Source organism: Arvicanthis niloticus, chromosome 9, assembly GCF_011762505.2.
Source record: "Arvicanthis niloticus isolate mArvNil1 chromosome 9, mArvNil1.pat.X, whole genome shotgun sequence".
NCBI lineage: Eukaryota > Metazoa > Chordata > Mammalia > Rodentia > Muridae > Arvicanthis > Arvicanthis niloticus.
In genome coordinates, this window is record NC_047666.1 from 68,084,684 (window position 1) to 68,156,772 (window position 72,089).

The 72,089-nt window shown below is 37.2% G+C and overlaps 2 protein-coding genes across 3 annotated transcripts in view; both read right to left on the minus strand.

The window, feature by feature from the left end:
* Window positions 1-18,035: 18,035 nt before the first annotated feature.
* Window positions 18,036-37,790, minus strand: LOC117715126 (killer cell lectin-like receptor 4). Of its 2 annotated transcripts, none has more exons than XM_076940661.1 (8): window positions 37,672-37,790; window positions 35,483-35,646; window positions 33,991-34,080; window positions 32,887-33,108; window positions 30,413-30,555; window positions 26,354-26,454; window positions 20,837-20,991; window positions 18,036-18,242 (listed from the first exon to the last, which is right to left on the minus strand). In XM_076940661.1, exons 2-7 carry the CDS (start codon window positions 35,592-35,594, stop codon window positions 20,856-20,858), a joined length of 804 nt encoding a protein of 267 aa, XP_076796776.1. In that variant the 5' UTR covers window positions 35,595-35,646; window positions 37,672-37,790; the 3' UTR covers window positions 18,036-18,242; window positions 20,837-20,855. The 2 variants fall into 2 exon arrangements, with proteins under 2 accessions (XP_076796776.1, XP_034367680.1); XM_034511789.2 differs by having other exon boundaries at window positions 26,354-26,457.
* Window positions 37,791-59,311: 21,521 nt separating this feature from the next.
* Window positions 59,312-72,089, minus strand: part of LOC117715125 (killer cell lectin-like receptor 2) — an 18,387-nt gene continuing 5,609 nt past the window's right edge. The window contains exons 5-8 of the mRNA XM_034511788.2: window positions 70,502-70,644; window positions 66,539-66,642; window positions 59,604-59,759; window positions 59,312-59,524 (exon numbers count right to left, since the gene is read on the minus strand). Coding sequence (XP_034367679.1) covers window positions 59,624-59,759; window positions 66,539-66,642; window positions 70,502-70,644 — 383 coding nt within the window. The 3' untranslated portion in view covers window positions 59,312-59,524; window positions 59,604-59,623. The remainder of the gene's footprint in view (window positions 59,525-59,603; window positions 59,760-66,538; window positions 66,643-70,501; window positions 70,645-72,089) is intronic.

The window sequence follows — 72,089 nt, forward strand, 5'->3', positions numbered from 1 at the left end:
TTTGTTCCAGACAGTGTGAGAACACAATTCCCATCCCACACTCACCGATTCTGCTGTTTCCTGGGTCTATTTTTGGTTTTCACCAGCTGGAGGGCAGGAACAGTCTGGAAGCTAGCTGAGACCCAAGATGAGCTAGCTCTGCAAGCTTTTTCCTGCACAGTGACATTGGGAGGGGCTTACTGATAGGTAGCACTGCCTCTGGGTAATGATAGTGGATGACAGTCTATGATGTCACTCTGCATTCCTATATCAAAATCTCACTGAAGTCAGGATTAGGTTTTCCAATTTGGTGTCAATTAACAATAAGAAACATAACCTGTATCAGGAAACATTTGTTTCCTGAAATCTTGATGTTAGTGAGTTCGAGGAAGGTATAATCTCAGAAGATGATGAATATGGGAACTAATTAACAACTAAGTTTTATAAATGATCAAAAGTAAAAGGAGAGGTGTATGCATACATATTTTGTCTGGATTAATTTTTACATTTTTATAGAACAAAAAAAAAAAAAACCCTGCAAGATCTTTTCATTGTTGTAATAGAAGAAACAAAAAAAGAGTGTGTAAATTCTAGCCAATAATTTCAACCACTCCAAGCAGGTCCAGATAATCTAATTATTTATAATAAATAGCAATGCAGACTATACTGAGCTAGCAATGAATACTAATTAATTCAGAAGAAATGTTTTAGAAAACTCTAGCTGTTTTTGAAGGTAGACTTGCTTTTGACTTAATTTGTTTTTCTTCCCCATATAAGAATTAAGGGGGATGGGCAGTGGTGGTGCACGCCTTTAATCCCAGCACTTGGGAGGCAGAGACAGGTGGATTTCTGAGTTTGAGGCCAGCCTGGTCTACAGAGTAAGTTCCAGGACAGCCAGGGTTACACAGAGAAACCCTGTCTCGAAAAACAAAAAAAAAAAAAAAGAAAAAAGAAAACAAAACAAAACAAAACAAAAAAAACAAAACAAAAAAAAAAAAAAGAAAAAAAAAAGAATTAAGGGATTCTTTGTAGCAGTCGGTTTCCACCCTAAGTAGTAATAATAAAGCAGCACTGTAGAATTCTCCATTCAGGTTCTCTTAAAGCCAGGCACAGGTCTTCAGACACCCTCATGAGCCATGCTCTGAGCTCACAGGTATTGATTACTGTGTTGAATGATGCTCAGCTCAGTCTGTGACTACCAATAAGTGTTACTTAACAAATGGATATTTGACAGCATAACTTTTTATTAGAATTATTTTTATGTGTATGTGCATGTGCCTGTCTGTGCCTGTGCTTGTGCTTGTGTATGTCTGTGAGAATGTATGCCACATGCATGCACTTACCCAAGGAGAACATTGGATCCTCTGAGCTGGGATTATTGAAGGTTTTGAGCCATTTGACTTGGTTACTGAGAACCAAACTTGGGTTCTGCAAAAACACCAAGCCCTCTTATCACATCTCTAGCCCCTTAACAGCAAATAGAAAATTGGTTTTAAATTTAGCATGTAAGTAATTGCAGTAATGAATTGCTTTTGTGTTTTTAAAGTTATCTATTCTTACATTTATAATTTTTAGTATTATCAAATCATCTGATAAATAGAATATATACCTTTTACATAATAAATAAATTATGTGTATAAATTATATGCATATAATTTATATATGATACCTTAAAATATATGGCAAACAGCCAAAGAAAAAAAATTGTGTTTTAGTTCTTACTGTTCTAATAATAAACTACCAGCTTTATTTAATTAAAATACTCTAAAACATCAAACAAATTATGGAGCTAAACATTTAACTAATAGTATTTACTATGGGTAAAACATAATATTATTTTCATGGTATATATTGATTATAAAAACATTCTTTCAACTTATTTTCTGTCTTCAAAATATATATACACATATATACAAACACATATACACACACAGACACACACACTGACACATACAGACACATACAGTCACATTCATACACAGACACACATTCACATGAACATATACATACAGGCACACACAGACGCACATTCACAAGTACTTGTACCCCAAATATCAGTGCATTTCAGTGCTTCTTAGAATGCTTCCACTACTAAACTCTTCTCTGTATCACCTTTCGTTTTTCTTTAAAAGATAGTTGTGTTTAACCATTTTATATCCAACTAGCCTAATCAGTCGTAAATAAAAGTGCAAATAAAATTGGATGCAATAATGGTAAAGGCTGTTAAAGTCATCTTCAAGATAAAAAAAAACCTAATGGAGAGATAAATAAAATGTGAATGACTAAATAATGAAGAATATGAAAGCATGATAAAATATATAATCAGAATATGGAAGAATGACAGCAGGATACAACTAAGTCAGTGTCAATGGTGAGCTTAGCAGAGCTAACAGTGGCTATAAGAGAGGGAGATTCAGCCCAAGCAGTTCTCAAAGAGGCAGCTTAAAACTTTTAGATGTTAAGAGTCAGGCAATTCTCAAGCATCTTAGTTCAACATGAACCAGAACAGTAGTTTGGGGCCCTGAACTACCCATAAAGCTGACTTTTGAATTAATAACAGTAAATACAATTAGCTGTGCCTTCCTGGTCCCCAGCAAACAAGAGCTACAGGGGTACTTGCGGTAACAAGTGTGGTTGGATACATAGAATAGTCTTCAACTGACTTCTGCGTCAAACCAACATGATGGAAAGTGGTTAACTGATTATTTCTCCATCAGTTCAAGGAAATGGGGGGCCAATCTTCACATGCATGATTCACATGATCTTGGGCAGAAGAGTTTCTATGCTCACCTCAGTTTAAACACCAGAAGAATAAGACTCAGGCACCTGGCTCTTGTACCCTCTGGTGTATCAAATCTCCAGGCACATTCCTGTGTTTGTTTCCAGGGAAGTTCACCAACTGACAGAAGACCCTCCTGGAGTGTAGGCATCACTATTTCCTCCATTGAGGTTCTTCACTGAATGAAACGGACAAAGAGAGCTGAGTCCCAGGTTTCATGTCTTTTATGCTTCCCGACTATGTGTGCAATGTGACCAACCACCTTTCTTTCCCTTCATCAGGCCTTCTTACCTTCTCAATCTGTGAGTCAGGATAAAACCTAAGCTGTGAGCCAGGATAAATTGTCTTTGCTGAAGATGCTGTCTCAGATATTTTGTTACAGCCATGAGAAAAGTAACAAATACAGTTGTTATCCAATGTTTTCTAATATTTGCAAGCTTAAAATTCTGAAGTTCATCAGTGCAAATTTATTAGATTAAACTCTAAGATCTAATTTTTGTTTTCAAAATGAAGGAAATGCATTATCAAAACAATGAATAGGTAATTTTTTTTACAGTTTTAATGTTTGAAAACTACATGCTTATGGTTCTGTCTAACCCTTAAATGGGCATAGTGCTACTTTCAACAACAACAACAACATCATCATCATTATCATCATCATCTCTCTCTCTCTCTCTCTCTCTATATATATATATATATATATATATATATACATATATATGTCATATACATATAGACATATGAATATGAACCTACAGTTATAGTGATATTATAATTTTAGTAGAACTTAGGTAGTTTTGGGTTTACTTTGGTTCCAACAAGAAAATAAATTTGGACTAACTTGTTTTACAGGTACTGAAGATTTTTAAAAATGTTTTTATATACATATGCAGTGCATTGTGATAATATTCACTCTTAATTTTTCACTCCAGTTCCTCATAGCCCCCACCCCATAACTTGCCCAACTTCCTGTCTTAGTTTTGTCTATCTTTTAAATAAGCCAGTGAATCTATGCTACCTTACATGCTTAAAAAAGCTCTGTACTATACTAAAGTCTCCTGGATTTTCTGAAGAGTATTTTCTTGCCCAGATGATTAATAGGCCCATTGATCTGGTTTGGAAGGAGGAGAAAGTTATGTCTTTGTTTTTTACTAGAAAACCTCATGCTAGGCAGTCATCTTGTCTTGGTAGTTAAGAAAGTTAAGAAAGTCAAGTTTCTACTCAGGGCCAGACATTGTTCTCAGATAGTAGTGCTCTTTTGACAATGGGAACAAAGCCATAACAGAACAGCTGGAAGGAGTGAACAGCCTAGATAGTTAGTTAAGTGCATTTGTGGTTTCCAGAACCCACATGGTGACTTAACAATCAACTACAGTTCCAGGTATCTGGCTCCTTATTCTTGCCTCTGAGGAGAGTATGTATGTAGCACACATAAAGACATGCAGAAAAAATATTGATATCCATAAAATAAAAATAAGTGACTCTCTTTTAAAAGGAACTTTTTCCATTCCCACTTTCATACTTGCCATGAACTCATTTTGTCACAGTTCAAGTTCTGCCTGAGGATTGGGGTTGGACTTTGGCTAGGGTTGGTGAGTGTTACTGCAGCCCTTCTCTGAGAAGGATCTAAGTGTGCAGATCTCTAAATCTGAAGATCGATAGCCTCTCTATTTGGCATTTCTTTCCTACATTACACAAAGGTTTAGGAGTTCTGAATAAGGAGACTGTTATGGACTTGGCAAGCAAATCAGAACAAGAATAGACTAATGAATTTAAGAAGTAAAGAAACTGCTTATACATAAAATTTGTAAAATTTAATCATAGTAAAAATATAATTTTGGGCTGGATGTTATGTTACATGCCTTTAATCCTATTACTAGAGAGGCAAAGACAGGTAGATATCTATGAATTTGAAGCTATCTTGGTCTCCATAATAATTTCCAGGATAGCACGAACTACATAGAAAGATACTCTACCAAAAATTATATATGATTGAATGTAAACCTTGGCCTTAAAGGTGGGATTATGAAAATAGCATGTGGGCTGAAATATGGGAGAAAAGAAGAAAAGTATAGCCCCTTGTGATAAGTCTATAAAACCCTTCACAATGATTGTAATTTAAATAAATAAATCTAGGTATAAACTGAATTAAACCACCACATAGAGCTATCTATCCAATATAGTGACTTCTGGTCACTCATTCTTTACTGGGTACTTAGGATGTGTCTGGTCTGGATTCAGAGATGCAATAAATGTGTAATACATACTAAACTTGAAGATTTTATTTCAGAAAACATGCAAACTATTTCAATAATCTTTACAGTGGTTGTATGCCAAACTAATAATATTTTAGTATTTGGAATAAATAATGTAAAGTATTAATTTTTTAAAAGAAAGTAAGGGAACTTTTGAAAAGAAATGAGATAATTATACCCCACTGACAAACTCCTCTATATCATGATATAGTCTTTAATGTGGTAGCACCAACAATTTCACAGGTAGTGGCCAACATCTATCAAGAGTGGTAAGTTTCCTATAAATAAAATACCTACTTATCCTTAGCTGGTCTTGGCATCTATTTAGTAGCAATGCTATTCATTATGTAGTTTCATTTTTATTCTATACCCTCCTGTGAGTCACAACTTATGAGAAAACAGCTCTTTGAGAATTTACAAATCCTTTCCTGTAATTGACACATTCTCCTGAGCAGAGTCTCCTCATTGTCTGCTGGGTGTATTTCTGCAAAGAATCTAAGAATTATACACTGTGTTCTTTTGACAATATCAAGATGCAACTAAATGGAAGTGCTCTGTAGAAATTCCATTCCTTCATGAAGGGCAGGATGGCTTAGCCTGAAACAGTGGTTCTCAACCTGCAGGTCATGACCCCTTTAAGAGTCACAAATTGGATATCCTGCATATTGTATATTTATCTTGATAGTCCCAACAGTTTTCAAATTATAGCAGTGAAGTAGCAATGAAATAATTTTATGGTTGGGAGTTACCACAACATGAGGAACTGTATTAAGGAGTTGCAGCATTAGCAACATTGAGATCTTGATGTTGATACTTGGACCCCATTTGTGATGGGAGAAAACTATTTTAGTTAGTTAATTAATTAATTAATTAACATTCCAAATGCTTGCATACTTGTTGATCCTCAAAGAGTTCTTCCTCCCATGCCTCCTCCCCCTCACCTCAGAGATGTTCCCCTGGATATTTCCTCAACCTGGTACATCAGATCTCTGCAGGATTAGGCACATCCTCTCACACTGAGGCCAGACATGACAGTCCTCTGTGACATATATGTTGGGGTGAGGGTAGACTCAGACAAGCCAATATGTACTCTTTGGTTGGCAGCTCAGTCTCTGGGAGCTCCCAAAGTTCCAGATTAGTTGATACCTTTGGTCTTCTTGTGGGGTTGCTATCACCTTCGGGGCTTTCAGTCCTTCCCCTAACTCTTCCATTAAGTTTTCCAATCTTTGCCCATTGTTTGGCTGTGGGTTTCTGCATTTGTCTCAGTCAGCTGCTGGGTAGAGCCTCTCAGAGGTCAGCTATGCTAGGCTCCTGTTTGCAAGCACAACACAGAAAGAAACTGAAGAATATCATAGCTGGAAAGATCTCCCATTCTCATGATTGGCAGAAGTAAGAAAGTGAAAATGACCATCTTACCAAAAGCAATCTACAGATTCAATGCAATTCCCACTGAAATTCCACAAGTTTTTACAGACCTTGAAAATGCAATTCTCAACTTCATTTGGAAAAGCAAAAATCAGGATAGCCAAAACAATCCTGAACAACTAAAGAATTTCTATTGGAATCATCTTCCCTTACTTCAAGCTGTATTACAGAGCAATGGTGATAAAAAAAACTACATGCTATCGATACAGAAACAGACAGGTTGATCAACTGAATAGAATCAAAGACCCAGAAATAAACCCACATATCTATGGACACTTGATTTTTGACAAAGAAGCCAAAAACCACACAATGTGAAAAAAAATCATCTCCAACAAATGGTGCTGATCTAACTGGCTGATGAATTGCCTGTTTCTAATACACACTCTGTCTTATTTGAGATCACAATGGCTATAGAGATAAGCAAAGCTTGGAATGAGACTCCAGCAACAACTGGGCAACTGCTTTCTCAAATGCTCAAACCAGTAGGGGAAATATGCTATACAGTTAACTAACTGACAGGTTCTAGACAGTTTATGGCTAGTCTATGCCATCTCCCTACCATCACAAGAATTGAACGAACAATTTGAAACATTGTAAGTATTGATTATATAAAAATAAGATATAAAAACAGAGCAGATATTTTCTAAGAGATTAGCCCAACAGAGGAAAGGAAGTATCTGGAGGACTCAAGACGTTTGTACTGAACCACACAGGAAGCCACAGACTCAGGAGCTCATGCTGTTGTAGACTACATGCCCAGGGTAGAGAGATTTTCACACAAACAGCAAGATGACCCTTATGGTAATGTCTTTCTTATTCTTTTCATCCATACATTAATAAAAGTTTAAAATTTGAGAAGTGGTATATACCATATGAATAATATTTATTCAAATCTTACATTAAATTCTTGAAATGATTCGATTTTGTATTCATGGGTATATATTCCCACAAGTGGTCCCTATGACATTCATGAAAGAATGTGGTATTGCACTAAAGTGTCTGATTATTAAAAATATAGTGCTTGATTGGTGAGAAGGGTTTGTGGGAAAGCTTCACAGTTTTCTTATTTTCCATTGCTTTGACATAATACCAGGACCAGAGGAATATATAAAATAGAGCATTGAAATTGAAGATTCATGGTTTCAGAGGGTTAGTACATGACATTCATGGCAAGGAGCATGGCAGCAGGCATGAGGCTAGTAACTGAGAACTTACATCTGATCCAGTAGCATGAAACAGAGAAAGCTAATTGGAAATAGCATAGGCTTTTGAAAGCTCAAAGTCTAGTCCCAGTGATCTACTTTCTTCAACAAATGCACACCTCCTAATTCTTCCCAAATAGTTCCAGCCCTCAGGAACCAAGCAGTCTTTAGAGCCATCCTCATTCAATTCACCACAGCAGTTATGAGCACTGGCTACTATTTCAGAGGACCTGGGTTATGTTCCCAGCACTCACAAGACAGATCAAAACTTCAGTTCTACGGGTCTGACATCCTGTTCTGGCCCCCACAGTCAGTGAACATATGTAATACACAGACACGTATGCAGGCAAAATATCGCTACACATAAAATAAATTAACTTATTTAAAATATATAGTGCTTAGGGCCGAGAGTTGTTTAGAGTTTAAAAATAAATTCAAAGGGTCTCTTCAGTATTTTAAAAATATTTTCTCCAAGTGCTTTACTTTATATTCTGTATTATGTGAGTTAATAATCTGATTATCTTGTTTACTGAAAGAAAATGACTGATTTCTTTCATTATCAGCAACTTTTCAGATATTAGCCTTGGGTAATTCTTCATTCTGTTCCTCACATATCATCCTCTGCAGAGTAAAACGAATCTGTATTGACTTCAGAGTCCAAATAGCTTAAGGGAAGGCTAGATTATTTTCTATCATTGCTATTTGACATAAATCACTCTCATGATCCTCTATAAACTGGAGAGTAGAGGTGTTATGATCATTTAGTAGTGAGATAAATCTGAAATTTGGCAATATTCAGTGACTCCCCAAAGTATCCTCAATGGGTAACTATGCATTTATACATTTGTGTATTATACAGGTTTGTTGAGTATTTTGTAGATAAGGAATGAAGCTGCGATGGCTAATCCTGGTTTTCAACTTTGATATCTGGAATTAACTATAATCTAGAGTTGGAGGACTCACCTGTGATCCAGATATTGAGGGTGGGAGACACGTTTCTGACTTGGATCTTGGCTTGGAGATCTTGAGGCATAGTGGCTATAAAATTCTTAGTTTCAAACAAGGTAGTACACACCTTTAATCCTAGGAGACTAAGGCTTGGAGATCTTTGAGTTCAAGGTCAGCCTGGGACAAACAACTCCCAGATCAAGGCATGGTGGTACACACCTTTAATCTGGGCCACACCTTCTGTTGGAGATCTACATAAGGACATTGGAAGAAGGAAGATTCATTCTTCTTTGTCACTTAGATTTACTTGCCAGCACAAAGGTCATCACTGAAAATTGAAAGAATAAAAGATTAAAAGACTAAGCCCATCCTCTTCCACTGAGGTCCAACCAGGCAGTTCAGGTAAGGGAAGGGGATCCAATAGCAGGCAACAGAGTCAGAGACAGCCCCTCTTCCAATTGTTAGAAGACACACATGAAGACCAAGACACACATCTGCTACAAATGTGTAGGAGGTCTATGTCCAGCACCTGCATGCTGGTTGGTCTTTCAGTCTCAGTGAGTCCCTATGAGTCCAGGTTAGTTAGTTGATTCTGTAAGTCTTCTTGTTGTGTCTTTACTCAGCCATATTCCCAGCTCTTCCACTAGATGTTTGGCTGTGGTTCTCTGCATCTGTTTCCACCAGCCACTGGATGAAACCTCTTGGGAAACAATTATGTTAGGTTTCTGTCTGCAAGCATAGCAGAGTGTCAGGGATTAGTACTCTCACATGGGATGGCTCTCATGTTGGGGCAGTCATTGGTTGGCCATTCCCACAGTCTCAGCTCCAGCTAAATTTGTATGCATCTTGTATGCATGACAAAGTTTTATTTGAATGTTTTGTGAGTGGGTTAATGTTCCCCTCTCTCCACTGGAAGGGGAGCTCCTATCTGGATGTAAACTCAATAAAAGAACTAAATTATTGAAAAAAATATACATACTAATAAAAGAAAAAAATTAAAAGAAAAGAAAATAGGAGCAATAGGAGAAAAGGGTAGAAAATACTTTGGAATATTGTTACAAAATTCTACCAATAATTTTGTAATAATAATCTTTTGTTCTTCTACAGAACACAGCAAGTGTCCCACATCTCTTTGTAACTATCTTTTCTTAATTAGCATTGTATCAGAAGCTTTTCTTAAAGCATTGATTACTTATTTTAAATTTTTATACTTATCAATTGGATAAGCATATCAAATATTTTATGCTAGTTTAGTTGGCTGGGTTTTAAATTTTTTTATAATTTATAGGGTTTTTTCTTTTTAAATTTATTTTTATTGGATATTTTATTTAAATTTCAGATGCCATCCCCTTTCCCCATTTCCCCTCCCTAGAAAACCCCTATTCCATCCTCCCTTCTCCTTTTTGCTTTTATACAGTTTTAAATGTTAATCAAAGGCTTTATAAGTTTGGTAATGCTCAATAACAAGATGCCCATACAATCAGAAGTGTAACCCAATACCCAACCTTGATAGATATATCAACTATCCTTAACTGGTCTAGACACTCGAACATCTGCGTCCATGTTTGGATTTTAAATTTTTATTTTGCTTTTGTTGCAAAATAATTTTTAAAATAATTTTAAAATTATTTTACTTTAAAAATAATTTTAAAATTATTTTATTTTAAAAATAATTTTTAAAATTTTTCTATTGTTATTATTGTTGATTTGAGGTTGGGTTTTCCTTGTTTCTTTGATTGCTTGGTTGTTTGTTTTTCAGCACAGAGTTTCTCTGTGTGTCGTTAAACGCTCTGTAGAATAGGATAGCTTCAAACATAAGTATCTGCATGTCTCTGCTTCCCAAAATGCGTTATACCACACCTGGCTTGGGTTTTGGATTTTGAGATAGAATCTCATTCTGTATCACAAGTGGGTCTCAAACTCATGATTCTCCTGCCTCAGTTTTTCAAGTACTGGCATTATGGCCATAAATGCTGTGATTGGCTCTATGGAATACTCAACCTTTATAGTTGGGCATAGGCTTTATCTGGTATTTGGCAATAAAAATGATGTTGGGGGAAAGTGTGGGTATTTTGTCATACATGTTGTATTTTAAAGATATATTTCATAGAGAACCATACTAATTTACTTATTGTTTTTTAAGTACTAATATATATTTTGGTAAATTTACATGCACTAATGTTTTACTAAAAATCCCAATTGCAGCACCTGGGAGTGTATTTATTAATTCTCACCAAGGAGACTTGTTTCCCAATTTCTGAGGCTTGAGTTTAATGTAGATTATTGACTATGCCCTCTTACTGCCACTTTACAAAAGTCATAAAATCCATTTATCTCTTGAACAAATTTACCCCCAAATTGACAAATAGTACAGATATCAATGCTTCAAAAGGCATACTTCTTATTTGAGTTTAAAAAGTTTAAAAACCATTTCATTTTTTCCTTTTCTTAATTGGATATTGTATTTATTTACATTTCAGATGTCATCTCCTTTCCCCATTCCCTCCCAAACTGCCATCCCATCTTCCCTCCCCATTTTTGCTTTTATACCATTTTAATTACATGCAAGTATTAAGGCCAGTTCTAGGTTGAGGAATTGACAATAAATGAATACAATACAATAGATGAAAGTAGTCAAGGAATAAGCAAGACAATAAACACAAATAGTCAAAGAATAAGCAAGGCAATAAACAATGTTTTGCGATCACTGCCATGATCACTATTTCTAAGAGCTTAACAGGTTGACTAAAATGTCAGAGTCAACTTCCCTGTCCTAGGGCAAAGTCATTTTCATGTCTGAAGCCTATTTCCTTGTTCTAGACTAAAATTTATATTTCTTCCTGAAATTACTTCTTTGTTCTATCCAAAGACTTAGATTCTTGCGTAAAGTTACTTCTTTGTTCTAGCCTAATGTCAGATTTCTGCCTGAAGCCCACTTCCTTGTCCTTGGCCAATGTCATATTCCTGACAAGTGGCCCAATTCTTTGTCCTTGGCCAATGTCAGGTTCTTGCCAAGCAGCCCAAAAGCTCTCCAACTCGCCTCCATTTTTATTTTATAAACAAGATTGAGCCTGTCTTAGGTCATTCTGCCAAGAATGCCTCCCATATACATCATGGAATATGCATTATCAAAAGCAATGCACTTCTGTTTTAGGTTGGTAAGTCTCTGAACAGAATCTAACCCATCCTTGGCTTGTAAGCCTTTTAAATTAATAACTCTATCTGGGAGTCCATTTTCAGGTTCAAGCCATGTACTTTGGCTGCCAACATGTTGATGTTGTTAAAGACAAACTTTAACATGATGGGCAGGAATAAAAGTATTCTCAGAATAAAAAAGGCTAGCATGATGAAGCTATATATGCCATTCTTGAAACTTGACCAAAATGGAAATATTGACCTCAGGCCATGGGTAATTTTATCAGCAGCGGCTGCCTTATCATCGCTCAGCTGAGCAGCAAACATTCTTTAAATTCATAATTTCATTATGCAAAGGTAAAACATCCAGACATGTGTTAGAATTATGCCAAATATCCTGCAAGTTTCTTTAAACTTTTTCCTAATTATAATGGCTATCATTGTAAATTTTAGAAGTAACAAAATTCCAATGGTACTTGGCATGACAGTCGAGATGGCTCCTTACTCTTAAACTGTGAACCTCCTTCCAATAATTTGAATAGGAAAAAGAACATCAATCCATTGTTACAAATGCCTATCTAAATCCTCTTGTATACTTAACACATTAGTAACATTTTTTGCTAACTGATTAACAGAAGTAGCTGTCTTAACTTCTCATGTCAAGGCAATTGCAGAAGCAGTGGTGCTAGCAATTCATGTAATTAAAGCTGTTACACCAGCAATAATCAAGCCCATTACCCTCTTGCTTCTGTTGAAAGCCATTTCAAACCAAACTGTATCACATAGTGATCCTTAAGTCATGTATTCTACCTGGATTCCTGAAGCACCATCCACATGTGCTCAGTAACTTTTCAGTTACTGAGGGTATCTGTTAAGTGAATGTATCTTTAAAAGTCTTGATCACAGAGTAGTATGAAAGGTTTGTTCCCTTCCTCTTTTCTCTCTTCCTCTTCATTCCCCCTCACTCTTACTCCTCCTTCACCCTCATCTCTTTCTTTTTCACACTTATCCACTTATCCCCATATAAAACAAACGGCCATGAAGCATACAGCCCTATGGAGCAAAGGATTCATGACTCTCACCAACAGCAAGAGTGCTCTGAGAGTAGCCAGTAGACATGAGCTGGGTTAGAAGTGGATCCTCTCTAACTGTGCCTTCTGATAACTGATGTCATCACCCAGAAGGATAGCAGATCCTGCAAAGACCTGTGTTGAAGTGTAATTTCTATTCTTGGGGATTTTTAGTTAGGCTGAAGAAAGCTGCCATAAACATCAATAAGAAAGCTGGTCTCTGTCTTAGAACCGTTGACAAATAGCACTGATCTGGAACAGGGGTAACCTGTTACGGGTCAAGATTTTTGACACATTAAATTCAGCATATATTGGATAATAGTCTGGATTGAGAAAAGATAATAAAAATGAAGGTATCTCTTAACAACAACTATTATGTAGGTCAAAACAGAATTATGGAGACAGAACATGGCATTGGTGGTTGAGTGACAAGGAAAGCTTGTCACTGGAAAGGTCCGTTTTCATGCTGCCTGTGATGGCCCATGACCAAAGTTCTGCACTCCAGAAAGAGTGGCAGAAGATCAAGAGTCTGAGGCCAGCCTGGTCTATATAGAATCCTGTCTCAAAAGAAAATCCTCAAAAACAAAAACAAACAAACAAGAAAAACATAAAGTAAAGAAGAAAGTTTCTTAGTAATATGCATCATGCATTTATATAGAATATACACACATTAGAGAGGTAGTATCAATGGCTATGAGAGCAACCAGGCAGCTAGAGCAGAAAGATGTAGAAATGGCAAAAAAAACCAACAACAACAAACCTTTGTATTGTTGTGACTAACAGTCTAACAGTTGTTACCACCTTAGGCTAATGGTTATGTGAAATTCAACTATTTACCATGAAATTTTTCAGGACTTACGAGAACACACACACACACACACACACACACACACACACACCACACATGCACACACAAAGAGAAAACTTATATTGTCATATTTCAATAATATTCCTCTCCTTTATTCTGTTTCTGGTAGCAAGCATCAATTTAAAGAAAGAAAAACAAAGTAATTGCATGAGAAAGATACGGAGAGAAAAGTCCTATCTTAGGTGTGTCAATATGAGATTCCTTGGGGTGTGATAGCTTCATGTGGAAATAAACAAATGCTGAGTGTCTGAGACCTGAATCAAGAGATTAAAAACATAGTTTGGACTATGTAGACTCCTTAGGGTTTGTAGCTGTTGTTTGTTTGTCTTTTCGTCTTTCCACAGAATTCAGTCATACAGCTATTATCTAAGTTGCTAACTTCCCACTACATCCAAACACAATGCGGTGGCTCTTCCTATCTTCAGCTCCTCCAGCAATGCCCAAGCCTTCTTCCAGTAGGTCATGTAAGCTGTGCCTTTGTGTGATAATAAATCTAAGTAAAATTCTATTGTTTGGATCATATGAACAGATGTACATTGTTTCTTCAATCTCAACCAAATGGATTTCTTAAAGAACCTTCCCTGGCAATGTGCTAAGTCTTTGTAGAGTTAATTCCCTCTTTTTCAGTTCCAGGCACTGTAATCAGATGTGAGTACTTATATATTCACCTTGCAGTATAATTATTTGGGGTTTTGTTGAGCTTTTCATGAATCCCAAGCAAGAATTGTACCAATTGACAGGCTTATTATTACCAGACACTTTTGTTCCTTGAATTTTAAGCCTCTAAAAAAAGATTTATGGTTTAATTTTCAGTATGACTTCAGTACCAAGTAGAATGTTTTGTATATAGTAATAATTAAATAACTATGCAAAAAAAACAAATGGACATTATCTTGTAGATAATTAGAAATAAAAACTTAAGTCAGGAGTACTGCCACAAACTTAAAAGGAGTAAGTTGATTTCCATGAATGGTTTTGTTCCCAAAGTAAAAATTTAAATATTTAAAAAAACAGAATAGTTTATATGTACAATTTCAGTAGAAAAAAAAATCCTTACCAAGGTTATCATATGTTGTTTGACTTTTCTTTAGGACACATGAACAAACTTCTCTTCACTCCAGATAGAGAAGTGCTTATTGATTAAACAAACAACAACAAACAAACCTATTCCAGTGAGCTTATTGGAGTAACTTACAGGAATATGAGTGAGGAGTTACTTATAATAGGGAAGATATCTCAAAGATAGCTGTATAACCAGAAATCTCATCCTAGAATTGATGATGGATTCTTGAAATCTAATGTAGCTCAATACACGGCTTACAGGCAGCTCAGTTGTTAGGAGAGTGACCTCTCCTAGCAATTATTACTGATTATATAAATTTGCGAAGGGTCCTTGTGCATCTTGTGAATTTTATCAACTTTTTGAGACTTGTGAGTTTTATTAACTTCCTGGGTTTTCAAGAGATTTCCTACAGAAGAGGCTATTTTAATACAGAAGAAAAACTTTTACTTGACACAATAATTCTTAAGCTTGAATGAAAACTAACTAGGACAAAACACTCAACAAAACAATATAATTTTTAAAAGAAGGAAGGGTAGCTTTATATCTTCTCCCTTTCATCTTCTTAGTATGTATAATTCATATTATTCAATTCCAATAAAGTGGTTTGGTAATGCAACATATCCATCCTGATACGAGTGAAGATATTCTGGTATGAGATACTCCCTTTCTATTTGGTTGTTGTGCTATTGAAACAAGTTCTAAAATATTGTAAGACAATCCTGCAGAAGAAACTGAAGCAAAGACTGGGGTGATAATTGGAACTATACTGTGAACAGTATTTCTTATTTATGCATATCTTTTGTGCTCAATTTTAAACCTAAGCCTTCACTGATTTTGTTTTGTTTTTTGTTTGTTTGTTTCTGTTTTCTGTGATAGTCTGATGGAATATATCTCCTTTCCCTACTTTTCTTTAATAAGTCCTCAAGAAATTTCATAAGATTCCAAAATCTCAGCTCAATACAAAGGATAATACAGTGGTGGTTTAATTCAAATGTACACCATAAGTTTCAGGCATTTGAATACTTCCTGGTCCTCAGTTGGTGGCTGTTTAAGGAAGATTAGGAGTTGTGGTCTTGCTGGAGGAAGCGTGTCACAGGAAGCAGGCTTTGAGGTTTTAAAAGTCTTCACTACATTTGTAATTAGCTTGCTCTGCTTCCTGTTTGTGATTTGAGATGTGAGCTGTCATTTATTCTACTATCATGGATTGGAACCCTCTGGCACCCTAAGCATAAAATAAACACTTGCTTCAATAAGTTGTCTTGGTCATTGAACTTTAACAAACATTAGAAAAGTAATCCTTAAAAGAACTTAGGAGGAAAAGATAGAAAAGATATCCAAGCAATCTGAGCTAAGAAACAAACAGCCATAGCTGTCAAAATAAACTTCAGACTAATACCTTTCTGAAGAATGAATCTGACAAAATAAACTTCAAATAGAAACTTCTGAGAAGAAGTAGGAAAAGTCATTTCATATTTATTACAGGAAAATTTCATTAGAGGATATTCAACTCTAAACATTTTTTTGCTTCAAAAGAGCACTTGGAAGTGATTCTCCTGTGCTCCAAGCTTACAGGCAGCCTGTGGTCTACTGGGTGAAATAAAGTTTTACATCATATATATTTATGATACCCTGAGTTTTCTCAGTGCCTATTGTAATTTCTCTCTTTTCATCTCTGATTTTAATAACTGGGATCTCAGTTTACTTGGATAATTTGGCCAAAGGTTTGTAAATCTTATTAATATTTTCAGTGAACCAACTCTAGGACATGTCCCACGCATAAAAGTAGCTGGACAACAGGACTTGAGTGGATGAATTTTAAGAAAAAAAAAAGAACAAAGAGAGAGTTGAGTAAGTATGAAGCTAGGAGTGAAGTCAGTATAGATAAATGCTAGGAAATGAATATGATTCAAATGCATTGTATGAAATTATCAAAGAATTAGTGAAATATTATTATAAGAAAGAAGTTGTATGTTAATGTTAAAAATGCTGAGCAAAAAGAATGGAGATACAAAGCTGTAATGAAAATAGAATTAATTTACATTGTAAGAGAACACAGTCAGTTCAAGAAAGGACTTTAAGAGAAGCTTAAAATGCTCTTTTTGGATTTGATGGAGGATGAGAAGTGTACTTATTTATTAAAGCCCATGTTTCTTAGGTTGGTATGGTTCCACATGTTTTTAATCTCAGCATTTGGGAGGCAAAGGCAAATCGCTACAAGTTTGCAGGCAGCCTTGTCTGTATCACAAGAGTAAAGCACTCTGTGTGTGTGTGTGTGTGTGTGTGTGTGTGTGTGTGTGTGTGTGTGTGTGCCCATATTTATCATTACATAAAATAGGTATATATTTTATATATACAAGCTCACTCCAGAAAGTTATTTACAAACTATTAAGGTAAAAATCCAAAACCATACAAAACCATAAGCATGCCTTCAATCTTAGAACCAAGGAAGCATAGGCAAATTAATCTCTGAATTCCAGGTCAGTGTGTTCTACAGAGAGTACCAGGATAGCTAGGGCTACACAAAGAAACGCTGTATCAGAACAAACAAAAAACAAACAAACAAAATCACAATGAAAAACAAATGACCAGCAAGCATATCAAAAACAAATGTCCAGAAAGCATAAAAAAAAAACATTCAGGACAAAAGGACACTAAAATGATACCATCACTGAACACATGGGAACCTGAACATGGAGAAAATATCTAGAGTGGCATTATCCAGTTACTGGATAGGTACATGGATCCTAGATTAGAACAAGGTACTGTATCAATACTAACTGTCTTGAGTTTGATCATTTGGGTACAGTTGTATAATATAAAGTGTTTTCCCTGGAAATTATTGAGGAATATGCATGTCTTGATTTTGTTTAGTTTGTTTGGTTCTATGACATCAGTTCTCACTGTATTCATTTTTCAGCAATTGCGGCTTAGCCTCCTAATTGCCAAGGTTACAAGTGTAAGCCACTACATCTCTCCAACATCAGTTATTACCACCATTTCTGTAAGATCTCAACTCATCATAGATGGATTAAAATAGGTCAGTAGGACAGCTGATGTCTTGGATAAAAGATAATCATCAGTATCTTGAAATATGTCTGCAACTGTTCACCAAACTTAAAATTATATTTTATGATCAAAAGAAATATGTGTAATAACAAGAAAAACTTCTACATGAAACAAAAAGGAAAACAAGCAAAACCTACTCAACTAACAAATGAGAAATCAAAACCTACAACTATATTCTAATCTTAATTGTGCTTTCAATTAACAGGATTTATTCTAGTCATAATGAAACACTCAGGTTGTTTATTGTGGTTCTTTATTTAGTTCTATAAGAGTTTAACAAAGCTGAAAAATCCATGTCCTGGAGGCTTTGGGACAATGTGTGACCAAGCACCATGGGAGATGTGTCTTGTCTCCACCAGGAAGGAAGAAGCCTCTGCTCTGTCACATCAGATTCCAGAGAACATATCCAACCTTTTACAGCTCATCTCTTTGTTTGCACAGTGGATTAAGTCCTGTGAACAGAACACTTGTTTGTAAGCAATCAAAATTATTACAGGAAACAAATGAGGATCAGCATATTTCATTTTTACCTTTAACTCTTTTGGCAAATATTATTTTTTTAAATTTTTGCTTTTTTATTAATTTATATGTCAAATGTTATCCCCCTTCATAGTTTCACATCCACAAACCCTTTGTCCCCTCCTTTACCCCTGCCACTATGAGGGTGCCACCCTACCTACCCACTCCCATCTCAGCAACCTAGTATTCCCCTACACTGGGACATTGAGCCTCCAAAGGACCAAGGGACTTCCCTCCCATTGATGCCAGATAAGGCCATCCTCTGCTTTATATGCAGCTGGAGCCATTCATCCATCCATGTATAGTCTTGGTCGGTGGTTTAGTCCTTGGGAGCTTTGGGGGTCTGGCTGGTTGATAGTTGTTCTTCCTATAAGGTTGCAAACCTCTTCACCTCTGTCAATCCTTCCCCCAACTCCTCCATTGAGATCCCTGCACTCAGTCTGATGGTTGCCTCCATGTATCCACATCTGTATTGGTCAGGTTATGGCAGAGCCTCTCAGGGGACAGCTATACCATGCTCCTGTCAGCAAGTGCTTCCTAGCATCAGCAATAGTGTCTGAGTTTGGTGTCTGCATATGGAATAGATTCCTAAGTGAGGCAATCTCTAGATGGCCTTTCCTTCAGTTTCTGTGGTACTCTTTGGCCCTGCATTTCCTTTTGACAGGAGCAAAATCTGGATTAATATTTTTGAGATGGGTGTGTGGAATTTTCCTTCAACTGGGGGCCATGCCTATCCACTGGATATGGTCTCTACTGGTTCTATCTCCTATTTGTTGGGTATTTCAGCTAATGTCATCCATGTTGGGTTCTGGGAACCTCTTGGGTCCCCTGCATCTGGGACTTTCTAGTGACTACCCCTAGTTCCCTGGCCCCCATTGCTACACATCTCTGTTCAAATTCCTGACCCTCTGCACTTCTCCCCCCATCTCTTCTCCAATCTGAGCCCTTTTCTCTCCTCCTCTTCTCTCACTCCCAGATACTTCCTTCCCTCTATTTCCTGGGATTATTTTCTTTCCCCTTCTGAGTAGGAATGAAGCATCCACACTTTAGCCTACCTTCTTCTTGGGTTTCATATGGACTGTGAGTTATATTGTGTGTATTCTGAGTTTTTTTTTTTTTTTGACTAATATCCACTCATCAGGGAGTACATACCATGTGTGTTCTTTTTTGTCTTGGTTACCTCACTCAGGATGATATTTTCTGGTTCCATCCATTTGCCTGAAAATTTCCTGAGGTTATTGTTTTTCATAGCTGATTAGTTCTCTATTGTGTAAATGTACTACATTTTCTGTATCCATTCCTTTGTTGAGGAACATCTGGGTTGTTTCCAGATTCTGGCTATTATAAATAAAGTTGCTGTGAACATAGTGGAGCATGTGTCCTTGTTATATGTTGGAGCACCTTTTGGGTGTATGCCCAGGAGTGATATAGCTGGGTCCTCAGGTAGAAAAAACTATTTCCAATTTTTTGAGAAACTGCCTAACTGATTTCCAGAGTGTTTGTACAATTTACAATCCCAGCAGCAATGGAGGAGTGTTCCTCTTTCTCCACATCCTAGCCAGCATCTGTTGTCACCTGAGTTTTTGAACTTTGTCATTCTGTCCGGTGTGCGTTAGAATCTCAGGGTCATTTTGATTTGCATTTTCCTGAAAGCTAAGGATGTTGAACATTTCTTTAAGTGCTTCCTAACCATTCAATATTCCTCAGTTGAGAATTCTTTATTTATCTTTGTACTCCATATTTAATAGTGTTATTTGGTTTTCTGGAGTCTTGAATTTTTTGTATATTTTGGATATTAGTCCTCAATTAGATTTAGGGTTGGTAAAGATCTTTTCCCAATCTGTGGGTTTCTGTTATAGTAAAAAATGGCCATCTTACCAAAAGTTATCTACTAATTTAATGTAATCCCCATCAAAATCCCAACTCAATTCTTCACAGAGATAGAAAGAGCAATTCTCAACATCACATGGAATAACTAAAAAACAAGGATAGCAAAAACCATTCTCAACAATAAAAGAACTTCTGAGAAAAGTCACTATTTCTTACCTCAAGCTGTACTACAGAGCAATAATGATAAAAACTGCATGGTATTGGTACAGAGACAAGCAAGTTGTTCAGTGGAATAGAATTGAAGACCCCAAAATGAACCCACACACCTATGGTCACTTGATCTTTGACAAAGAATCCAAAACCATCCAGTGCAAAACAGACGGCATTTTCAACAAATGATGCCAGTTCAACTGGTGGTCAGCATGTAGAAGAATACAAATTGATCCATGCTTATATCCTTTCAGAAAGCTCATGTCCAAGTGGATCACGGACCTCTACCTAATACCAGTTATGCTGAATATAATAGAAGAGAAAGTGGGAAAGAACCTTGAACACATTGGCACAGGGGAAAATTTCCTGAACAGGAAATACCAATGGCTCATAATCTAAGATCTACAAGTGACAAATGGGACTTGATAAAATTGCAAAGCTTTTGTAAGGCAAAGGATACTGTTAATAGGACAAAACGGCAACTTACTTTTAACTCTGTAGGCAAGTCAATCAGGAAACTTAGCCAGTCTCTTCTCACAAATACAGGGGTAGGACGATTCACATTTAGTATTTTCTAGTCTTGTTTTAGATAAGAACATACATTCTCCATCCTTTTTATTGTATTTCATTATGTTCAAGGCACTGAAGAACAAAAACAATAATGGGTAACTATTTAACCTTGAACATCCACTGAAATAAGTTAGGATTAAAAAAATTCCATTGGCCATATTATACAGAATATAGAACCATTGATCATAAATTCAACACCAAAATGGTTTCTATTCTCTGAGATAATTGAAAAGATATGGTCCCTAGATCAAATAAAATGTCTCCATCTTATTTCATACTCACATTTTTTTTGGTCTGCATGTAAAATGTATTTTCAATGTTTCTAGAAATAATTTAGCTAAACCTGCTATCACATTGATAGTTTGTCAATAAAAATGTTAGGGTAATAGTAAATCAGATGTGTGTGGCACACAGAACAAAGTTTTACATGTTGATGTTTTAAAGAGAAGAAGCAGATTTGAAATACAATCACACATGAGGGCTTGTAACTAATGTTTTACAGTTTCCCTTTCTTCCTGCCCACCTCATAATGAAACTGAGACTTCATGTTAATCTACTGAATGTGACACAACTCTGATTTTTGCAGATGTTCTATTAGAGGCCACAACTACCTTTATTTTGAGAAATAAAGCTAAATAAAAAAAAATAAAATATCACACAGAGCAGATTACCACCAAAACAGAAGGATTGCTTTCTGGCACAGCCAGGGCTATATAGCAATGCACTAAGTAAAAAAAGTAATTATTTAAAAATTAATAGTTAAGGTTCTCTTGTATAAACTAACAGAAATTAGATTATACTTCAGGCTGAGATGTTAGCAGGAGTTGGAGTGAACCTCAGATTGTCAGTGAAGCACTGTAGCTATTTTTTCCCTAATAGAGGTGGCTGACTAAAGAATGCACTCAAAATGGAGATCCTCAGTAATAAATCTAGTCAGACCTAGTGGGACTCCTAGTCCTGTTTTCTAGGGATTAAAATGGAAGGATCACAGTTCAAGGCTAACTTTCAACATATAGGGAGTTTAAGGCTAGTCTTGGTTAATGAAAGTCTGTCAAAGTCTGAGAGAAAGTGAATGAAATTCACCCTAACTTCATGGGAGTGAAACTTCAAAAGGATCAGTCTATAGCAAAATATGTCAATGACTTTGAATGAAGATTTTTAACTGAGGAGAAAAAGAATATTCAAATTTACCAAATTTAGGAATGTAAAACAACAACAGCAACCCCAAACCATGCAAGATAAAATGAAACTAAACTAAGAGACTTACAAAGCATAGACATAACAGGTAACTTTTATTAGGAATGAATATGTACATTATTCAGCAATGAGATATGCTCATGGTACAGTCAGAAAATCATGTGCATATATTGAACATGGGCAAAAGGAACAACCCAGCATACACCAAAGGTTTACAAAAAGATAACTAATAAATAAAATATATGTTCACTAAGAATTTGCACTTGAGTTGACATGACAGCTTTTGCAACTGTCAAAAATTCATAATTGTCAAATTTAGAAACACATATGTTCACAAGTGAATGGAGAAATATTGTGGAATATTTTGTGCAGTACAAGAGTGCTTTGTAAGGAAATGAATGAAACTGCAATCTAAGAAAACAGCTTGAATTAGCTAAAACATCAAAGTGACAACAAGATGCAGAGAAATACAGAGTCAATCACAAATCTGTGCATAGTATATGGTACTCTGCACTAGATCACACTTGTTTATACTAAGAGACAGCAGATGTCTCCTTGCCTGGGGCCATGGGTGGGGCCAGAAGTAGGAAAGAACTTTGGAAGGTAACAAAACTGTTTGTTTTAGTTTGATGGTTTCTACTGCTGTGCTAAAACACCATGACCAAAGCAACATGGGGAAGGAAAGAATTTGTTTTGCTTAAACTTCCTCATCATTGTCCATGATAGGAGAAATTCAGGGCAAGAACCAAACTGGGTATGAGCCTAAAGGCACATCTGATGCAGCTTATTGACTTGCTCCTCAAAATTTGATTGGCCTACTTTCTTAGCATACCCGATACCACCATCCCAGGGGTGATACCCACAATAGTCTGTGCTCTCCCACATCAGTTACTACTTAAGAAAATGCTCTACAGGCTTGCTTACAACCACATCTTATTGAGGCACTTTCTCAATTGAGATTCCCTTCTCTCAGAAGACAATGCTTTTGTAAAGTTGGCATCAAACTAGTTTGGAGAATGGTGCTTGAAAAGATGTACATATTTACAAAACTCATATATTTTAAAACTTACACTCAGTGAATTTTATTACATGCAGACTCCAACATCAAGACTTGAATTTTTAAATTTAATTGTCAAACAATGAGCCAAACTGTTTCAGAAACAAAGGACATTACAAGTGAATATACTGCATGATCCTGAATATGAAGAAGTATCAACAGACATGATACAATGAATATATAATAATTATGAATTATATATGATAATATATGAATAATATATGATAATTATGAATATGGATTATGGATTAAAACATATTAGTAGATCCATACTGAATTTTTAAAAGTTAATTATGATGCTATAAAAGAAATGCTTTACCCTAGAAAACTACTTCTGGACAGCTTAGTATTATTATCATTATCATTCTTATTACTAGGCTTCATAAGAAACAGAGTCTCACTCTGTAGCACACAGTAACTTCAAACATACTGTGAAGCCTGGGTTTCCCCCAGCTCATGTACCTGTAAGGTTATAAGTCTTGAGCTATCTTAAGCATCTGGCTGCAGTGAATATTACTATACCTGTGAAATTGCAGCTTTCATCAAATGGATCCAAGAGATATAGAGAGTGGATGAGGACATATATAGATTATGAAAGTTTGAATGGGCTTCTTGAACTACTCAAGCAACTATTTATCAACTAAACATATATTATATAGGTAGTAAATGCACTCTAAAAGTATAAATTCTCTTATGTGCAAAAAGTAACAAACACTAACCAACCAACTAACAAATAGAAACCCACAATGACATCCTAGTTCTTGTTCTATCAGAGCCATGACATATTGAAATGGTTGATTCTAGTGACAACAAAATGTGTGCTGTTTGTTGGGATTACGTATTTGCTTCTGTGTCATTTGAGAAACAGAGAAGAATTCCTTAGGGTTTGGAGCAAAGGCATCTGTTCTACAGACAAAGATATCTTTGGCTGCGTTAAGACAAATTTCAGAAGAGTATTTCTTTCCTTTTCAGCTCATCACTATATTTATACAATGGACTGAGACCTGTGGTTAAAACATTTTGACCAGTGGTCACTAAGGAGTCACAAATTATCACAGGACATCAACAAAATGGCAAAGTGTTCTACTTTTATTTTTCCTTCACTCATCATACTAAATCAGGAAATTTATCTACTCTCTTTTCACAGACACAGGAGCAGGCTTTACCACAGTCATCATTATATAATAAAGGGTAGACTAACCAAATCTAAGCTTGTATAAAAGGCCTTATGAAAACCCACTAGTTTTTTGTTTGCATGTTTGCTTGTTTGTTTGGGGGCAATTTTTGTCTTCTTGGGTTTGTATTATTTTGTTTGTTTGACTGATTTTATTTTCCTTTTTTTTTTTGTTATTGCTATTGTTGATTTTGGGAGAGAAATAACACGAAGTTGAGTAGTTAGCAAGGTATAGAGGAAAAAGAAGTATACAGTGGGGAGGAAACTTGATCAAAATATATTCTATAAAAAAGTAACTAAAAATAAAATGTAACTTTAAAAAAGAGTTACAATTACAGAAGATATGTGTTTCTTTTTTTTTTTAAAAAAAAAAACAAAAACAAAAAAACAAAGTGCAAGGCAAAGGAAATTTCCAGAGGAATTACTTACTGGTCAGTGAGATAACAGAGGTCTCCCACACAGCGCAGGCTATTGCTACTGCCCTTGCTCACCATAACTACATGATAAGGGCCTGTTGCTGAAGATACTTCACACTTTGACATCAACACAAGAGAAGTCAATCTCAAACCAATGTCAAAATATCTTCCCTTGACCTGGCTTTTAAATAATTACAAGGTTCTTTGGCAGGTTGCAGGGATGGCGCATTGGACCTGGCATGCTACAATGCACACCGGATGGGGAAGATATATTATAGAATAAATCAATGCTTTCTTTTTGGAACTGTGACCTTTAGCACAAGGAAACCATGTTTGGTGTTGAAATCCAAATCAAAAGATTGAGGGTGGTCACAGGCCCTGAACTCTAAAACCTAAAACTCCTAAAACCACTCTGCTAAGTGGTCAAGGGATAAGTTGCATTCTTAACATTTATATTTATGGCCTAGACATGGGTTGCCTTCAACATCCATCAGAGAAAATTCTTTTACAATGGCCAGAATTCGGTGCAGAGAGACAGAATTGGTCAAAGTGCTTAAGACAAGAGAATATGTACTGAGTCCTAAAGCAGACATCTACATCAGCTTCTTTCCTTCCATACTACCAGCAAGACTCAAGGAACAGCAGGGAAGATGACATAGGAAGAATGTAAGACACAGAGAAGGAAAAGAGCTCTGGGAAATACAGCCTTCTTCTAGACAAGATGATTTCTGTAAAGATGGGGAATGGCTCTTTAAATCATAAGAAATTACTATTGTTAGTTGACTACTACTGGAAAAGGGGAATTCATGTCTTTCTGAGAGTGTGGCCACTGGTGTGTTTCCAAACTCCAGTGGATGACCTACAAACATGCACCTATATATAATTAATTATGAAGACATAGTTAGCTGGGCACATGCTAGAACTGATGCAGATGAAGATTTTGGTGTGGTGTGGGCTTGAGGTAATCATGTTTTATTTTATGTATGTGAGATACTCAAGAAAAATAAATTTTATTAATAAAGATAATCAGTGAACAGTTTTCTACCAAATTATAAATAAACATAAGACTTGTAGTTTACACAATAACACATTGAAATGGAAGGTAGGCATACATATGTATATATATATATATATATATATATATATATGTGTGTGTGTGTGTGTGTGTGTGTGTGTGTGTGTGTGTGTGTGTGTGTGTAAATATGATCTTATATTTATAAGTAACCAACAATTAGATATGCCAATGACAGCAAAAAATGTCAAATGAACATCTGAGAGTCTCAGTCTCAATGTTCCTGTCATGATCATTCAGTCACTTCACATCATCTCAAGTTGCTGACTTGTTAGCACCCTGTGTATCTTAGAACACACAATCCTGAGGTGTATGCAATATTAAGCTACTTTCTGTGAGCTCCTGGACCATACATCTTCCCTCTGTAACACTTGCTCAGACACTGCCTTATCCACTTGATCTTACCCATGAGCTCCACAGAAAATGAGGAAAGTTAGGTAAAACAAGAGAAAAACCTTTGTACACAATCCTCCCAATTCCCACACCAGTGTTCGAGTCTGGTGGGTTCAGAAACTCACAGTTTAGATGGGCCACTGTCAATCCATGCCCATGTATTTTTTCTATTATCATATTTCAATCCAATCCAGTAACTGCCTGGAATATCCTGGAGCTGAAGGATCTTCTGTAAGGGAAACAACGCACCTTATGGTGAAATTTCTGTCTGCTAGATGACAGAACATGCAAGAAAGTTCCCAGCATTCCTGTGTCATTCTCTGCTCTCCTATCCTCCCACTGCTCAGTACCATTGTGTTCATTTTCTAAAGTGACTTTCTACTAGTAACACATTTATATCAAAAAATGACATCATTTCAATAAGTTATTAAAAATAAAAATTTCAGGTGCATTAAGATAATGTGTTCATGACATGATTGGTGACTGTGTTTCTTAGACCAAGTCTTACTACAGAACCAAGTCTGTCCTTGAAGACACAATCTTCCTGATAAAGGCCCATAAAAATATGGACCACTAAACAATTTCTGATGATCTATGAAATTATTCAAATGTGCATTCTGGAATCCTACAGAAGCATATGGGAAGTAATACCCTGTCTTCTAAGAAAAACCATAAGATGAAAAGTACTTTGTGGCATGCTCTGTATTAAGCGCCCTGCTCCAGACAGAAACTTCCCTACTTCAGATCCAGAAGTGATGTAACTGAGGAGAAGATAGAGAGATATTTGGAAATATTTAGGGTGCCTTACATGTGACATTTAAGTGGTACGATGTCTCATTAAGTAACTGACTATATTTTAAAATATGGTTGGGTTTAAATTTAATTATGTTGAGTGTGTGTGCATCTCTGTGTGTGTGTGTGTGTCCCCTTGTTTTGACTGGTATGGAATTACTTTTTTTCCTGTGTTTTCTTGGATGAAGTTATCCTCCTTGAGTTAGAATTTTCCTTCTAGTATTTTCTATAGGGCTGGATTTACTGATAGATATTGTTTGAATTTGGATCTGTCTTGAAATATCTTCTCTTCTTCATCTTTGGTGGTGAAAAATTTTGCTGAGTATTATATTTTAAGATGGCATTTGTGGTATTTTAGAGGTTGCAATATATCTGTCCAAGCCCTTTTAACTTTTAGAGTCACTGTTGATAAGATGGGTATAATTCTGATAGGTCTGCCATTGTGTGTTACCTGTTCTTTTCCCCTTGCTGCTTTTAATACTCTTTCTTTGTTCTATATATTTTGTATTTTGATCATTATGTAGCAGGACATTCTTTTCTGGTTCATTCTAATTTGTGTTTTATAAGCATCATTTATGCCTATAGGCACCTCTGTCTTTAGGTTGGAAAAGTTTTCTCTTTGATTTTTTTGAAAATATTTTCTGGGCTTTGAGCTGGGACTCCACTTTTTTCTCTTCATATTATTCTTAGGTTAGGTCTTTTCATGGTATCCTAAACATTCTGGATGTTTTGTTTCAGGAATTTTTAGATTTAACATTTTATTTGACTGATGTATAAATTTCTTCTATTGTATCTTTCAAGGCTGAGGTAAACAGAATTCTCAAAAAAAAAAAAAAGAATCTCAAATGGGCTAGAAGCATTTAGCAAAATGTTCAAAGTCCTTACTCATTAGGAAAATATAAATCAAAACAGCTCTGTGATCTCATCTTCTACCAGGCAGAATGACTAAGATCAAAGTTCAAGTGATAGCACATGGTGGTGAGGATATCAAGCAAGGGGAACACACCTTCATTGCTAGTGGGAGTACAGCTTGTGCAATTACTTTGGAAATCAATTTGGTGGTTTCTCAGAAAATTGGGAATAGTTCTACCTCAGGACACAGCTATCCCAATCCTGGATATATATGCACAGGATGCTACACCATCCCACAAAGACACCTGCACAGCTATGTTAATAGTAGTTTTATTCATAGTAGCAATAAACTGGAAACAGCCTAGATAGATGTCCCTCAACTGAAGAATGGATAAAGTAAGTGTAGTATGTCTATACAATGTAATACTATTCAGCTATAAAAAAACAAAGACATGAATTTTGCAATCAGATGAATGGATCTTAAGAATATCATCCCGATTAAGGCAAGCCAGTTTCAAAAGGACATACATGGTATCTATTCATTTATTAGTTGATATTAGTCATAAAATACAGGATGCCCATGCTACACTCCACAGACTGAAGGAGGTTGGACAGGAAGAAGAGTAAAAGCAAGAATGTTTGAGTCTCACTTGAAAGAAGAGGGAGTGAAGTTGTATTGGCAGGCAAATAGAGGAAGGGGGCTTGGTAGGAGAGGGGATCATGAGGGGAGTGGGGATTCTGGGGACCGTGTATGGGGAGGGGCACATGGAATGGAAAGATGGCCATGAGAATGAATGGAAATGTGCAACTGACTGGGAGGTAGGGGGTATCTCCAGCAAGAGACAGAGACCTGTGTTAGGGGAGGCCCCAAAGAATCAATGGGTGTATCCTTCACTGTGACTCAGATCATTGTGTCCTATGAAGCCTAGGGAGACTTTCTCCTGTGGCCTGGCAGAAGTCCTGGTGGAGCTATAGAACCACTGACACTCCCACAAAATGTTCAACTCCAAACTTAGCCTGTCTATGTGAAATTGACTCAGGGATTGTGGACAAAGCAGAGACTGGAGGAACAGTCAGCCAAAAACCGACAAAACGTGAGGCTCAGCCCATGGTCAAGCATCAATGCCTGACACTATTAATGGTGCTCTGTTATGTTCACAGACAGGAATCTAGCATGGCTCTCCTTTGTCTGAGAGGTTCTACCCACCTGCTAACTCAGACAGGTGCAAACACCCACAGCCAAACACTGGATGGAGCTTGGGGACTCTTATAGATGAATAGAAGAAAGAATTGTGGCCCCTGAGAAGATAAGAACACCTCAGGAAAACCAACAGAATTAACTAACCTGGAAGCTTGGGGCTTTCAGAAACTGAAACAGTAACCAATAACCTTAAACAGGCTGAAACTAGGCCTTTCCTCTCATATGTAGCACATGTGTGGCTTGGTCTTCATGTGTGTTCTACATGAAGGGAGCAGGGTCTATCCCAAAAGCTACTGCCTATATGTGGGATACATTATTCTCATTGGGCTTCCTTGTCTGACCACAGTGCGTGAGAATGTACCTAGCCTCAAGGAAACCTGATGTGTCATGGTGAAGAGATACCCAGGGGAGTCACCACCTCCTCAGTGGGGATGGAGAGAGGGAATGGGGGAAGAATTATGGGAGGGATTGACCTGGAGGGGATATTGACTGGAATGTAAAGAGAATTACTAATATAATAATAATAATAATAATAATAATAATAATAATAATAATAATAATAATAGCAACAATAATTTTAAATTTTAACTGATGTTTACTGTATCAAATTGAACAATTACACTATTATTTGACATTAATACTCTTTTACATTATTGTTTAAATATGTATTAAGTTGATGTATAAATATTGTACCATGTTATAAATGAACAAGGTTTCAATATTGTTTTGCTATCATTTCCCTAGGAAAAAAATAGTCTTTGTATATTAAGAGATTTCATTAGTAATAATTTAACAAGAAAATGGCAGAATCTTAAAAAAATATTTTTCATTTAAATACTCATTTCTAAAGATGGGTATCATTTTTTACAAAACATAAAAATACTATGCAGTAAAATTTATAGACAGTTTACAAAATCACCATGGGGCAAGCTGGCAAAAACATTAGTTTGCATGATTCTTATATCATTTCCATTTTGCAGACAGGCACAGAGTTCAACTATTGTCCCTGTTGTCATCCAATTCTTCATCTCAGGCAGCCTCAATTCTTGGATGCAAAGAGCAAACCCTATACAACAGACTTTGGAGATTTAGTTTTCACTCTATAGAAATAACTGTCAGTCACAGGTATGCTATACCAAAGGGTCTTGGCACCAAAGAGTGAGGAGCAGGAAGGAGTCACCTGAGAATCTTACTGTACAATTTGGTTCACATTACAGCAAAACCATATACAAATAAATGTAAATGCATCTCTTTAAAAAACCTGGATATAGTATCTCATTATCCAAGGACTAGAAACAGAGTCTAAGAGAATAAATGGATATGTATGAGTTGGTGGTACCAGTTCGTCTTCATCATCTATCTTCAGAAGAGATAAGCTGCAACCCTGGCAAGTCTGCTTACATCCATTCCACATTTTATTGTCCATGATGAAATAATAGCATTTTATGCCACAGCAGAATAAGTGTCCTTCTACGTGTTTGCCTGCAACAGAGAAGGTGAATGATTAAAGTCTGTATTTTCTGGTCTTCTGTTATGAGAACAACATATTTATTAAGCCTGTGTTAAAATGAAAAGTAAAATCTCACTGGTCTCAGAAATTCTATAATTCCCAAAGACTCTTGCACACCCATGAACTATGCACCATTGTTAATAACAGTAGAGATATAGAAATATTTTGTGTGTCAGTTATGGATGAATCAGTAGAAAAATGGAGCACATATACACAAAAGAATATTATTTAGCCTTTAAAGGGAAACGAATCAGCTGCGCTTGATGACTTATGCCTGTAACCAGAGCACTCCATAGAGAGAGGCAGGAGGGTCACTACCAGTTTGAGGCTAGCCTAGGCTATGTGAGACTTCTATACCAGCCTTGGGTATACAGTGAGTTCCATGTCACTCTGGGAAACAGAATGACATATCTCACACAGAAACTCAACAGCAAGGTCCTGACCTATGTTATGTACTTGAAGATCTTGAAGATAGTGTTCAAAGTGAACCATGCCAGGCCTAGGACCACACTGTAGAGGAATTTCCCTTAATTATCTGATTGGCTAATAAAGATAAATAGCTAATCTCTGGGTAAATTGAGGAGGCAGGGTTTCCAGACAAGACAGGAAGAAGAGGGGAGGAGGAAGAGTTGGAGGAGACAGCGGACAGTGGAGGACAGAGGGAAAGAGTTGGAAGAAAAATGGAACAGAAGTACATAGCCTGGAGAAACTGCAAGTACTAGGGATTTTATAGCTGGGGAAGAAAGTGGTGTAGAGGCATATCTGCCTAATTATGTGTGTATTTTAAATATATAACTGAGTTGCATTTCCCTTGCATGGGCTTGTTGGGGTTGAATATTACAGCAACATCACACTTTATGATTCCATGCAGAACAGGTTTCTAAAATAGCCCAGTTCTGTGAAGCAGAGGCTTGTGAGATACCAGAGGCTGGAGAAGAGGCAATGAGTACTTGCTACTCAAAAGCAGCTAAACTGATAACAGAATTCTAGATCTGAAGTAATGTATTGTGCCCACAGTGGTCCACACACTACTGTGCACTTAGCATTGTGCCATGGTCTGTGATAAATGCTCTTATCTTAAGAGAAATAAGAGAGGTACAGGGGAAACTTTGGTATGAATTGTCTGCTGATTTTGGTGATGCCCCCAATGGCTTACCACATGCTTAAAAGTGTCAAGACATTAAGATGTGTATAGTTAGTGTAACACAAACACTTCAATACTATTATTTTGCTTAGTGAGGTGCTGGGGATGAATATGCTCTATTAACAAACTTTATCCCAAACATTTGCTATCCTGTAGAGAGCTATTATTGTGTAGCTCAGGCTGGCCCTGAATTTAGTGTGCTGTACAAATTATCTTGAAGGTTATAATCTTCCTTCCTCAGCCTCCTAATCATGGGGATTAAGTCATTATGGTACCATTTATAGATCATGAAGTTATTTTAAAATAATAACCAATATCTTTTTCATGAGTCTGAAATACTTCAACAATATGTCTTAAAGCTTTTACTTTTCCTGTCACATATTTTATAATGTAGCAGTTTTAATGATGTTAGTCCTTGCATAATAAAGGTCCTTACCCACTACTAACACAACACAGTGAGATTATACACAACAGCTTTTTGTAAACTCTAAATCCTGAAGAAAAATTTTAATGATGATTGATAAACTATGTCAGTTAAAGATGATCAGTCATTATGAAGGGTAAGAAAGGTTTCTGGTGACACTTGATATTTACATATTTCCAGCCTCATTCATTGTTCCACTGACAGAGCTACAGTGTGTGCACAGCATGGTGAGGCTCCCATGTCTGCTCCAGGGAGGCTTCCTTTGTTACAAACAGGCCAACTCTCTCAAAACAAGTCAGATTGAAAACACGCCCCCCAACACACACACACAGAAAATAATTTTCCTGACTGCATCCACATAAATATACTAAGTCCATTTTAGAGTAAATATTTGGTAGGTGCACACTTACTAAAAGCTCCCATGTTTTGTCAGCAACAAAGTTAGAGATTCAGATTTTGCAGTAAACCACAAGAACCTGAATTATTGGGGGTGCTGAATTGTGATTCCATCTTCTGAGACCAGTAGGAGCCAGAAAGGCCACTGAGTTCTGTCAACTACAAGATTCTCCTAGTCCAGACAGGGATTTCCAGGGTTCCAGGCCCTAGACAAGTTAAAGAGATCCCAGACCATTTACTCACACATTAACAGCATCATAAGCTGATATTTGACTTCAAAGCTTCTGGGGGAAAAAAACAATAGAAAATAATTCAATTCTTTTTTCAAGATCTCCATACCTTTGTACTGTAAGCAATCTAAATCAATCTTGATTTTCCTGTGGCATCTGTTCTGTTGTCTTTTGAGGGTATCCAGAAGATTTTTGTAGGAATTACATTCTATAGAATTATTTCTCAGAATCTCCTCCTTTAAATAGCTTTCATTTTTCATGGAGCTGTAGTTATGGTGAAGGTTGTTTAGAGTTTCCTGCAGTTGATGTTTTTCTTCACTATACTGAAAAACTAAAATTAGTAACATTATAAAATCAAACATTCTCATAAGAAATAAATAAAGAAATTTAAGATTAACAAAAAAAAAAACTTCATGTTTACAGCTAACACATATCATTTCTTTCTTTGGAACACTAACATTTGTAAATTTGCACTTCAATTAAGTCACTATAAAAATAGATACATCAATATTTTTCTATGGCTGTGTTGAGTATAAAATAAATAATAGAGCTGAATAAAATTATAGTGGAAGTAACTTCCAATCACTTCACTTTCTATAGAACAAATTTAAAAATAAATACCTAAATAAAATACTCAGAAAATAATTATCACAGAATGAAAATATGAGCTAATAAATGTTAAGAAATGACACAATTCTTATTGGAACATATTGAAAGCTAAAGATACGCACATATAACTATGTTAAAACACAGCCTGGAAGTGATTTCCTTTTAAATATGAAGGAATACAATAAAGTTTAACCTTTAATGTTTATTTACATATGAAGTTTTTTTTTATTTGACCATGACCTCTTTATACATTGAAAAACAAGGAAAAGGTCATCGACTTTTGCACAGCTGTTTATCACAAAATGGTTACATAAAATCCACAAATCACCTTAGCTTTAAAGACAGACTATCACCAAGTCCATAGAAGGAATATGACCAAGCATGCGATGAAAAAGGGCCGTTCCCAACAGCCCTATCACTGACAGATTTGGTATGTAAGGGAATGAGAGACTACAGTGTGTCAGGAGAAAACCTTAAAGTCCAGAGATTCTGTCTCATCCCCTGAATGTAGGCAGGGCTATGGACAGAGTGTGTAACTGCATACTTCATGGCTAAAGCTATTCTTTAGCCAGAAGGTCAAAGAGAATGTATCTCAATTACTCACTGTTTGTCACCAGCACTGCAAAAATTACCAGTCGAAGGGAACAGAGGATTCCAAGAACTATCACAATGAGCTTCCAGGGGACTGAACACACTTAAATCAAGAGAACAAAGCAAGAAAATCATCATCATGAAAAGAACACATCCCAATATAAATTATAGTTTATGAAGCATGGAAACAAGGGAAAATTTTGCAAAAGTTGATGATGCAAACAGACTTATAATGTGATGCCAAAATTATAGATTTATACTGAAGGTGCACTCAATATAGTAGTTCTACTTGTGAGAAGTTTCAGAAAATTTCACAAAATTTTGAACTTATTTCAGCATTGGCCTTGTATTGTCAGTTCTCCTGACTCAGCCTAGAAGGATCTGCTTGACGAGCATGTGCCCTCATCCAGTTCTACAGTAACTAAAGTACATTTTACAATAGAGAGATGGATGTTTGTGAGAACTGGTAGGGAACCAAACCTGCTCTGGAACTGATTTATATACATCCTCATCCTTGAAATGGCCTATAGTTCAACTATGTCTTCTTCCCTGTAATTTTGATTTTGCTCTATATAATAGTAAACATTTTTGTGTATCATTAGGAATCTGAAAATTAAGCCTCTGATTACCAGAAAATCAAAAATGAATGAAATCTCAGCTTGGAGCATAGATGAGACAGTGTACACAAAGTAGCTAAAAAAAAAAAAGAATAAAAAGTGAGATTTCCTCTATTTCATTAATAAACAAAATTATTCTTTGACATTTTCTGGAACTCACACTGGGGTTTACTCATTCCCATACCCCCTAACCTTTTAACACTTCTTCCTTCCCCTGTAACTTTTTCTCATGAAGAGACTTCCTCTTCTAATGGACAATTTTTGTTGTCTTGCTTAATTAGATTTTAGGGATATTTATAACAAACAAAGCACTTTCTTTGAGAGTGAAAGTATTGCGTTTACCGAATAAGCTTCATTTCCATAGGATTCGGGTCTCTAGAATATTTCATGTATTGTCAGGCTCTATTTTGTTAGCTAGTTAGTTTTAAATTTTTTAGAATTCTACTTTACTAGACTAAGTAATATTGATGATGATGATGATGATGATGATGGTGATGATAAACCTCTTAATGGTTTCTCATTTCTTCTTGATTTTCAAGAATTTTATTTTTATTTATTTTTTTTTACAGATTCCCATTGTTATAATCTGCCCATCTGGTTTCTTCTGTTACCAGATAACAACTAAAAAGTTGGAGTAGGGTTACATATTTTCTTTATGTTTTTAAATTTTAAAACTTAATTGCTTTATTTTTTAAAGTTAGTTTTGTACAATTTTATATACAATACTTGCCAACAAATACACTTTTCTTCCCTTTCACACTTGTGCATAACCAAGCCCTGATCAAATGGAAAACGATAAATTTTAATAAAAGCCAGTAGGATATTTTTAAATTGTTATAAGTTTAAAATGCATTAAACAATGTGATTATAGACACTCAACACTGTTACCTTGGTCGCCAGTTTCTCTGGGCCCTTGAGTCTCCTCAGGCCTCATTTGGTTCTGTGACCTTGAATTCTTATGAAATTTCACAGTTGAAAATATGACCTCCTGCTCACTCATCTTGGGAGTATGTGGAGTATGTTCTCTGTTAAATTGTGTCTTTGAGTGATTCCTAAGGAAAAAATTAAAATGTCCACCTTTAAGTAGATACCTGGATCTGATGATACAGAAGGTTTGGAAAGAGTGGGGTCTGACTAACTTACTTAATCATCCATATACCCTAACATGAACTGACCCCAATTGCCATTACAGGTAAGAACCCCTTGCATATTTGTGTTAAAGTTGTTTATTTATTTAATGGTCACAGCAATTACTTTTAGAAAATATGCAAAAACTTAAAATATACTCATGTCATAATATTGACACAGCTTGTTTGTTCTAAATATTCAGCACATAAAAATGTTAGGTAAAACTGGTACCATTGAATATCAATGAAAAACTTTTAAACAATCTATTCAAATAACAACCAGTCAAAGCTTCTAAGAATAAATAAAAATGTTGCTTTAAAATTATTTACATATTTTGATAACACATAAATATTAAATATTCTTTCAGTCATTTTATTTATACATTATTCTCAGAGTTTCCCAGACACTACCTTCCAAGAATATTTAAAGGTTAATACTACAGGTGATCCAAGACAAATAAATATCCCTAGGGTATAAGCCCCAATCAGTTGAGATGTCCAACATCTCCACTCAGCCACAGTCCACACATTCTTCTCTGTGTTTGGACCTGGTCAGTAGATTCAACCAGAAAAGATCCTACTGAGTGCGATAAAACAAACCCAGAAAGACATTCTCTCTCATCTGAGTCTCCTGCCTCAAAATCTTCCGAAATGGTTTATAACCTTTTCTAATTGCAGCAACCAGGAAAGTAGAAAGGGGACATTGCCTGTTGGCATGTAGGAGCAACAGATAGAGGCACAGAGTATACAATATGAAGTTTTAATCACAGATCATTCCATATATACAATCATGCCACATATAATATTCTCTTACATGATTTTGCAACAGGAGGCTATAAGGAAATAAATTTAGTCACTATGCAGTATTCAGGTGCTAATGCCCATGAAGGACACAATCTGATAATAGATATCAATGTATTAGTAAACAGTAAGTATTTGTAAATGACCTGACCCTTACATTAATAACTGAGATGAGAGCTAGTTGATAATAAAGACAACAAGCTGCACATTGATAGCAATTTTATCTAGTTTTTTATTTAGAAAGTTTTCTGAAGTGATTCACCCTTTTGCCTTCTTAAAACAATGAATTCTTCCATTACAGAACTCTTTTTCATAACTGTTATTTATTATGATTGCTCTAAAAATAGAGCTGGCTGAGCCCAGGCGCATGTGTCCAGAAGACAACTTTACAAAGTTGTCTTATGTGCCCTCCCCACAGCCTTGAGCAGGCTGCAAAGACCTTGTTTTACCACACTAGACCTTGCCACAATAGGACCCAGGTGAAATCATCCACTCTGGTTGCATATTCAGCTTCCTATGTGAACTTAGAAGAATAGACTGCCCACTGAGCTTGCCTTGCAACATAATCCAACTGAAACAATGGATGGGTTCAGTGGGCTTCCCCTACATATACAAAGTGCTGAGTATTAAACTTTGAGGCTTGATCAGAAAACTTTGTCTTGGATTCATGTTTCTCTTGTCCCTTCTTGTCTTTTTCATTTCCAGCCTCCCTTTCAGGTGAATCCAATTAGTCCATAGCCATGGACAGCTACACTATCATTCCACCTTCATGTGGGTTCCAGGGATCAAACTCAGGTATTTGATCAGGCTTGTGTTGCAAATACCTTTACACACTGACCCATCTTACCAGGCTCCAATTATGACATCTTTCAGATGGATAATATATAAACATTTAAACCAGTTGAAGAGTAATGAAGTGCTTAGCTCACTCTACCTTAATTTCTTAGTACTCAATACAAGTCCCAGCATACTCTGAAAGAAAATCACCAGTGCAGATTGACAGTTTTCACATCTGGTTAGGATTAACCAGATCTAACACAGCCAACAGGGCTTCCACATCAATCCCACTCTCATGTCACACCATCTGGAATTCTCCAGAGTATATTTGAACATTTGATTTAAAAAGTAAATAAAAGCAGCTATTGTTACCTGTGTCTCTGCTCAGAGGTGATTCTCTTGGAGGGAATTGATCCCCCAACTGATGGAAAAGTTGGCCTTTTCTGGCCTATATCCACTAAGAAGCTCTAAGAGGAAAGGCAGAACTAAATTACCTCAGAGTAATACTCAAACTCATGATTTTATGCCCCTCCTCTTACCAAAGTGAAAAGAGGAAATTGCTTAGTGAAACCTAACTTTGAGAGAAAACAAGAAATGCAAACTATTGTGCCACATGCTGCAAAAAAATGTCCATAATTGATATTTGAAGACTGCAAAGATGAGCACTCCTGCAGAGAGAGCAAAACCAGTGTCCTTACCAAAATCACTAGGATAAAGAGCAACTGAAACTGCTCTGCTCCTAGTTTTAAAATAGGCTGTTGTTAATTTTGTCTTCTTATTATATTTTTAAGTTACATCTTGATTTTGAATTATGCTAATAGCAGCTTAAAGTATGTATTAAGAATGCCTTTAAAGGACTCACATTTCCACTTGTAAAGTCTTCCTCTACACCTTTCTAGCTTTTTAATCATAGATAATGTTTACTGTTAATATTGATGTCATTCCATAGAGTGGTTTTACTGCTGATATATTCATAGTGCTGGAAAATTGAATCTAAAACAGTGAGCATGGTCAGCAAATTCAGTTCACTGAACTACAGAGTCAGGCCCAGTTTTATTTTGTTCTGGTGTTTTGTTTTCCCTTCATTTGTTGTTTTTTGAGATACTTATTCTATCTTACTATGTAGCACAGGCTGATCTTACACTCACAGTCCTCTGGCCTCACTCTTCTCTGTCTTAGAATTACAGCTATACACAACAACACAAATTTACACCATGGTTCTGATAGATATTTTTTAGTAAATAATAAGCAGTTCTTTATTTTATAAATATTGACCTCAAGATTCTGAACACCATACATATTTACTAATTACTTCTATACAGCATAAATTAATTAAATAATCCTCTGCTTCTAAACATTCTAGTTGTTTTGTAGTATTTTGTTAGTTTTAGAACTACATATATAATTTTTAGAACATACTAAGAAACACATTTTATGCATGAAAACATGAGCTTCTAGGAGGTATACATTTAAGGATCTATGATATAGTTTATCTTATGACATCTGGTTCATTTACAGCCTAAAAGTTGGCATGGAATTATTCACAATTGATTATTTTTAGAGATATATGAGGTGATTTTTCTTCTATCATTTTTGCCCATGGGTTAATTCTTGGAATGTAGCTGTTTCAACAGAGACTGATTCAAACTACAGATAAGGGGGGACATTGTAATATTATGGGTCTTGCATTTATCCTTCCAAAGCTTCTCTAAGACAGAAACCAGGCTACATGTTCTATCTGAACATTTTCAAGAGTGCAGATGTTTAAAAGGACAGAACAGGGATGGTACTTGAGCAGAAGTAAAAAACTGACACATCTAGAGTACTGCTCCATTGCTGCCTAGAAAACCCACATTCATTCCTCATCTGGGAGGTTTATGTCACACTGCCCACAGAACTTTAATGATGCTAAGACATTTTGACATCCTTTTCTCTACTGAGAGGGTGTGATCCCTACCAGAGAGGCTAACGCCATGCACAGGGCACAGCTTTCTGTGCTTTCTCCATATTGGTTTGCCTCCTCTAACATCATGCAAAGACTGTGGAAAAAAAACCTCAACTGTTCATTATTTTGGCCATAGCATGATCGGGTGATAAGGGGCCTATCAGTGCACTTGGTGAAGGAGGAGGGTAGTTAACAGATCCTGAACAGAGAGTGGGTGTTTGTTTGATTGTATGGTCAGAGATAGGAGCTTGCCCATAACTGTAAAACCAAAGAACAGCTTCCTCTAAGCTTTGTACAATTGAGCCTGAATTTATAGAAAACTGTAAACAGTTATGGAGTACAATTAGCATTGAAAGATGGAGTGAATGGAATTGATTGGCTCTTCAGTCTCCAGTTTTGTCTCTTTGATCAAACTGCAGCATAAAACAGGAAATACAAAACACACATGACCAGGTAACAGTCAAGTACTTGAAGAAATTTTTGTTTTCTTGAGGTTTGCTTTTAAATTCATTCTTGTGAAAAACAAACAGCACCAAAAATATATAAACACACACCAATGTGCATATATATATATTTTTTTTTTCTTGACGTCTTTGCTGTAAAACCCTTTATTTGATAACTAACAACTGCCTAAATCTTTATGTAGAAAGGGAGACATCCAAGACACACATTCAAATCTTCCTGTGTCAGAGCCTTGGACTGCAGAGCCAACATTGCACTGCTGAGGGACACCTGGAGCAGTCATCAGCCCACAAGAAATGATGGGCTGATCGCTTGCTTCACTGGGAAGATAGACTGATCCTGGCCAATGCCCTACCTCTTGGTGCTTGTGTGTTTTAAGGTGCAACTTTCACAACCATTCCCCCTTTTTAAATTTTTTTTTCAAAAGGGAAGGCTGGGAAAACTTACGGAAACCATGCCTGTCCTAGGTTGGAGCAAAGGACCCCAGCCTCCCTTTCCCATCCTTGGATACTCAACAGCCATTGGTTGAGCTCCTGGCTTAGGATGGTGAGGCTCCCTTCTTTTAGGGGCAAGGGTCTCGGTATGCTCTCTTACCCGTCACTGACTATCCTGCTTAGCACATAAGTTAGGGGATATACCTCATTAGTCTTGATGACAGAGGTTTTACAATCCCTTACTTCCAGCCTGTAATAATGGACCTGTGTGGGTTTCATTTGAATAGCATCTCATACAAAAGCCATCAGTTTGTTGAACCACATGGACCCAAAAGACAAGAGACTTAACAACGCCTGAATAGTTAGTATGACAGCAACACTCTTTTTAAAGGGCAACATATAACTCCCTCTATCAGAGGAGTAAAAAGTGTAAGTCCCTTCTATTCTGTTTATAAATGTCTTATATCAGAATCTAAATCTATAGAAATACAAAACTGATCCTAGCTTTGATCTAAAGAAAACTAAGGAAATCCCTGTTCCTGCTCTAGTCAATCTCAAACCCAAAAAACAACTATAGTGACTGTGGTAGTGGGTTTTCTCCTGGGTCTAAACAATCTAAATCCCCCCTAAATCTAAAACAATCTAGTTCCCCACTAAATCATAAGTCAGGGAATCAAGAGTCCAATAGAGCCACCCTGGAGATATGGGTGGTGATGTCTTCATCAGCACTGATAACTTCTCAGGTCAGGTTTCCTCGTTGATCTGTTCTAGTTTGAAGGCAATTGTGAAGCATCTTCATGTTTCCTGTGAAGAAAAAATATGCTTCTCAGGGGGTTTCTCCTCCCTGGATTTGTTATTGTTGTCTATTTGTTTAATCAGTCTCTCTGGTTAAACGTGCAGCATCTGCAGTTTGGGAATATATGCAAACAGAACCTCTTCCCCAGATAAGCACTAGATCTGGCCCATTCCAGGTTCCAGTTAATGGGTCTTTCCAGAGGACTGTTGCAAAATTCTTTTTGGTATCAGGATGCCAGAATCTATCTGCAGCAGATTTTCCTTCAGAATCCAAATTTAAAAAATTTAAAATGAAGAGTGCATGATGAAGGATATTTCTGGGGGATCCCTTGGTAGGGTACCATTCCCCCTTTTTAATTTTTTCAAATTGACATTTAATGGTTTGATGTGCCCTTTCTACTATACCTTGGCCCTGTGGATTATATGGAATACCCGTTTTATGTAGTATTCCCAATCTTTCACAAAATTGGTGGAAACTGGAGCTTGTATAACCTGGGCCATTGTCAGTTTTTATCTGTTTAGGCACACCCAATACAGTGATTGTAGCAAGCATATGAGCAAACACATGCTTGCTTGCTTCTCCAGTTTGTAATGTTGCATAAATGAAACCACTGTATGTGTCTACACATACATGTATATATTTTTGCTTGCCAAATTCATTATAATGAGTAACATTCATTTGCCAGATACTGTTTGGTATCAGTCCCTTTGGATTTACACCCAAATGAGGAACTGGTAAAAGTTTAACACATGATTGACATTGTTTAACAATTTGTCTAGCTTGTTCTCTGGTAATTTTAAACAAACCTTTTAAAGTTTTAGAATTAAGGTGATGTAACTCATGAACCTTTATGGCCTGATCCAAGTTAGATTGCGAATCTGATAAAGCCACTTCAGTGGGTAAGGCCTGAGGTCCCATTTCTGGGGTTAATACTGTGTGGGTAGCAGAACTGAGGTCTAGTCCTGCGCATCCTGGTGTTGCTCGACTAAGTTCAGAAAGGGATTGGTGTTTGCTGGTAGGACACTGACTGCTCCATAAGCCTGTTTTGGCTTGCGTTGGTTTGGGATCTGGAGCTGGCCCCTGTTCCCGTTTCCCTGATTATGGGAAAGGGTATTACCTTGTGCATCTTGTTTAGACCTACAATCAGTAGCCCGATGCCTTCCACTTCCAGGTTTGCAAATTGGGCAGAGCCCAGGCTGTTTTCTGGGCTGTCTCTGGCTTAACTCATTTTCTACCCTGCAATCTCTTGCAAAGTGTCCAGGCTTACCACATTTAAAACATGCCTTTCTGTCTTTACTTGCCAAAAAATCTCTTACTGATTTTCCTTGCATGGCAGCCACCATAGCTAAGCCCTGTTGGTAAGAGGGACCTATGTCAGAACAGAGTCTGATATACCCTGTAAGGTCTGTCTTTTTTCTGTAAGGTCTAATGGCCACTTGGCAGGCAGGATTAGCATTTTCATATGCAAGTTGTTTCACATAATCTACACCTGCCTCTGCATTACCAAAAATCCTTCCTGCTGTTGTCATTAATCATCGATGAACAAAGTCAGAAAATCGCTCATCAGGCCCTTGCCTGACTGTTGTTAAAAATGCACCAGGGTCTCCCTTTACTGGAAGTTTACGCCAAGCCTTCATGGCTGCATTTTGAATTTGAGCAAGTAAACCTGGGTCATATTGCATCTGGTTATCACTAGAAGCAAATTGCCCTTCTCCTACTAAGGCATCAAAGGACCAACCATTGCCTGCCTGAATTTTTCTACTAGCTGTCTCTTTGCAATTCTCATGATACTCTGATTTCCAAATTAAATAGTCTCCACCAGTAAGAACTGCTCTCGCTAGAGTATTACAATCACTCCTCTGTGGCAGACTCTAAAATTGCAAGAGTAAAAGGAGCAGTGGCACCGTATTGGGATACTGCATTTTTTAATTCCTTAATAATTTGAAAATTAAATCCTGTGTGATGTCTCCAAGCAACTCCTTGATTGTCTCTAGTTTCGGATACAGGGAAAGCCTCAGCCTTTCCCTCCTCTGGCTGATCTGTGGCTAATCTTAAACTAGGTGATAGGGACTGCCTTTGGATTCCTGGTTGAGGAATGCAAGGAGCCAGGGGATTTTCACAGTTTACCTCTTGAGACATCTTTCCTGTCTTTAATTTTTGTAGCTGATTAATTAAGTCCTGATACTCTTTTTCTTCCTCTATTTGTTGTTTAAGAACAGATATTTTTTCCTGTAACTCCCTTATGGGATCTATATAACCACCATCTCCATTGGGGGAGCACTTGGAGGTGGAGGTGCATAGGGAGAGGGCATTTCAGTGTCATAAATTTGACTTCCTCTTTCTCTTGGTCAGCACAATCTGGCTCTGACAAATTGTCATCAACCTTTGGTTGTATTTTGGATTCTAACTTATGCTTCCTTTTATTTTGAACAAAAAAGACAGCATTCAAGAACAAAAGCAGAAAATTAACACATGTGAGCAGCAAATAACAAAACCAAAACAGAGAGTTGAATTCAGGCTGACTAATTTCTTGTCCCATTTTCATTACCTTTCTCGAAGCAAACCAAAACAGAGAGTTGGATTTAGGTTGACTAATTTCTTGTCCCATTTCCTTACCTTTCTCAACGAGGCAGACTCCTGGGACAATCAACAGATCCTTCTTCCAGTAAAGTCCGTCACTGGGTCTCTCGTTCTTGCTGCCCCATGTTGGGTGCCAAAATAATGTTGAGGCCCAAGCTCGAGTCCCTGTTCAGGCACCAAAATAATGTTGGGGTCCACACTATCCCCAAGTTGGGGCGGCCAAAATAAATGTTGCAGCCCAGGCAAAATGTTGAGGCCCGGGCTGACTCACCTTTGGGCGGCCACTGTATCCCGGCCCAAGCTGCAGCTCCGGTCTGCGGGGTTCAACAAGAGCGAGGGTGAGGGCAGACTCTACCTAATGTCTGATGTGTCTGATTCTCTGATCTCAGTTTGTTGTCTGGTTCTGTCTTCTATAGTCTGATTCTGATCTGTTCTGTCTCTGCCTTTTATATGTCTCACTTCTAAGCCACACCTCTAAGTTACACCTTTAATCATGCCCTTAGGTCTTGTCTCTAACTCTGATCTCTATACTTCTAAGTCATACTCTTAAGTCACACACCTTTAATCTCACACACCTTTAATCTCACTCACCTTTAATCTCAAGGTATCTAAACCAAGATTATCAGAGTGTGCTCAGCTGTTGTAGGCTATTGTAATCCAAGTCACATGTCAGGGTATATGGCTCAAGATGGCTGCAAAGCTGATAGCTGCTTTCTGCTAAAAGTCAGCCCCCAACAAACCATGATATATGGTAAACTTCACAGGTCTTAAGAAACCCAAAACAGCTCTGTTTTGAGGTTTCCTGTGCTTGTATACACCCTGATCATTTATAATCACAGCTAATTAACACTCTGACTTACCTACCTACCCACATAGTCCTTGATGGGTTCAAGTGCTGAGAGAGAGGAAATCAGAAAGATGACTCAGGAATGCAGGAAGCATGATAAGAGGAGTCTACAAGAGTGTTTCCATGTATATCTGGGTTCTTCAATACCCAGCATATGATTTACTCTTGAAGAAGACAGGGAATAATCCATGAAGAAGATCTCTGCCTCTTCAGTCCTGGTTCTCTGTGTCATGTTTCATAGCAGAGACTCTAATGAAACTCCACTGTATCCTCTGTGGAGTCTGAAAGTTCAGTTTATCCTTTGTAAAGCACTCTTTCTTTTAAGTGAACTTCTATCCCTAGTGTATGGTCTGATATAGTTCAGGATGCCCCAGAATGACTATTTAGCTGAGCCATTCCTTAAACACTTGATCTTACCCCTATAACTTGTGATTTCTGGGATTACAGGATAATCTACCATATCCAGTGTTGGGCCTTGGACAAGGTAACTTCATTTAACTTGAGCCCTTCAGGCACGTAGAGGGTGTGATTAACAAGTCTCCACCTCCAGAGATCTAAATATTAATGAGTTATCTAAAGGCCAGTGGTGTAGATAATTAAGTTATTCCCTCCCCTCTTCCCCCTCCCTATAAAAGGCCAGGAGAGCCTGGCTTTTGGGGGGCGCACATCTAGATCCGTCCACCTTCCGACATGCCAATAAACGGGTTTTGGAAAACCAGACTCCAGGTGTCGCCTGGGCCTTCCTTCGCCTGCCACCAGATTCCCAGCCTTTAGAACACTGATATTGGAGCTGCCCAGCCCACAGCAGCTGCACCAATGTGGGACCCCCGGCTGGTGGTTTGAGAAGCGCGCCTCTGACCCGCTGTTGGACCGCTGGGACCCCACCGCCGGACTCCCTCCCCCCTGCGAGATTTCTTCCCCACAATCCAGACCATGTATCTTTCTGTTACGTTTGATTGTGTATTTATTTTTCATATTTTGATGAGAAGTTTTATTATTAATTATTGTCATTAACCAATAACCTTACAGTTACCACTATTAAAACAGAAAAACCTATCTGTGGTTCAACTTATACCTTAGACTTTTGTAGCAAACAGCTCTCATTCATTTTAAGTAGAGATGTAGGAGTCCAATTACATAATTTTCAAATAATCTCAGCTATCATTCATAGTCCTGACAATAATATGGAATAGCCATATTCCCCATAGCTACTTTTCCACAGAACTCAGTTTTCATTAATAGAACCCACATTTAACTTTTGGAGATATTTTTAGTCTAAGGACATTTTTATGGTGTTTTTATTTCATCTCACCACAACTTAGAATCAGCAGATATCAGAGCCAGCATTTCCATGCTTCTATCATGGGCTAAGAAACAGCTGTTCTTTAGGACTTCTAAAGATTTTCCATGCCACAGTGAGACTGCTGAGGGACACAGCCATTTATACCAAACAACCACTGGGTTCTCAGCTCCCTGACTGAAAGACAAATATTGTGGTGTTAGACACCAGCCAGGAGTTATTTGGAAATCTTATGTATGACATCAGAGTAGAAGAATGTCTACTAAAATTACTGAACATATATTTTCTTTTTTTTTTATTGTTTCAAGTTTACTTTTTGAAATTTTTTTTATTCAAAATTTTCTTTATTTACATTTTATTTACATTTTAAATATTATCTTCTTTCATGGGTTCTCCTACAAAATCCCCTTATTCCATGCCCCTTGCCCCTGTTTCTATAAGAGTGTTCCCCCACCCTTTCACCCACTCCTGCTTCCTTATCCTGCCATGACTCTACACTGGGGCATTGAACATTCACACAATCAAGACCCTCTCCTCCCACTGATGCCCACAAGTCCATCCTCTGCTACATATGCAGCTGGAGCCATGGGTCACTGCATGTGTATTCTTTGGTTTTTGGTTTAATCCCTGGGAGCTCTAGGTTGTTTCTTTCATTCATATGGTTGTTCCTTCTATGGGGCTGTAAGCCCCTTTATCTCCCTTAGTCCTTTCTCTAACTCTTCCATTGGGGACCCCATCCTTAGTCCAATGGTTTGCTGTGAGAATCCATCTCTGTATTTGTCAGGCTCAGCCAGAGCCTCTCAGGAGACAACTATATCAGGTTCCTGTCATCAAGCACCTCTTTTTTTTTAAGGTAAAAAAACATAGCATTTATAATCAGTTTTAAAAGAGAATGAAAATTCTTAGGTATAAATTCTACAAACATTTACAAAGTGTGTATTCTGTAAAGTTGAACACAGTATAAACATCAATTTCTTTAAAAGTGAACATAGGAGTTTTAACTGATTTCTATCAAAATGCCTTGATAAATTTTTTAATTTAATTTATTTATTTTTATTTACATTTTATTTACATTTCAGATGCCATCCCCTTTCCCCATTTCCTTTCCCTAGAAAACCCCTATCCCATGCCCCCTTTTCCTTTTTGCTTTTATACAATTTTTAAAAATGTTAATCAAAGGCTTTAGAAGTTTGGTAATGCTCGATCAGAAGTGTAACCCAATACCCAACCTAGATATATGAACTATCTTTGACTGGTGGAGACCCGTGAACATCTGCCTCCATCTCCCCTACCTCTTTTTCTCTCTCATCACCTAACTTCTTATCTCCTTCATCTCCTCTCCTTACTACATCTCTTCCTCTCAGTACTCCTTCCCCCTTAGCTCCTCCTACATATCACCCTTCCTGTTAAAATAAAACTTTCTTCTCAGTATATCATTAGAGCATACTTATTCCTAATTGTACCAGTGAGGTACAAGATAGTCCTAATACCCAGTCCATCATTTTGTTGACTAAGCAGAACCTCTGTTATCTCTCCTAACTAAAACACTTAGTTTTGAACCTGGCTTTTTTCTTGGCTTTAGAATGAATGTCAGCTGAAAACCATTTACTCAGATCTTTTCTCTCAAAGTAAATAACCAGGATTGGCTATGAGGCTATAGGTCTTCAACCCCGTCAGAAATCCAGAATGACTGAGTTAGCTGAAATTATGGGAAGCACTAAGCATAGCTTCTAAGACTTAGCCAATTTATAGAGACTGCTGAACACCTGGAAAGCCCCTGTACTACTGAACGTTGGAGCATCAAATCTTCAGCCTTCTGGCCCAGAATCATCTGACAGACCTTAGTGATGCAGAATTATTAAGGGCTGATTACTCTGTCTAGGCAGATATAATCAGTCAACTATTCTGCAAGTGTGTCCTTTTCTGGACAGTAATTTGTCTGTAGATGGAAAGAGGCAATTCTTGCCTAGTGGCTGTCATCACCACACCACTGGAGTATCTCCAAGGATGCTCAATTTCTTCTTAGAATCCACGACAGGAAGCTGTCAGGAGCAGACAGGTCTCTAATCAAAATGAACATTAATATAGAAATATTTGTAACGTCAATTCTATGGATTTCTGGAGGGGTAGTGGTGGGGTAGGTGTGGGCACTGCCTCACAGAAACATGAGGAGGGGGGGGATGGAATTGGAGGTTTCTGGGTGGCGGGAGGAAGTGGGGTAAGGGGATAAAATCTGAAAGGAAAATATAATACCCAATTAAAAAAGAGAGAGATGAAAAAAAGGGGAAAAAAGGAGAAAAAAAAAGAAAGAAAAAAATAGGAGATTTAATAACACAAAGGGAAGGATTTAGAAATTTAGGAGACAGTTTATGTTAATGGAAACAGTATTATAGAAATTGGAAAATCATCCCCTCATACAATCACAAGGACAGAGGATGGGATAAGGGGTTCCTGGGTGGTGGGGGGAATGGGATAAGGGGATAAAACTTGAAATGTAAATATTACAACCAATTTTAAAAAGGGAAAAAAAAAAGAAAAGTTGTTAGAACCAGAATCTTTAAGAAAATGTCAACCCTTTAGGGGAAAAAAATTTTTTTTCTTGATACTAAAACTTGTTCTGAGAATTGTATATTGCAGAATACACAGCCTTGGTGTATCTACTCATCAAGCATACTGAGCAGACCTGCCCAAACCTCTGATGCCCTGGAATTCCATCTGGATGCAGTGAAGACACAGCAGCAGAGGCTTATCAATTTACTCTCCCCCCTCCTTCTAATATCTCAAAGCCCTTAATCAGCTTGAAGAAGTTAAAGAAGAGTCAGTGCCCCTATTCCCTGGGCTTGGAGACTAAGGTGGTTAATATTGGTCTGTCTTTCTAGGGAAAAGTGGTGGTTTTGTTGGAACAGGGAGGACTAGCTAGGACTTATTGCATAGCCATAAACTATTGGTAGAAATCTGTATAATTAATATCAAATGAAGCTATAATTTCTTAAACGGTACAAAATTTACTTTGATTTCAAAGTTATGGTTTTCATTGGTATGAGCTTCTTATTGATATAAAAGTGAGATGAATATGGATACTCTCATGGGCATTGTGCCTGTCTGACACATTTAGGAATACAAGGCTTAGACCCAATCCTTCTTTAACTTTTTTAACTGATTTGGGATGGCTAGCCTATGAGTTAACAGACTATAGCATATTCATGGCTTTGAGTTTAATGTTAGGGTGTTTTCTGTATTTTATTTAGAAATAACTGATAGGAGTTAACATACAACAGTCCAGGTTAGCAAGCATCTCTTTTATCCATAGTAGTGTCTGAGTTTGGTAAATGTTATGGGATGGATCCCCAGGTGGGGCAGTCTCTAAATGGCCTATCAGTCAGTCTCTGCTCTATACTTTTTCTCTGGATCTCCTGCCATAAATATTTTGCTCCCCCTTTTAAGAAGGACCAAAGTATCTAAACTTTGGTCTTCCTTCTTCTTGAGCTTCAGGTGGACAGTGAGTTGTATCTTGGGTACTTTGAGCATTTGGGCTAATATCTACTTGTCAGTGAGTGCATAATGTGTGTTTTGTTTTCAAGTTGGGTTACCTCACTCAGAATAATATTATCTAGTTCCATCCATTTGCCCCAAAATTTCATGAATTTATTGTTTTTAATAGCTGAGTAGAACTCCATTGTGTGTGTGTGTGGGTCCTTGATTTAACTGGGACTTGAGCTTTGTACAAGGAGATAATAATAAATCAATTAGCATTCTTCTAAATGCTGACCACCAATTGAACCAGCACCATTTGTTGAAAAAGCTATCTTTTGCTACTGGATGGTTTTAGCTCCTTTGTCATAGATCAAGTGATCATAGGTGTGTGGGTTCATTCTGCTTCTTCAATTCTATTCCATTAATCTTCCTGCCGGTCTCTGAACCAACAGCATGCAGTTTCTATAACTATTGTTCTGTAGTACAGCTTGAGATCTGGGATGGTGATACCCCCAGAATTTCTTTTATTGTTGAGTATAGTTTTCGCTTTGTTGGTTTTTTTTTTTTTTTTTTTTTTTTTTTTTTGTTATTCCAAATGAAATTACAATTGCTCTTTCTAACTGTATGAAGAATTGAATTGGAATTTTGATAGGGATTGCATTGAATCTGTATATTGATTTTAGCAAGATGGCCATTTTTACTATATTAGTCCTGCCAGTCCAGGAGCATGAGAGTTCTTTCCATCTTTTGAGATCTTTTTTGATTTCTTTCTTCAGGGACTTAAAGTTTTTGTTGTACAGACCTTTTACTTGCTTGGTTAGATTCACACAAAAATATATTATATTATATGTGACCTTCACCTTGTGAAGGATGTTGTTTCACAAATTTCTTCTTCAGCGTGTTTATCCTTTGATTAGTGGAAGGCTACTGATTTGATTGACTTAATTTTATATCCAGCCACTTTGCTGAAATTGTTTATCAGGTTTAGGGGTTCTCTGGTTGAAGTTTTGGGGTCATTTATGTATACTATCATATAATTTACAAATAGTAATACTTTGACTTATTCCTCTCCAATGACCTCCATTTGTTGTCTAGTTGCTCTGGCTAGGACTTCGAGTACTATATTGAATATGTAGGAAGAGAGTGGACACCCTTGTCTAGTCCCTGAATTTAGTGGGATTGCATCAAGTTTCTCCCCATTTAATTTGATTTTGGCTACTGGTTTGCTGTATATTGGTTTTACTATGTTCAGGTATGGGACTTGAATTTCTGATTTTCCAAGTGTTATACCATGAAGGGATATTTAGTTTTGTTAAATGCTTTCTCAGCATCTAGTGAAATGAGTATGTGGTTTTTTTCTTTGAGTTTGTTTATATAATGGATTACTTTGATGGTTGCTTGGTTCCATATATTGTACCATTCCTGGTTTCCTGGGATAAAGCCTACTTGATCAGGATGGATGACTGTTTTGATATGTCTTGGATTAGGTTTTCAAGAATTTTATTGAGTATTTTTGCATTAATATTCATAAGGGAGATTGGTCTGAAGTTCTCTCTCTTTGGGTCTTTGTATGGTTTAGGTATGAATATAATTGTGGGTTCATAAAATGAATTGTGTAGTGTTCCTTTCATTTCTATTTTATGGAATTGTGGGTTGTAGTGTGTATGGGTTGATGTTTGGGTCCTGCCTCTGTCTAGCCTCATGGCTAGGGCCTCTTGTGGGGACAGAGACACTGGAATTTGACTGTGCTCACTCCATGCTGATTCTGAGTGTTCATCAGGCTGTGAGAAGCTGTAGGACTTTACGCAGGGTAGAGGAGCACAGTCTGATGTCCTGTGGTGACCCAGGGATCTTGGCTTAAGGGTTCCTGGTCCAAAATGTGGCCAGGAATCAGCTGGTTCTCAGGCACTTGGGCTCTCATGTTCAGCCAGTAGGCTGCAGAAGGGCTGAGACCAAAGTGGTCCATATGGGCAAGATCTGCCCACAGCAGGGGAGGAGAGGGGAAGGATGATCTCTGGCTGCCTCTGTGAGAATGAAGATTCTTGGTCATGATGTCTTACTTGGCTGGGTCATGGCTGGGTTGGTGTGGGTGACTGGATGTCTCTGTGTCTGGGAAAGCAGAGAGTTCTTCTGTGTGAGGTTAGAGCAGCTCAATAGATGAAGGCCTGCTCCACCCTTTCCCATGGTGGATTTTAAAGAAGAGAAATATACTATGGTCTTAAGACTTTTATTGCATTCTCAGAAAATTAATGAAACTATACCCCTGTATTTTCAGGGTAGGCCTGCAGTTAAATACCTTTCGTAAGGAGGAGTGTCTGGGAAAGAACATTTAATTGGCTATGCCCCTTTGGCCTTTAGGTATTTCATTAATATGGAGATCCGTCCTGAGGCTCTGTGGCACATGGCAAAAAGCTTGCAATCCCTTGCAGGGTTATGGGACTGTTTATATGTCTTATCTAATCCTGATTTAACTTTGGTACCTGGTATCTGTCTAGAAAATCCTTCATTGTTGGTGGGATTGCAAGCTGGTACAACTACTTTGAAAATCAGTCTGGAGATTCCTCAGGAAATTGGACATAGCATTAATGAGGACCCAGCTATACCACTCCTGGGCATATACCCAGAAGATACTCCAACATATAACAAGGACACATGCTCCACTATGTTCATAGCAGCCTTATTTATAATAGCCAGAAAGCTGGAAAGAACCCAGATGTCCTTCAACAGAGGAATGGATACAAAAAATGTGGTACACTTACACAGTGGAGTATTATTCAGCTATTAAAAATAATGAATTTGATAAATTCTTAGGTAAATGGGTAGAACTAGAAAATATCCTGAGTGAGGTAACACAATCACAAAAGAACACACATGGTATTTACTCACTGATAAGTGGATATTAGCCCAAAAGCTTGAAATAGCCACAATTCAACTCACAGACAACGTGAAGCTCATGAACAAGGAAAACCAAGTGTGGAATTATATTTACATTTCAGGTTTTATTCCCTTACCCCATCCCCCCCACCACAAAGGAACCCCCTATCAGATCCCCCTCCTCCTGCTTCCATGAGGATGTGCTGCCACCAACCTCCCACTCCCACCTCCCCACCCTCGAATTCTCCCCCGCTGGTGTGCTGGTGTTCAGCCTTCATAGGACCAAGAATCTCCTCTCCCACCTATGCCCAAAAAGGCCATCCTCCTCTACATATACTGATGGAATCATTGGTCCCTCCCAGTGTGCCCCCAGGCAGGTGGTTTAGACCCTGGGGAGCTCTGGTTGGTTGGTATTGTCGCTCTCCTCATGGGGCCACAAACACTTTCAGCTCCTTCAGTCTTCGTTCTAACTCTTCCATTGGGAACCCCTTGATCAGATCAATGCTTAGCTGTGAGCATCTGCCTCTGAATATTTCAGGCTCTTGTCAGCATGCACTTTCTGACATCCACATCAGCATCTACCTTTGGTGACTGCCCATTGGATGGATACCCAGGTGGAATGGTCTCTAGACAGCTCCTCCTTTGGTTTCTATCCCACACTTTAGCTCCATATTTGCTCTCTTGAGTATTTTGTAAATATAATACCCAATAAAAAAAATTTTAAAAAACCAAGAAAAATTTTTTTTCTGTTTTTTTCCAGATTTTTCAGTTTTATTGTGTATTGGCTTTTATTTTAAGATCTGATGGTTTTATTTTTTTAATTTTCTCAGTTTCTGCTGCTATGTCTCTCTTTTCATTTCTAATTTTATTAATTTGGATACTATCTCTGTGCCCTCTGTTTAGTCTGGCAAATGAGTCATCTCTCTTGTTGATTTTCTCAAAGAATCAGCTCCTAATTTTGTTGATTCTTTGTGTAGTTCTATTTGTTTCTACTTGGTTGATTTCAGCACTGAATTTGATTATTTCCTGTCATCTGCACCTGTTGGGTGTATTTGCTTCTTTTTGTTCTAGAGCTTTCAGGTGTGTTATCAAGTTGCTAGTGGATGCTCTCTCCAGTTTCTTTCTGTAGGCACTTAGAGCTCTGAGTTTTCCTCTTCACACTGCTTTCATGTGTCCCACAAGTTTTGGTATGATGTGCTTTCATTTTCAGTAAATTTTAAAAAGTTTTTAATTTCTTACTTTATTTCATCCCTGACCAAGATATCACTGAATAGAGCATTGTTCAGTATTCATGTGTATGTGTGCTTTCCCCTTTTTTGGTCATTATTGAAGACCAGCCTTAGTCTGTGATGATCTGATAGGATGCATGGAATTATTTCAATTTTCTTGTATATCTGGAGGCTTGTTTTGTGACCAGTTATATGTTCAGTTTTGGATAAGGTACCATGAGGAGCTGACAATAAGGTATATTCTTTTGTATTGGGATGAAATATTCTCTAGACATCTGCTAAAATTTTTTGGTTCATAACTTCTCTAAGCTTTTTATGTCTCTGTTAACTTTCTGTTTCCATGATCTGTGCATTGGTGAGAGCAGGGTGTTGTCTCCCACTATTATTGTGTGAGATGCAATGTGTGCTTTGAGCTTTAGTAAAGATTCTTTTATGAATGTGGGTTTCCTTTCATTTGGAGCATAGATAATCAGAATTAGAATTGGTAGTTTCTTCTTTGATGTGTATAAAGTGACCTTTCTTACAGTGTGTTAACTTTTGGTTGAAAGTTGATTTTATTAAATATTGGAATGGCTTCTCCAGCTTTGTTTCTTGGGATTATTTTCTTGGAATATTGTTTTCAGCCCATTACTCTGAGGTAGTGACTGTCTTTGATACTGAAGTGTGTTTCATGTATGCAGCAAAATCCTGGGTCCTGTTTGCATATCCAGGCCATTAGTCTATGTCTTTTTATTGGGGAATTGAGTTCATGATGTTAAGAGATATTAAGGAAAAGTGATTATTGTTTCCTGTTATTTTTGCTGTTAGAGGAGAAATTATTATTGTGTGGCTATCTTCTTTTGGGTTTGTTGGAAGATTACTTTCTTGCTTTTTCTAGGGTGTAATTTTCCTACTTGTGTTGGAGTTTTTCCTCTATTATCCTTTGTAGGGCTGGATTTGTGGAGAGATGTTGTGTAAATTTGGTTATGTCATGGAATATCTTGGTTTCTCCATCTATGGTAATTGAGTATTTTGCTGGATATAGTAGTCTGGGGTGGCATTTGTGTTCTCTTATGGTCTGTATGACATGTGTCCAGGATCTTCTGGATTTTCTAGTCTGGTGATAAGTCTGATGTAATTCTGATAGGTCTGTCTTCATAAGTTACTTGACTTATTTCCTACTGCTTTTAATATTCTTTCTTTGTTTTGTGAATTTTGTGTTTTATTTATTGTGTTAAGGGAGGAATTTCTTTTCTCGTCTCATCTATTTGGAGTTCTATAGGGTTCCTGTATGTTCATAATCATCTCATTCTTTAGGTTAGGGAAGTTTCTTCTATAATTTCGTTGAAGATATTTACTGGCCATTCAACTTGGAATCATCACTCTCTTCTACACCTATTATCTTTAGGTTTGGTCTTCTCATTGTGTCTTGGATTTCCTGAATGTTTTGGGTTAAGAGATTTTTGCATTTTGCATTTTCTTTGACAGCTGTGTCAAATATATATATATATATTCTGCACTGGATATCTCTCTACTATCTCTTGTATTCTGTTAGTGATCTATGACTCCTGATCTCTTTCCTAGGTTTTCTATCTCCAGGGTAGTCGCCCTTTGTGATTTCTTTATTGTTTCTACTTCCACTTTTATGTCCTGGATGGTTTTGTTTAATTCCTTCACCTGTTTGACTGTATTTTCTAGTAATTGTTTTTTAAGGCGTTTTTGTGTTTCTTCATTAATTGCTTCTAGTTGTTTACCTATGTTCTCCTGTATTTTTTTGAGGGAGTTATTTAAAGTCCTCTATCATTATGATAAGTGATTTTAAATCTGAATCTTGCTTTTCAGGTATGATGGGGTATTAAGAATTTGCTATGGTAGCAGAAGTAGGTACTGATGATGCCAAGTAACCTTGGTTTCTGTTGCTTATGTTCTTGCCCTTACCTTTTGCCATCTGATTATCTTTAGTACTACCTGCACTCACTGTCTCTGACTAGAACCTTTCTCTTGTGTTATCTTGGTTGTGTCAGAACTTTTCAGAATCAAGCTGTCTCTTTGATCCTGAGATCCTGAGATCCTGAGATCCTGAGATCCTGAGATCCTGAGATCCTGAGATCCTGAGATCCTGAGATCCTGAGATCCTGAGATCCTGAGACCCTGAGATCCTGAGATCCTGAGACCCTGAGATCCTGAGATCCTGAGACCCTGAGACCCTGAGACCCTGAGACCCTGAGACCCTGAGACCCTGAGACCCTGAGACCCTGAGATCCTGAGATACTGAGATACTGAGATCCTGAGATCCTGAGATCCTGAGGAGATCCTGAGATCCTGAGATCCTGAGATCCTGAGATCCTGAGATCCTAGATTTAAGAATGGGAGTCAGGCTGCCTCTGGGATCCTGAAATCCTGGTGTGACAAAGCCTCTAAGATCCTGTGATCCTATAATCCTATATTCCTGGGTGTGTTAGAGCTCCTAGGAGTCCAGGCTCTTCTGGGTGTTGTGGGATTGGGTGAAGTCCTGGCTCCCAAGGTTTGCTCAGTGTACCAGCGCAGACCAGAAGAACCCCATGCCACTGGCCAGGTGTAAGTTTCTGGGTCGCAGAGGGTTCCACTTACTCCCTGTTGGGAAGGGATGTCTCGAGTCCTCCTCACCTATGATCCTGGGCGTTTTAGAGCTCCTGGGAGTCCAGCCTCCTCTGGATGTTGTAGGATTAGGTGAAGAGCTGGTGCTTCATGTCTGCAAAGGGCACCAGCACAGACCAGATAGCTACCATAGGGTTTTTAGCACTATTGTTCTGTTATACAGCTTGAGGTCAGGCATAGTGATTTAATCCATCCCTTCTTTTAATGTTGAGAATAGTTTTCACTATCCTGGATTTCTTGTCATTCCAGATGAATTTTCAAATTACTCTAACTCTATGAAGAATTTCTTTCTTCAAGTCTATGAAAGAAATTCTTCATAGACTTGAAGTTTTTGTCATGCAGATCTTGCTTGGTTAGAGTCACACCAATTTTATATTATTTGTGACTATGTAAAGGGTGTCATTTTCTAATGTCTTTCTCAGCCTGTTTATCCTTTGATTAGAGGAAGGCCATTGGTTTGTTTGAGTTAATTTCATATCCAGGCAATTTGAGGAAGTTGTTTATCAGGTCTAGGAATTCTCTGGTGAAATTTTGGGGGTCATTTTAGTGTACTATCATGTAATCTGTAAATAGTGATACTTTGACTTCTTCCTTTCCAATTTGTACCCATTTTAAAAGACAGATATGTTTTATAAAACATAAGAATATTAGGAAGTACATATTATGGACAGATCCATTGAATATCACCAAGGGTTAACACTTAGAATCCACTCACTTCCATAGTTCTTATATAATTTCCATTCTGTAGACAGACACAGAGGTCAGTTATTTCCCTGTTGCCATTCAATTACTCATCTCAGGAAGCCTCACTTCTGGGTTACAAATAGCAAGGCCTAGACTATGGCCTTGGGGATGTAGATGGCACTCAATGAAGATAACTATCAGTTACAGGATGTGCTGAACCAAAGGGTTAAGATGATTCAGGAAAAATGTGTTGTCTTGCAGATTTCTGAGAAGACAATGAGATTACTAAGACATAAGTATCACTTTGGTAAGCAAGTCTCCTATAACAGACCCAGTGTCCTGCCACTAAGCTAGAAGTAGGAGCATCCTGGAAGACTTTCATTGCACACTTTTGCTCAAATTACATGAAAACATACTGCCATTACATATCTCTGTATAAAACAACTGCCTGGGCTTATATTCTATTATCTATATGTTTGAAATGGAGTCTAAAGATAAAGGGGCAATTATAATAAATAATTAATAATGACTGATAAGCATATCAATTAAAGCTAACAGTCCAGGTGAATAGAACGAAAGGTTGCTTGTAATGATTCATATTTTTACCTTTTCAGTCTCAATCACTGCATCCATTCCTGATGTAATTACAGAAGTGTGAATACCATGTTGAATCTCCCATACTGATTCAGGAAGGATCCTTTTGTAACAAACAATCCAACTATCTGACACCAAGGCAGGAGAACACACACACACACACACACACACACACACACACACACACACACACACACCACTTATGAGGAAATAATGGAAAATATATTCCAAGCAACAAAACTAAGAATCAAGCAACCACAGGTACTTTAATATCTGGCAAAGTAAACTTCAAACCAGAACAATCACCAGTAAATGTCATTTCATATTTATTAAAGAAAAAAATCTGTTAGATGATATTCAATTCTAAAAACCCTCTCTCTGACTTCATAAAAGAATCTGGAAGTGTTTCTCCTGTGTTCCAAAGTTAGTGGCAGCTAATGGTCACCTGAGTAAGTAAACATTAATTTTTTAACATATGTATTTATGATCCCCCGAGTTTCCCTCTGTGCCTGTTATAATATTTCACTTTTGGTCTCTGATCTTACTAACTTGGATCCTATCAGTATACTTTGGTTAATTGATCAGAAAGTTTTTAAATTTGTCAATATTTTTAGTGAACCAGCTCCAGGACAGGTCCCACACCTAGGAGTTGCTGGACAACACAACTTGGATTGAAGGGTTCCAAAAAAAAAAAAGAAAAGAAAAGAAAAGAAAAGAAATAGAAGATAGAATTGAGTTTATAGGGGGTTAAGAGGGTATAATATTATTAAAGATTAATAAATATTATTTTTTAAAAATAATAAATTGTAAGTTAATGTTAAAAGCTGGCTGAGAAGAAAGAAGGCATATACAAAGGTTTAATGGAAATAGAAGTAATTTCCAGTGTAAGAACACAGCCAGGGACAAGAAAGGACTTTGAGAGAAGGAAGGAAATGCTCTCTTTGGATATGATCAAGATTAAGAAAAGAGCTTATTTATTAAAACCCACATTTCTCAGCTGGGTATGGTACCACATGTTTTTAATCCCAGCACTTCGGAGGCAAGAACAAATCTCTGTGAGTTTGAGGGCAGCCTTATCTATACAGCAAGATCCAAGTTGTGTGTGTGTGTGTGTGTGTGTGTGTGTGTGTGTGCACATTTCTCATGACATAAAGTGGGTGTATTTTTCACATACAAAGTCTCACTTCGGAAGATGATTTTGAAATTATGACAGTAAAAACCAAAACCATGAACATATCTTTAATCTCAGCACTCATGAGACAGAGGCAAATGAATTTCTGAGTTCCAATTCTGCCTGTTTTACAGAGAAGGAGTTCCAGGACAGCTAGGGTAAAGCATGGAGAAGTTCTCTAAAGAGAAACACACAAAAAAACCTCTACCAACCAACCAACCAACCAACCAACCAACCAATCAACCAACCAATCAACCAACCAACCAACCAACCAAATAAACAAACAAACAAAATTAATGCCAAAAACAAACCACCAGAAAACATAAAAACCTACTCAGGAGAAAAGAACAGTAAACTAATACCATCACTGAATGCACAGTACCCTGAACATGGAGGAAGTGACATATCCAGTCAGTGGATAGAGTGATATTATCCAGTCATTGGATAGGTACATTTATCCTAGATTAGAACAAGTTACTGTATCAATACTAATTGTCCTGAGTTTGATCATTAGTACAGTTGTATAATATAAAGCGTTGTCCCTGGAAAATATTGAAGAACATGTGTGTCTTCATTTTGTTTGGTTTGTTTGATTATATGACATAGGATCTCACTGTATTGATTTTTCAGCAGTCACGTCTGAGCCTCCTAATTGCCAGTATCACACTGTAAGCCACTACATCTCTGCAACTTCAATTATTAGCCCCACTTCTATAAGGCCTCAACTCATCATAGATAGATCAAAGCAGGTCAGTAGGACAACTGATGCCTTGGATAAAAGATAATTAGCATTTCCTTGAACTATGCTTGCAACTGTTCATCAAACTTGAAATTATATTTTATGACCAAAAGGAATATTTATAACATTGAGAAAAACTTCTAAATGAAACAAAAGCAAAACAAACAAAACCTACTTGATTAACAATTGAGAAACCAAAACCTACAACTACATTCTCATATGTGTGCTTTCAAATAAGATGTATTTTAATCATAATGAAATACTCAGTGTGTTTATTAGGTTTCTTTATTAGGTTTCATAAGAGTTCAAGAAAGCAAAAAGAGCTAGTCCTGGAGGCTTTTGGGCAAAGTGCGTCCATGTAACAGAGATGTGTCCGGTCTCTGTCAAAAAGGAAGAAGCCTCTGCTCTGTCACATCATATTCCAGAGAATATTTCCAACCTCTTCCAGCTCATCTCTCTGATTACACAGTGGACTATGTCCTGTGAACAAAACACTTGTTTTTAAGCCATCACAAATTATTACAGGAAGCAAATGAGAACCAGCACATTTCATTTTTACCTTTAAATCTTGTTGGAGAGTCAATTAGGGAACTTATCCATTCTCTTTTCACAAATACAGTGGTAGGAATCTTCACACTTATTATTTTCTAATCTTGTTTTAGATAAGAACATACATCTTTCACGCTTTACATTGTCTTTCGTTATGTTCAAGGCACTGAAGAACAAAAACAAAAATTGGTAACTGTTTAATTTTTAACATTCACAGAAATAAATCATGATTTTAAAAATTCCATTGGCCGAAGTATACAGATTATAGAACTATTAATCATAAGTTCACCACCAAAATATTTTGTTTTCTCTAAAATTATTGACAAGAAATGGTCTCAGGATCACACAAAAAGTTTCCATCTGATTTCATACTTACAATTATATGGACAGCAGTTAAATGGATTTTCAATATTTCTAAAGAACTGCTTTACCTAAACCTGTTTCACATTTATATTTTGTCAATAAAATGATAGGGTAATAGTAAAACAGATGTGTGTGGCACCTTATGTTTGTGTTTTAAGAAGAAAGGGTATATTAGAAATATAGTCACAGCTGAGGGCTTGTAACTAATGTTTTGGACTATTTCCCTTTCTTCTTCTTTACCTCATAGCTAATGGGTTCATGGAAACATGGTTATCTTCTGAACATTATATGCAACACAACTCTTTTTTCTTGGGATGTTATAATAGATACCACATATATGCTTTTGTTAAAAAATGCAGCTAAATAAAAAAAATACACTAGAACACAGAGGAAATGGTCACAAAAACAGAACGATTGTGAGATCTGGGACAGCCTGGGCTAGGTAGCAGAATAAGAAATAAATAGTAATTTGAACAAATAAAAGTAATATGATTGTGGAATATTTTTGTGCAGTATAAAAGTGCTTTGTAACTAAAAGAATGAAACACCATCTAAGAAAACAGCTTGATTTACATAAAACATCTTAGTGACAACTATAATATGTAAAGATGTACAGAAATAAGGAGTCAGTCACAAATCTGTGCAGAGCATATGACACTTTGCACTAGCACACACTCATTTATAGTACAAGAGAGCACATGTCTGATTGCCTAGGGCCAGGTTTCAAGGCAAGGGGTAGGAAACAACTTTAAAAGGTGAAAATATTTCACTGCTTTTGTTTGATGTTTTCTATTGCTATAATAAAGCACTGTGACCAAAGCAGCATGGGAAAAGAAAAAAAATTCTTTTGCTAAAACTTCCACATCATTGTCCATCATTGCAGAAGTTCAGCACAACAATCAAACTGGGCATGAGCTTGAAGGCACATTTAATGCAGTGTGCAGCTTATTTGCCTTGCTCTGCAAAATTTGCTGGTCCTACTTTTGTAGCATACACAATACCTCCATCCCTGGGGTGATACAATAATCTGTCCTCTGAGAGGCCCTACCAGCAAGTGACTGAGACAAACCCATATGCTAATGCCCAACCATTTCACTGATGTTGGGCACCCTTATGGTTGAGATAGGAGAAGGACTGAAGAAGCTGAAGGGGTGGGTGACCCCATAGGAAGACCAGCAGTTCAACTATACTGGACCCCAGGGAGCTCCCAGAGACTGAGCTACCAACCAGTAAGTATACATGGGCTAGTCAGAAGCTCCTTGCACATATATAGCAGAGGAATGACTACTTTGGCCTCAGTAAGAGAATATGTGCTTAATCCTCCAGGCATTTGAGACCCCAGGGACAGAGAGCCCTTTGGGGAGGGGAGAACCCTTCCAGAGGCAAGAATGAGGAGGAATTTCATGAGAACCTGTAGGAAGGGGACCGTGGGCTGGACAATGACTCGAATGCAAAAAAATAAAATAATTAAAAAGAATAACCTTATAAAACTAAAAAGATAATGGGCAGTTACTTGAGTTTGAATCTTATATTGATTTAGGTGCAGGCTTTTAAAACAATGTTTATTGATCAAAGTGTACAGTATCAATAAAAGTTTTAATTTCCTTAAATTCATTAAAATGGTCTTTAGTCGTTAGCATGACTGACCAAACCTGACAACCTGAGATTAGACTTCAGACCCTACAAAGTAGGGGAGAAATAATTCTCTAATTGCCTTCTAGCTACATTCCTGCTGTGGAATTCACATGCATATGTGTGTACATGACACAAAAACAAATGAAATAAAAATGAAAAAGAGACCTGGTATTTTGATCAAAACTTAACTCCTCATAATGTCTGTAATGTTAATTTTTCATTAGGAAGTTAATTTATTTTCCAAATTTCTATAAGATAATTTTATATTAAAGTTGATTGCTCTGATATTTTTGCAAAATAAGATAGATGAAAAGAAGAAATAAGTTATATGACACACATGACAAGATCTCATATGCCTTCATTTTAAGGAGATAGGTGAGGATTGCTATACAGTCACAGAAGAGGGTTTGTGACTGCTGTTGAGATTCTTGCTCACCCAGAAACAATGGGACTTCACTGAAACATAATGATTAACTGAATTCCCTTCATGCAACACAACTGCAATCTCTGCAGGATGTTGTATTAAGTGTCACAACTACATTCTTTGTTAAACATAATTTAAAATCTTGACTAAAATATACAACATTAGGAAAGGCTAGGCCTCCAACCTCACCATTTGGGAGGCTGAATTAAGAGGGTTATAACCCCCATCAGACTAGGATGTAAAGTGATAACCTAATCAAATATTGACTAATAATTAAAACATCACTCAATACAGTTATGAACAGTCAGGAAGCAGATTCCTATACAGGCTTAGGCTTCAGCAGAGCTGACTTGAGATGATCAGCATAGCCTGGCAGCCAGTCTTTGTCCTAATAGTGCAAGAATAGTGAATCTATGTAAAATGGTCATTTGAATACTAAGTGATGAATTCAGGCTGATTAGGAAATCAAGAATGTCTGGAAAATACAATGACTTTGAACCAAGCTAGTGTAGTGGGAATCTACATCAGAAAACACTAGGCAGAGAATGAAATCAGTCAAAATCTAAGGGGCTGCAATCATAAAGAGATAAAACTTTTTACAAATGATTGCTTTTCTTTAAAGTTAGAATAAATTGAGGATGAAACAAAGTGTTTAAATTTACTGTAGGAAGAGAAAAGGTAGATTAATGAAACCATATTGCACAGGAATAATAGACAGGAGAGCGGAGATACAGAAGGAATGGAGGTAAACATTAGACAGCTATGAGATTTCATTTGAGTAAAATCAATTAAAGTTGTGTGTTGAACATGGACAAAGAAGAAAAGGATCCAAAAGACACTAACTATTCACAGATACACGTGAAGCACATATTCTGCATTATGAGTGTGGGGCTGTTAGCTCGAACTCAAGGGCGTGGGTCCTGTTGGGCAGAATTGTGGATCCAGCATGTCTGCCTCTGCTCAGGGAGGCAAAAGCATGGGAATTTGACTGAGTTCTCTCCACACGCCCTGGTGTGGAGAGGTCTCAGTCAGAAGTTCCACCGGGGCAGGGCTTCTGAGTGGGAATCTCTGGGCCTAGGCAGCTGACAAACGAGGCCAGTGGTTTTTGTCCTTGGTCTCCCAGATGCCACTGGGAGCTGCTGAAGAACAAGGGCATATGCGCTGGACATACAAGCTGGACTAGCCCACAGCCAAGAGAAATGAGAGAGAGAAACCCAGGCAATGCTCCGTGGGTCAGAGACTCTTGGTTAAGGCACCCGCTTGGCTGGCTCAGCTAGCTGGGTCAAGTCGGCAGCCACCACAGTGGGAATGTAGAAAAGTCCTCAGTGGGAGATTAGGCAGCAGCTTGGTAGTGTGAGCTCCCCTCCATGGTTCTCCATGGCAAGCTCAAAAGACACAAGGAAGTTCATGATGTTAAAAGGTTTATTGTCATGGCATAAAGTGGATGAATCTGGCTGTACCCCTCTCATTTCTCAGGGTGGGCATGACTTAAATAGGGAGGGAGGGAGGAGGGTCTGTGAAGGAATACTTAATTGTCTACACCCTCTGGCCTTTAGGTATCTCATTAATATGGAGATCTAGAGGCTGAGTCCTGTAGTCTTGCCCTCTACCTGTGCTGGGTGACACAAACCTCTGAGGGGTAAACCTAAGTGAAAGGAAACAGGGGCCCAGGAACAAAGTCATCCCATTAAGGTCTAGGGTTTGGGGCCTATGCTTGACCAGGCACCCAGTTGCCTCTCACAGCCCACCACCCTACACATGTGCTCTTAACTTTACTCTCAATAGTGATGCTCACCTAGATCTGTACACAAGAAACACAAGTTAGGTTCACAGCTCCTCACTCATTAGAAGTTGTCATTGTAACAAATTGACAAGCTTTTCCATCTTTACATTAAAGAAAATGCTTGTGGTGGCAACAGAAGCCTTCTGACTACTAGACTTCCTTACTGAATTAATGATTCCTGCAACAACTTATCATTGCACCGTGCCAGAGACAGTTTCTGTAGCTTCTGAAGAAGAAACCCAATGAATGCCCAAAAGAAAATGACATCATGAACAGAAGACAACAGAAACAGTACATTAAACGCACAAAAGGACAGACAATAGGATTACCAACTAACATTTTTAATATATGTATGACTGATATCTTTCAAAAGATAATAGACAGGTCAGACATGCCTGCCAGCATTGCAAAGACATGAGAGATGGAGACATGAGGATCAGGAGTTCAAGAACAGCCTGGGTGAGATGAATCACTACCTCAAAATATCAACAATACAATAAAATTAAATTTATTTTTAAATAGTATAAAAATAACATAACATCTAAATACCTAGGAAAGTTATTAAGGGAAAACACAGAATTTTGAGGTGATTTTTTTATAATTTGTATTCCTAAAAATATTAAAAGTCAGAAAAAAATGATAAATACATAGCATGGAGGCAGATTATGAGGTTTCAAGGACAAAGTTGGATGAGTACTGAAAAATAAGGGACTGGAGAGAGTAAAGAATGGATTAACCAATACTAAATATGTACAAAAGGCTTTATGATAATCCAAGAGTTAGTAAACTTATAGTAGACTAACACAAAACACACTCTATAGTTTCACATTGGTTTGAAGAATTTTGTGTATGTGATTTTGTTTGTGTGTTTGCTTGTTTGTTTTGAGGCCATTTTTGTGTTCTTGGGTTTTTTATTATTTTGCTTATTTGATTGATTTTATTTTTTGTTTTTTTTGTTGTTGTTTTTTATTGTTGTTGCTATTGTTGTTTTGGGAGAGAGTGAAATAACATGAAGTTGAATGGTTAGAAAGGTAGGGAGGAACAGGGAGTGTGTAGTGGGAAGGGAACCTAATCAAAATATACTCTGTGGAAAACGTAATAAAAATAAAATTTAACTTTACAAAAAAGTTACAATTACAGAAGATTTGTTTTTAGAAGAAAACCAAAGTTCAAGGCAAAGGATACTTCCACAGGAAATACTGGTCATGGAGATAACAAAGGTCCACCATGCAGCACAGGCAATTGCTACTGCCCTTGATTACCATAATGACCTGGTAAGGCCCTATTGCTGGAAATACTCTACACTTTGACATCAGCACAAGAGAAGTCAATCTCAAACCAATATTGAAATATCTTCCCATGGACTGGCTTTCAAAGGATGACAAGGTTCTTTTGCAGGTTGCAGGGGAGAAAAAATAGGAGTAGTCCTATCCTGCACTGGACCCTACACTTCATCCAGTGATGCTGACCTCCTAGGCAATATGTGCCCAGTATTTCCATTGTTATAGAATAAATAGATGCCCTTTTATTGGATATATGGCTTTTACCACAAGAAAATCATGTGTGGTGTTGAAATCCAAATCAAAAGCATAAGATTGAGGGTGGTCCTAGGACCTATGTAGGAAACACCTGAAACCACTCTGCTATGTAATCAGGGGTTAAGTTGCATTCTTAACATTTATCGTTATGGCCTAGATCTGGGTTGCCCTCATCTTCCATCAAAGGAGCTTCTTTTACAATGGGAAGAATTCAGTGCAGAGAGACAGAATTAGTTAAAGCACTTAAGGTTAAGAGAAGAGAATACATGCTTAGCCCTAAAGTAGATATCTACATCTACTTTTTCCTCTCCATACCATCAGCAAGACTCAGGGAACAGCAGAAAAGAGGACATAGAAAGAAGGTAAGACATAGAGAATGGAAAGAGCACTGTGAATCGCAGCCTTCTGGACAAGATAGTTTCTGAAAAGATGGGGAAGGGTGTTTTACATGATAAGAAATCACTATTGTTAGGTAACTACTGCTAGAAAAAGATTCATTTTGTTTTGAGGGTGTGGACACTAGTGTGTTTCATAGCTCCAATAGATAGCCTACAACCATGCCCCATTGAACAGTTAACTATGAAGACATAGTTAGCTGGGCACATATTAGAACTTATGCAGAGGATGCTCTAATGGTTGTATGTGGGTAGCATGATCATATTTTATGTATGTGAGATACTCAAGAAAAAGAAATAGTATTAATAAAGATAATCAATGAACAGTTTACTAACAGATTATAAATAAACAGAAAACTTGGAGTTTACACAACTTGAAATGGAAATTAGGCATACATATGTATGTACATATATAAACATGTTTTTTTATTTATAAATAACCAACAATTATATAAACTAACAATAATAAAAAAAAATGTCACCTGAATGTCTGAGAGACCCAGGCTCATTGTATTTGTCATAATAATTTAGTCACTTCAAACTATCTCAATTTGTTGACTTACTAGTTCCCTGTGCATCTTAGAAGACACAGTCTTGAGATGTATGCAGTATTAATCTACTTTTGGTCATCTTCTAGACCATACATCTCCCCACTGTAAAACTTGCTCAGAGACTGCCTTATGCACTTGTCCTTACTCATGAGCTCCATAGAAAATGAGGAAAGCCATGTAATGAGAGAAAAGCCTTTGAACACAATCCTCCCAATTCCCACATCAGTGTGAGAATCTGAAGGGTCTAGAAACTCACAGTTTAGATGGGCCACTGTCAATCCATGCCCGTTCCACTTTTCCTTTATCATATGACAACCCAATCCAGTAATTGACTTCAGTAATATGGAGCCGAAGGAAATTCTATAAAGGAAGCAACACATATTATGATGAAAATTCTGTCTGTTGGATGAGAGAAGAACAAGCAGGAAATTTTCCCAGCATTCCTGTGTCATTCTCTGCTGTCCTCCCACCACTCAGTCATACCATGTTCATTTTCTAAAGTGACTTTCTACTAGTAGCCCATTTATATTAAAACTGATATCAGTTCAATGAATTTTTTGTAATTAAAAACTTCAGTTGTTCTAAGATACTGTGTTCATAACATGATTTGTGAATGTTTTTCTTAGACCAAGTCTCATGATATAGCCAAGCCTGTCTGTGAAGTTACAATCTTCCTGCTAAAGGCCTAAAAAATACAGAAACCATTAAACAATGTCTGATGCTCCATGACATTATTCAAATGTGCATTCCTAAATGCAACAGAAGCATATGGGAAGTAATGGCCTGTCTTCAAAAAAAGTCATAAGGACTGCTGTGTGGAATGCTATGCATGAAGCTCCATTCTCCAGACAGGAATTTTTCCTACTTTAGATCCAGAAGTGACAGAACTGAGGAGATGATCGGGAGGTATTTGGAAGTATTTAGGGTATCTTACGAGTGACATTTGAGTAGCATGATGAAGATATCATTAAGTGGCAGATTACATCTTAAAATATGTTTGCAATTAAATATAATTATGTCAAACATGTGTGTGTGCATGCGTGTGTGTCCTTATTTTGGTTTGTATGAATTATTTTTGCCTATGTTTTCTTGAATGTAGTTATTATCCTTGAGTTAGAGCTTTCCTTTTAGTATTTTTTTGCAAATCTGGATTTGCAGATAGATATTCTTTGAATTTGGATCTGTCTTGAGATATCTTTTTTTCTTTATCTATGGTGGTTGAGAGTTTTGCTGAGTATTGTAGTCTAGGTTGGCATCTGTGGTATTTTATAGGTTTCAATATATCTGTCCAGCCCTTTCTAACTTTTAGAGTCTCTGTTGAGAAGATGTGTGTAATTCTGATAGGTCTGTCTTTGTGTGTTATTTGCCCATTTTACCTTGCAGCTTTTAATATTCTTTCTTTGCTCTGCATAATTTGTATTTTGATTATTATGTGGCAGGAGAACTTTCTTTTCTGGTTCAGTCTAATTTATTTTTTATAAGATTCATTTATGCTTACAAGCACCTCTTGCTTTAGATTGGAAAAGTTTTCTTCTATGATTTTTTGAAAATATTTTCTGGGTTTGGAGATAGGAATCTTCACCTTCTTCTATTTCTCTTATTCTTAAGTTAGGTCTTTTCATAGTATCCCAGTTATCCTGGATGTTTTGTGTTAGAAATTGTTTAGATTTAATATTTTTTGAATGTATCAATTTCTTCTATTGTATCTTCTAAGGCTTAGCTAAACAGAGAATTCTCAGGACAAGAATCTCCAATAGCCTAGAAGCACTTAGCTAAATATTCAAAGTCCTTAGTCATTAGGAAAGTTCAATTCAAAATAACTCTGAGACTCCATATACTACCAGTCAAGATTGTCTTAGATCAAAAACTCAAGTGAAAGCACATGCTAGTGAGGATGTGGAGCAAGGGAACACACCTTCCTTGCTACTGGACATTCAACCTGTATAATAACTTTGGAAATCAACTTGGCAATTCTCAGAACATTGGGAGTAGTTCTACCTCATGATTCAGCTATATCACTGCTGGGTATATACCCAAAGGATGCTACACCATCCCACAAAGACATCTGCTCAACTATGTTTATAGTAGTTTTATTCATAATAGAAAGAAACTGAAAACAATCTAGATAGATGTCCCTCAACTGAAGAATGAATAAAGAAAATGTGGTACATCTACAAAATGAAATAATATTCAGCTATGAAAAACAAAGACAGGAATTTTGTAGGCAGATGAATGTATCTTGAGAATATCATCCTGAGTAAGGTAACCCAGTTTCAAAATGACACACTTGGTATGTACTCACTTCTTAGTTGATATTAGCTATAAAATACAGGATGCCCATGCTGTACTATATAGACCCAAGGAGATTGGACAGGAAGAAGGGTACAAACAAGGATGCTTGACTCTCACTTGGAAAAAGAAATATAATGGTCTTATCAGGCAAATGGAGGGAGGGAACTGGGTAGGAGAGGGAATTGTGAGGGGAGTCCAGGATCTGGGGCTCAGGTATGGGGAACAGCAGGGCGGGGATGGACAGATGCTAATGGAAATGAATGGGAATGTGCAACTGATTGGGAGGTAGGAGACATTTCCTGGAAGAGAAAGAGACCCGGGATAGGGGAGGCCCCAAAGAATCAATAAGTGCATCCTTCACTGTGACACTCAGCATTAGGGATATGAAGCCTAGTGAGACTTTGTCCTGTGGCCAGGAAGGAGAACTGATGGAGCTATAGGGTCACCAACCTACTCATAAAACTTTCAACCCCAAACTTATTCTGTCTACAAGAAATGCATGGATTGTGAATAAACTAGAGACTAGGGAATAGCCCAAGACATGCCCAACTTGAAACATATCTCATGGCCAAACACCAATCTCTGACATTATTGATGGTGCTCTGCTATGCTCACAGTCAAAAGTCTAGCACAGTTGTCCTCTGTCTGAGAGGTTTCATCTATCTGCTAACTCAAACAGGTACAGACACCTACAGCCAAACACTGGATGGGGTTTGGGGACTCTTATGGAAGAGTAGAAGTATTATGTGGCTCCTAAAAAATAGGAACTCTACAGGTAACCAACAGAATTAATTAACCTAGAAACATGGGGCTTTCAGAAATTGAACTATAAACCAAATAATATACATGGACTGAATCTAGACTTCTCCTCATATATGTTGCACATGTGCAGTTTGGTCTTCATGTGGGTTCAACATGAAGGGAACAGTGTCTATTCCAAAAGCTGTTGCCTGTATGTGGGGTATGTTGTGCTATCTGGACTACCGGTCTGGCCTCAGTGACTGAGGATGTACCTAGCCTCAAGGGAACTGTTGTGTCATGCTGAGGGATACCCTGTGTCGTCCCTACCTGCTCAGTGGAGAACGTGAGATGATACAGGGAAGGATTGTGGGAGAAACTGACTGGGAAGGAGGTACTGAGTGGAATGTAAAGTGAATAATGTAATAATAATAATTTTAAATATTTACTTTATCAAATGGAAAATCACACTATTATTTGACATTAAAGTTCTTTTATGTTGTTGCTTAAACATGTATTAATTGATATATAAGTATTGTACTGTGTAAATATTATAAATGAGCAAAGTTTCAATGTGGTTCTGCAATGATTTCTTTAAAAAATAATTTTTGTATTTTAAGAGAACTCATTAGTAATAATTTAAACAGAAAATGTCAGAATCTTGGAAACTTTGTTTTCTTTTAAATACTCATTTCTAAAGATGGGTATCATTTTTTACAAAACATAAAAATACTATGCAGCAAAAATTATGGACAGTTTCAGTGAAAATCACCATAAGGCAAGCTGGCAAAACTATTAGTTTGCATGATTCTTATATCATTTCCATTTTGCAGACAGGCACAGAGTTCAACTATTGTCCCTGTTGTCATCCAATTCATCTCAGGCAGCCTCACTTCCCAGCTCCAAAGAACAAACCCTATACAATGAACTCTGGAGATTTAGTTGTCACTATATAGAAATAAATAACTGTCAGTCGCAGGATGTCCTCTACCAAAGGGTCTTGGCACTATGTGAGGAACAGGAGAAAGTCACCTGATACACTCTTACTGAACAGTTTGGTTCACATTACAGGAAAATCATATAAAATAAATGTAAAGTTCTGTCTTAAAAAACTGGATACAGTATCTCATTATTCAAGGAATAGAGACAGAGTCTAAGAGAATAAATGGTTATTAAGAATTGGTGGTACCAGTTCATCTTTATCATCTATCTTCAGAAGAGAACAGTTACAACCCTGGCAGATCTGTTTACATTCACTCCACTTTTTATTGTCCATGATGAAATAATAACATTTTACGCCACAGCAGAATAAGTGTCCTTCTACACCTTTGCCTGCAACAGAGAAGGTAAATGGTTAAACTTTGTATCTCCTGGTCTTCTGTTATCAGATCAATATATTTTTAAGCCTGTTTTTTAAAAAAGCAAAATCTCGCCAGTCTCAGAAATTGAGATTCTATAATAACCCTGCACACCCACAATCTATGCACCATTGTTAATAACAGTAGAGATACAGAAATACTTTATGTGTCAATTATGGATGAATCAGTAGAAAAAATGGAGCATACACACACACAAGAAGGCTATTTAGTCTTTAAAGAAAATGAATCAGCTGTGTGTTATAACTTATGCCTATAACCAGAGCACTCCAAAGATAGAGACAAGAGGGTCACTACCAGTTTGAGGCCAGCCTATGCTATGTGAGACTTCCATACCATCCTTGGGTATACAGTGAGTTCCATATCACCCTGGGCTGGAGAGTGACATCATATCTCACACTGAAACCCAATAGTGAGATCCTGACCTATGTGACAAACATGGATGTACTTGAGGATAGTGTTCAAAGTGAACTATGTCGGGCCTAGGACCACACTGTGAAGAAATTTCCATTAATTATCTGATTGGATAATAAAGAAAAATAGCTAATCACTGGGTGAAAATGAGGAGGCAGGCTTTCCAGACAAGACAGGAAGAAGAGGGGAGGAGGAGTTGGAGGAGACTGGACAGTGGAGGACATTGGAAGGAAGATGAAGCACATGTGCATGGCCTGGAGAAACTGCAAGTACCAGGGATTTTATAGCTGGGGAAGAAAGTGGTGTAGAGGCATATCTGCCCAATATAGATGTGCATTTTATAAATATATACCTGAGTTGCATTTACCTTGCATGGGCTTATTGGGGTTGAATATTACAGCAACAGCAAACTTTATAATTCACGAGGATCAAGTTTTTAGAGTATCCCAGTTCTATAAACCAAAGGCTTGTGAGATACCAGGTGCTAGAGGTCAGGCTATGAGCACTTGCTACACAGAGGAAGTTAAACTAATGACAAAATTCTAGATCTTTAGTAATGCATTGTGCTCACAGCTGTCCACACACTACTGTGCACTTAGCATTGTGCCATGGTTTGTGTTAAATGTTCTTACCTTAAGATAACTAAGAGAACTATCAGGGAGGTTTTGATATGAGTAGTCTCCTGATTGTGAGGATGCCTTCAAAGTCATGCCACATGCTTAAATGTGTCAAGCTGACGACATTAAAATGTGCATAGTTAATGCAACAAGTACACCTCAATACTATTATTTTGTTTAGTGAAGTGGTGGGAATGGACATGCTCTATTAACAAATTTTATCTCCAACATTTGCTTCCTGTAAAGCATATTATTGTGTAGCTCAGACTGGCCTTGAATTTGGTGTGCTGTCCAGATAGTCCTGAAAATTATAATCTTCCTACCTCAGCCTCCTAATCATGGGGATTAAATCATTATGGTCCCATTTATA

Excerpts from the sequence above, each read along its gene's own strand:
- LOC117715126 (XM_034511789.2), bottom strand. The coding sequence starts at position 35,594 with ATGAGTGAGCAGGAGGTCATATTTTCAACTGTGAAATTTCATAAGAAT. Across the intron at positions 33,109-33,990 it reads TGCAGTGCTGGTGACAAACA|TTTTTCAGTATAGTGAAGAA; the intron begins GTGAGTAATTGA and ends TACTAATTTTAG. Across the intron at positions 20,992-26,353 it reads GACAGTGGCCCATCTAAACT|TGCCTTGAACATAATGAAAT; the intron begins GTGAGTTTCTGA and ends TTTGTTCTTCAG.